Consider the following 72089-nt stretch of genomic DNA (forward strand, 5'->3'; position numbering starts at 1 on the left):
ATGTTTTTATCGGCATTTCCAAAAGTTACAAAATTACAGTTTTAAGCACAAATTTCAGTGTTTAAGCTTCAAACAGGTACAATATCCAATTAGCAATGTGATTTAAGGTAGATATTAGGGGAACAAAACATATATCTTATTTTATTTTCAATATAGTAAGTAAGAAGCTCAGGGACAGGACTCAGGAGGGCAAGAAAATAGAATGGGCGCACATAAAATTGACTCTCACAGTGTTACTGACAGCAGTGTGCAGCAGCACAGATAATGATGACACCTCACCAACACGACACGTCCCCTCCTGAGTTACAGTGACAGTCTCTCTCCACGCCAGGTGGTCCCTTCAGTCCACTCCAGTCCAAAGAGTGACAGTCCCACTCCCAGGTTGCCTTGCTCCATCCCGCAGACCCGCACATGAGGCTCCGGCCACTCCGCTTGGCTCCCTTGCATCATGACATCACACATGCTCAGGCACCACCTCCGCCAGACTCGCCCCCACCGGCGCCACCCGAACACTCTGTAGCAGGCACTCGGATGGTCTCGCCTGGCATGCACAGTTCTGAGCCGAGTGTCACAGCCATAAGTTTAGTTGGCAACCTTCTCCTGTCACTGGCATTTCTTGACAGGAGAAAAGTGCCTGCTTTTTCTGGCTGCCAATAAAAATACTGACGGTTGGCAACACTGATTTAGGTAACTCAGTTACTTTTTCCTCCACTTTTTGGTAACCTTTGGTAACCCTTACCTTTGCTTCATTTTAATATTTCATAGAAAGCCCTTATGTGCCCCACTTGTGTAAGCGCAAAAAAAGAAGTGACTGGATTTGAAACACCCCCCCACCCCCCGTTACAAAATCCATAATTCTTCTGTATGCTATTTTCTGAAGCTTACACAGACCATTACTATATTAATGCCAGCTACACAAGCCTTTGAAAATGCACAAGTTGGTTTAAGGAGATTAAATTCTGAATGGGAAAATCCAGTCCTGCTCACTACTTTTCTGCTGGGGGAGGGAGGCACAGAGCAGCCTACAAAGGTTGGCGTACAACAGTGTGGACACATAGGGGAGGTGCATAGACAGAATTAATGGTTAAGTTGAGTGGCGGTTAAAATATATAAGGTGGCACATCTTATAATGAGACTAAAGGGCAGTGAGAGGTCTGCCCACCCATATTACACCCTTTTCTCTCGAGCAGCAAACAGATGTAGCTCAACCCATGGAAAGATTTGTTCCCTTTCCTCGAGATAAACAGGAACGATTGGAAATCAGCCAGGTAGAGATTTCACATACTGGGAACTCACACACGATAATGAGCACTTGTAACATTCAGAAGCACTAATCACCTCCCAGTTTTTAACGCTTTCACATACAGCCTGATTGTCGTAAGAGATGCTGGAATCTAAATCGTAAAACATGAAGATCAGAACAATTTGTCCAGATGGACCTTTGAATAAAGGTGATTTTCTGTTAACACGTTGATGCTGTCTTGGGAGTGGAGCAAACTGGGAACTAATAGAACAAGTTCCCAAAATGAGTACAGCCTTGTTGCATCCACCCCATGGCAAACCTTAAAATGCATTGTGTGTGGGGGGGGGGGGGGGGTCACTGCCCTGCAAAAGTTGTGGCATTAATATTTCAGGTTAGTGATGCCACCAAGGTACATAGTGCAGACTGGTCATGCAGACTACAGTAGCTGCACACATTAAAATCTGATACAGAAGTTCAGGTTCAATGGTACAAAAACCCTAGTACTCTAGCCACTTCTAACGTAGCCGACTCCATCAATTGCAAAATACTCAGTTCCAGATCTTCTCTTACTTGGAAAGAATCTGTTTTATTGCCACGTGACTTGGAGCCCAACTTAGGGTTGCCACCTCATCCCTTTAAACCCGAAAACACATATGATTTACACAGGTTCTGAAGCTAATTTAATGCAGATAAGACAACAAGTGAGATTAATTACCACCTTAATCAGCCACAGAACCTGTGTTCGGTTTTAAAGGGATGAGGTGGCAACCCTAGCCCAACTCTGGATCAGTGTTTTTTAATTGTCCCTTTGCCAACTTAAAAATTTAAAAAGCTAGCCTTGCTGCAGTACTTACCTTAATCCAGAGCTTTCCCTTATAGCAGTTCTTCTCTACCACATGATGTCCTCAGTCTTCCGGGTTTTGCCCAGCTTCATTTAGTTTAGAAGACTGAAGATACCATTTGAGTGCTGGGTGTCATTAGCCCTCCGCCCAAGGGGGCATCACTATGGCACCCTGCATTTATAGTATAAAGATGCAGAGTATGGCATAGCATTATTAGGGGGCCAGAATGAAGACATATAGAAAAGGAAAGTATACAAAAAAGCAAAACATTCAATCTGGGAGGGAAATTGGCAATAAGTCAGAGGTCTGAACCCAGAGCTGAGCTTTAAATCAAAAAGGTAAAATTAAGTCTAAAAACAGAATATTCTTGCCCTATTTAAAGTAAAGTGAAACACGCGCTCTGCAATGACACATGTGGACAAATCAGAATTGACCTCTTCCATAAATTGACTATATTGTAAAATAAAATCAAAATGGTTCAATGTTTAGTAGATTTAAACCAATCATAAAACAATAGCTCTGGCACTATATTTTGCTGGATAATTTGGTAAATGTGAAGAAAAATAAAGAACACACTTAACACTGTTATATGATTTGCATTCAAGTCCAGATTTATCACAAGTAGACTTGTGCCTTAAGGGTGTTGACCTTTTTAACGACTTGAGGTTTTTGAATGTTTCTGGTATTTTCAGGATCTTATGTGGTTAAAACAAGCTGATGGCAGCAACAACTATTTGTGTCTCTTTTGTACAACGGGCTCCGGACTTTTATGTAAAAGTGATCAGGCACCCCGGTTGCCACAGAGGGGGAACTTTGGGTAACATCAGCAGCAGGAATTAGGCTAGCCCCATGCATAAAAGAGAAGGTAATTTAGAAGTGGACAAAGAGGTGCGAGCAAAGAGGGCAGAGGGAGAGGAGTAAGGTGCAGGATGCAGAGTCATCCCCAGTCAGCATCCTGCATTAAAGCAGAAGTCACATAGCCCATGCTGGTCAGTCACAATAGTCCCTAGGGAGAAGTTAACAGGAAGCCTCAGATGAGATCTGCCAGGCAAGAAGTGACCTGTCGTTCACCATCATCCAGTCAGGACAGGGTGGCCTACCTCTCACCAAGCCTGCAGGGACAGCCATAGCAGAGCAGACTACACCCAAGAGGACATTCATCAGACTTCGGGGTGGTGAGATGCCTTTGGCCACCTTCTTGTGTGTTGAAGTTTGCCTACACTTGTTGGGACAAGACTGCCTCTGGATTACAAATACCTTCATTTAACGCTTGAGCACTCCACTGTTAAGTATAAAGAGCCCCGCTGCTGTGTCAAACTTTGGGATATAAAAAACTGCAGGCTTCTTTATACCTCATTGCATTGTTGAATCATTTTGCTGTCTTTGAACTGTTTCATATTACTACTGTCAAATCTGTTTAACCAGTACTATTCCTTAGGGCTTATCTCTGCTTTAATAAAGCCCCATTAGTGCTATTGGTGTGTCTATGTATTGTTTAGTCCACATACAGTGTGGATCATTCCTGGAAATAGTAAGAGGGACCATCATTTACAGTACCTGCAGTTCTTTCAGAGGTAGTACCAAAAAGGTGCAGAGGGAAAAAGGATGCTTTTGTTTAAACTTCAAAATTAATTTTGTACATTTTGTATATATATGTAGCACTGCCCCCGCAAGGGCCACTGGAATTTGCTTGTCCCTATTGGTTGCCCTGACCTCGCAAGCCCCCCCGACACCTCTGACACTCTGAGTTCTGACATACTTCAAGCAAACAGAATATGCAAAAACACCAATGATTAGTAAGATCTGCAAGTCAACACTTTACTGAAGGGTTACGTCAACCAGACTATAATGGTTACAGAAACAATGGGGAAAGGGGGAAGGGAAAAATTGGGACTTTAAATTATGTCATGGCCTGGTAAGGTCATGTGCCTTCATCCCTATCAATATGAAAAGTAGGAGCAAATGGGTGGAACATTAAATGAAGCCCATGGTTGAAATTGAATAAATTGGTGGAAATTAAAATATTCAATATTCTGTAGACACATAATTACATACATTAATTCCATATACATAGAAATACACACTAACCGTAGTGTCAATTTCTAAAACAGTGGTAACTGATAATAACATGTTATAAATTGATAGCATATTGAGGTTACAGAGCCCACCAAATTCCATGAAAGGGTATACGTATAAGGCAAAATAACATCTGCATGGCCTATGAACTTTCTGATCCCTGTCACAATAATGTGATGGTATGAATATATTGACATAATGATCTATTAGAACTTTAGTACTATGATACACAGCATCTGGTATCTCAACGCGTTTTGCGGCTTGGTGCCGCTCATCAGAAGCAAGCACCTGATGTATCTGTAATAGAACATGGTTGTCTGAATAGTTGAACTTGTATCAATAGAAGGGGAGGATGGATTAAGAAACCCCCCCTATAGATCACTTACAATATATGTGTAATTGATGCAATGTCAGGGACCGTGGGCCACCCAAAGGCATCAGGGTCGGGAGCTGAGGAGGCGTGTTCAATGGCAGTACCCACAACGGACAGCAACACTGGCGGACTCGGTCACACAGAACACTCCTAAAGTGAACATTGTAAATGATAATGAGTAAATGAACAAGTGGATGCAGTGTGAGGATGAGTGAATGAAAAAAAATATGTAATGACAGTGAGGACTGGGCTATGTGATGGGACTAGTGTATGCAGGAGGGGGACTAGTGAAAGGTGAGTGAGCAGGAGTAAAGGTAGGTAGCCATGATGAGAGGTTACCACCAAAACACCTGAATGTTATGCGTTAGAGTGTGTGTGAAGACCGGAGGGCGAAGTGACTGCCAAGTGTACAAAGAGTTACCTGGTGCTGGAGAACATGGAGGAAAAGGGCCATGATACAGGATAGGACATGGGATCTAGTGTGTGTGAGAGTCCTGAGTAACCCAGTTCTGGCAGGGCAACCACCCATAAATACGTGACACCACAGGACCACCCCCAACGTCACACGCACGAGTGCCACAAGGGAGAGGAGGCGCCAACACCTGGGCGGCATCTGCCCCGCAGTTGGCGCCAACACAATCCTGCTCAGCCCTCGTGGAGATGGAAGAATAGCAGCCGGTAAAGCGGTGCCACAAGGGCGCCCCACGTCCTGCGCGCAATGCGTGACGACGATGCCCAGTGACAGGGCGTCCACTCCCGAGCGTTACAAGAGCAGAGGGAAGGAAGGACGCCCTGCAGTGCACATCGCAGCTCCCAGACTAGACGAGATCTGGGCGGCACCACAGGCCACCACAAAATGTCACCCAGTGCACAATTGTCACAATATAATATGCCTAATAAATGCAAAGGTAAATCGCCAGAATGGAGTAAAGTGCAAGACAGTAATAAATTTAAAAATTATGAAGTTTTAACCAGGGGGGGTTGACATGGGGCCACCAAAACACAGAGATAGTTGTAAAAAATATATAGGACCAGCTAAATGCAACCACGTGCTTCCATCCCAATTTGGATAACAACAATGGGGAAGGGGGGAATGGAAAAACTGGGACTTTAAATGAGGTCATGGCCTGGTAAGGTCATGCACCTCCATCCAGATCAATATGAAAAGTAAGAGCAAATGGGTGGAACTTTAAATGAAGCATGTGGTTGAAATAGAATAAATTGGTGGATATTAAAATATTTATTATTCTGTAGATACATAATTACATACATTATATCAGGGCTTTTTTTTCTCAGAGAATAGGTACAGGTACTCCCTTTTGGAGTCACCCCTTATCTCCACCCCTACCCACCTTCGAGCACCATCCCTTTGGTCCACCCCCTACCCACCTCCCAGCAACATCCCTTTTAGAGACTAAGGAATCAAGTATCATTTTGTGGTGCTAATTCATTTATATGGAATTTGATAATGATAACAAGGAAAACAGTAAAATAGATCCCCTGCAGCCAGCAACCAAGACCCCCTCTGCAACAATAGATCCCCCGGCAACAACAGATCCATCCCCACAACAATAGTTTGCTTCCTGCAACAACAGACCCCCCAGCAACAATAGATCCCTTCCTGCAACAACAGATCGCCCTAGCAACAATAGACACCGCCACAACAAAATACCCACCAGTGACAATAGATCCCCCAGCAGCCTGCATCAATAGACTCTCCAGCACTCAATGTCATTGCATACATGCAGTGCTGGAGGTGCCAGAACTGCGTTCCCCCACGTTCCCGCTGAAAAAAATCCCTGCATTAATTCCATATTGCCCTGATGCCTTCGGGTGGCCCACGGTCCCTGACATCACATCAGCGATTGCACATATACTTGTAAGTGATCTATAGGGGGGTTCTTAATCCATCCTCCCTATCTATTGATACAAGTTCATCTATTCAGACAACCATGTTCTATTGCAGATACATCACGTGCTTGCTCCTGATGAGCAGCACTAAGCTGCGAAACGCGTTGAGCTACCAGATGCCGTGTATCATAGTACTACAGTTCTAATAGATCATTATGTCAATATATTCATACCATCATATAATTGTGACAGGGATCAGAAAGGTCATAGGCCATGCAGATGTTATTTTGCCTTATATGTATACCTTTCATGGAATTTGGTGGACTCTGTAACCTCATTATGCTATCAATTTATAACATGTTATTATCAGTTACCACCGTTTTAGAAATTGACACTACAGTTAGTGTGTATTTCTATGCATATGGAATTAATGTATGTAATTATGTGTCTACAGAATATTAAATATTTTAACATCCACCAATTTATTCAATTTCAACCACGTGCTTCATTTAAAGTCCCACCCATTTGCTCCTACTTTTTATATAACGGTTACAGGTATGACCCAAATTCAGGTGGTATTACAGTAAAATGAGATCACAAGAATACACAATGAAATACCAAAAGCAATAGGTCAAATGGCTATTATAAACAGGCTAAAACAGATTATGACCCCAGAAACAAGAGGGGGAAGAGGATACTTTGTCAGTCCACTCCCTCTAGGCCCTAATGCCAAAATAAATATTAAATAAACAATATATAAATGGTTTGTATAGGAGTTCCCATTTAATAAACGGCTGTATATCTATGAGGAGGTTGTATTCTGCCACAGGTTCTATGAGCAGAGTCTCTTTTGAAGAAAGGAGATCCTTGGAGTATAGGTATCCTTGATCTTCATCTAGCTATAGTGGGGTCCCGGAGATATTACTGTGCAGTAGCAAGCCAATGAGGCTGAATGTAATAGATATATTTTTCCCAACAAAGACCCTCCAACTGGTCAGGTGTAAAGGTGTCTGCATGCAGTGTCTTTACGTAAAGTGTCATAGATAAGATGGGCTTCCGTCCGCTCACCAATCCGGCTGATACATGGGTCCTGTGAGGTTGGATGTCCCTGCACAGGCTCTTGAGTATCTGCAGCAAGTTGTGAGGTGCCCAACTGGCCATCTGTAAGCCCAGAAATCCAGCAATGACTGCATGGGTGTGCAGTGGATGGAGACCCGAGCAGCAGTGCAGTGGATGCGGTGACAGCGACAGCCACCCTGCGCCTAGTGATGCAGGGTGAGAGGTCCCAGCGTTTGCCCAGGCTACGGTGCCCGCCAACAGCACCCGGAGTAACGGCCCCTTGCTCTTGGAGCTCTAAATCCCGTGTCCCAAAACAGCAAGTCTGCCCAGGACAGTTCAATTCATTGGCTTGCCCAGAATTCCTTTAGTCTTCCAGCACTTTTTTTTTAAATAACACACGTTATACTTACCTGCTCTGTGCAATGGTTTTGCACAGAGCAGCCCTGATCCTCCTCTTCTGGTGTCCCCCACTGGCACTCCTGGGCCCTCCTTCCTGCTGATTGCCCCCAGATGAAGCTGTTTGCTCTGGGGGCACCAAGGCAGGTGCACTCTGAGTCCATTCACACAAGGAGCCTGATTGGCTCACTGGCTGTGATTTTGATTTACAGTAGTGAGAGCCAATGGCTCCTGCTGCTGCCAAAAGCCAATTAGGAGTGAGAGTTCCCAGAGAGCCAAAGCTCTTGTGTACATCGCTGGATCGAGAGGGGGCTCAGGTAAGTATTAGGGGAGCTGGGGAGAATGTTGCACATAGAAGATTTTTTACCTTCATGCATCGAATGCATGAAGGTAAAAAACCTTGTGCCTTTAGAAATACTTTAAGTCTAGTGTAAATCCAGGTGACTGGATTACATGTCCCCCAATCTTCTGCTATAAGGGAATGGTTTGTTTCCCCTTTATTCAGAAAGTGATGCGATTATTCCCATGTTAAACACTAGAGGGGGGAAGTGCTCCATGTACATTACACAAAGGTGTGTCCCTGAATAACCACTTGCCGACCACCCTCGGCAGATGTACTGTGGCAAGATGGCTCGGCGGCCCAAATCGCTGTACCGGTACGGCAATTCGTGCACTAGCTGTTGTGGGCACGGACGTTGCCAACTGCCCAGCAGGGGAATCAATCAGCGGGATTCTGCACTTCTGGCGTGTCTCTGCACCTTTAACCACTTCAGCCCCGGAAAATTTGACCGCTGAATGACCGGGCCATTTTTTGCGATTCAGTACTGCGTCGCTTTAACTGACAATTGCGCGGTCGTGCGACGTTGCACCCAAACGAAATTGACATCCTTTTTTCCCACAAATAGAGCTTTCTTTTGGTGGTATTTGATCGCCTCTGCGGTTTTTATTTTTTGCGCTATAAACAAAAAATTTGAAAAAAAACAATATTTTGTACTTTTTGCTATGATAAATATCCCCATTTTTTTTTTTTAAAAAGCTAATTTTTTTCTCAGTTTAGGCTGATATGTATTATTCTACATATTTTTGGTAAAAAAAACACAATAAGCATATATTGATTGCCATGGCTTTTTTTCTCAGAGAATAGGTGCAGGAACTCAACCAAGCCCGCCACACTCACATAACTGCCAAATGGCATCAAATAGTAGCTCTTTCCTCTGCATACAACCCCCTCCCTCCCCTGCCCTCATTTTCTCCCCCTCCTTAAAAGCTCCACCATCTGTCATATATCTTACCTTTGTTGCAATATTAAGCTGAAACACCTATCCCGCTGTAGTACCTCCCAGCATACTATACTATACTACAGTCACGTGCAAGGGAGAGTATGCAGTAGGAGCACCAACAACTGGTGGTCACCAGGGTAAAAATGGAGACCACAGAGGGTGCAGCCTTCCACGCACCCTCTCCTGCCCATGACTGCACTAAACCCTGGGCACCTGTTCTGTATTTCCTTTGTCCCTGTCCGGCACTCAGTGGGATCTGTGCAGGAGATCTGACCTGTGGGAGCTACTGGGAGATAAGCTATCACTTGTAAATGCAGAAGCTGGACTTCAGTGTTACCAAGTGATAGTGGTGAGCAGGGAGCAGAAGACCTGAGCCAGAGGTGGTGGAACTGAGTTCCCCCTAGTTCCTGCTGAAAAAAAAAGCCCTGTTGATTGGTTTGCCCAAAAGTTATAGGGGATAGATTTATAGCGATTTTATTATTTTTTTTTTTTACTAGTAATGGCGGCGATCTGTGATTTTTATCGGGACTGCGACATTATGGCAGACACATCGGACACTTTTGATACATTTTTGGGACCATTGGCATTTATACAACAATCAGTGCTATAAAAATGTCACTGGCAGGGAAGGGGTTAACACTAGGGGGCGATCAAGGGATTAACTGTGGTCCCTGTGTGTGTTTCTAACTGTAGGGGAAGGGGACTGACCTAGAGGAATTGACAGATCGTGGTTCCTAGCTATTAGGAACACACGATCTGTCACTCCTCACAGAACAGGGATTTGTGTGTTTACACACACGTCCCTGTTCTGCCTCTCGTTCCCACGGTCGCTCATGGCTGACGGTCATCGCCACTGTCGGCCACAAGCATCAGCACCCCCCTGCAGTGCAGCGGGCGCATGGGCGCTCCTGCTATCCTGATCCCATGAGCCGATGTATAGCTACGACGGTTCCCGGGATCATGCCGACCTGCCGCAATATAATGATGGCATAACCCATAAGCAGTTAAAGAGTAAGTTTAGCCCCCTATGCAATTCCATATCCTCTGAATAGTACATAGCTATGCTGCTAACACAGGATCTGGTGTTCTTGGCTCAAATAAACAATCGTTTCACAGATTGTGGTACAGTTTTTCAGAAGAGAAGTCAGAAGAAAGCAGTAAAAACTATAACTATAATCAGCCAATTACCCCTTCTGTTAAATTACTTGAAAGAGGAAAAATCCACTGTGCCATCATGGCCACTACTTCTGTGGTATTTTCTTTAATTATTTTTGAAGCTCACAATGCCAAGGTAACTTAGAATAGAATTCTGTACCACTAGGCTGGGATTAACTCATGCATCAGCAAAGTCAGCAATAAAGAGTGCATATAAGCATTAACTGCAATGTGAATAATAATGCTATAATTAGTTTAGAGTGCACTCTAGGAGAATGGCTAGGACATTATGCAATATCCCCAGAGAGGTACCTCAGGGGACTTGCATTAACAATAGGTGAAGGTCTCTGTGTAGCAGCTGCAAAGGGACAGTCTTTAGTTCTAACTCTTCAGCCGGCTAACATTGGGGCCCAGTTGTACTGTTAGTGCACACGAAAATAGTCCCAGTCAAGCCTGCAGGCAGCAATAAGGCTACTAGATGGCTGTATGGTCAGTTCCTAAATGTCTCAGTCTCTGTATCAGCAGATGGTAAATCACCACAGCAGCAGCTCACCAGTCCCAGCTATATTGCAGCTCACCATCCAGCCACACACAGTGATTAGTCCACCCTCTGCTTTGCACCTTGGTGACTCTGGCTGTCAGCACATATGTACTCCGGATCCTTCCCAGGTCGAAGTTATGCACCAGTGGTGGTGCACACTGCACAGCAATGTGTACTTTCCAAGCTTGCTTATGGCAAGAGGAAGATGTGTCCTGTACAGCCTGAGAAAATGTATCTCTTTCCCCTCCTCCTGGCAATCTCCTTCTAGGAAATGCAGTTCAATGGTCAATAAAAGTCCACAGTATGGCTCCCTTCCTGAACTTCATTTCCCACATTCCACTGCAACTATAATAGAAGTCTATTGAACTCCTTGACTTTCTGGCTCCCGCTGCTGGTGGGAGGCAGACAGTGGGATGAATCAGCATATCAGTTCAGTGATACTGTAAACTAGAGCTGCACGATTCTGGCTAAAATGAGAATCACAATTTTTTTGCTTAGAAGATAGATCACGATTCTCTCACGATTCTCGCTGCATTTTCGTTTTTGTTGTCTTTTTATTCATTGAAGTGTATTTTTTCCCAAAAAGTTGCGTTTGAAAGACCGCTGGGCGAATGCAGTGTGACATAAAATATTGCAGCAATTGCCATTTTATTCCCTAGGGTCTCTGCTAAAAAAATATATATTGTTTGGGGGTTCCAAGTAATTTTCTAGCAAAAAATATTGATTTTAACTTAAGAAAGAAGTGTCAGAAAAAGATTTAGACTTTAAGTGGTTAAACTTCCTGCATTTACACATTGTTAAAAACTTGGCAGACTGCCCAGATTTTTTCTGTACAAACAGAAGTGTAGCCCTTTGATCTAATAAGGAAGCGTTAGTTACAATGTTTCATATTAAAAACTTGGCAGACTGCCCGGATGTTTTCTTCTGACAGCTGAGTGAGCAGATAAGTCTCTCCACTTGTTATATGAAAGAATCAGCAAACTCTGCAATAGAGATCGTCAGGGGGGTTGAATCGAGATCGCAATTTTTTAACGATTAATCGTGCAGCTCTACTGTAAACTGACATAACTTGTTCATTATAACCAATTACCTGGCAACAGTAAGAAATGCAACATATCCCTCATTCATCATTATACAGATAGGACAATGAGTTCTGGCATCTGGCATCCTATACACCACTTTCTAGCTGGTAGGATCCATCAGAATGCATCCAAGAAGGACATCTGCTGGACATCGATGAGTAGCCTTTGGCCATCTCTATGTGTTGGACTTTGCCTGCACTTGCTATGACACTACTGCTCCTAGCGGAGCTTCATTTAAAGGAGATCACACTATCCTTTCACTATCTGTTATTGGGGCACTTTGCTAAGATACCCTTTTTTCCTCTGTGGATTTCAAATACCTTCACTTGATGGTTGAGCATTCCACTATTACTTCAAAAGGTTCCACCATTGGCAGGCTCTGTGATAGATTTATCTACTGCAAAGTGGTTATATATTGGTCTAAACTGGGTGTATTACAAAGAGGAAGAGATTTGGGACTTTGAGTGAAGCCATGGCCTGGTAACGTCATGTATTTCCATCCCTGTCAAATGCAAAAAAGGGAGGAGAGCAAGGGAGTGGTACTTTACATGAAGCACGTGGTTGCAATTAGGTACATTGGTAAAAGGAACAAAAACCAACCCTGTTAGTTTCATTGTACCATCGCATTATGTCATTGCTGTTGTACTGTTGCTATTACCACTGTCATGTCTAACCATCTCTGTTCGGGTCCAGTTACAGGTTGGGTCATTACTGCAAACGGTAGGAGATCCCAACATTTGCTAGCCGCTTCTGGGGGCAGCGGTACCTTTGTACCGTAAATGTACACCAGGTGCACCATTCAACTCCGACACCTTGGCCAAAAGTAGCAAAAACACTGATTGGAGAATAATGGCATTGAAATGCTTGAAAGACATATAATGGTGTTTATTTGATGCAAAGAAGGGCCTTGAGGCACACATAACTTATCTTAAAAATAGGACAGTGTGATCCCTATGGGGTTCTAGCTACAATGAGATATTTGTGTGCTCTCAGCCGGCTAACTTTGCTGTGTTTAAAGCGAACAAATATTGCAAGATTTCTATTGGTGTATGATATTTAATAGTTATGCTAGAAGAATTTACTGGAGCATACTTGTATGCTGTGTTATTAGGAGGACCATAACTGTAAAGTCAGGTGGCCTAAGAGAAATAAAGGCCTTAAATGTATCAGGGAACTAATATTTGTACAGCTAATGCTTGTCCACATGCCCGTGCAGCTAACACTCTTGCACTTGTGCTAGCACGCAAATGGACTCTGGCTAGTAACCAGCATGCACTGACATGCCGGCACATCTGTGTGCGCTAGCATGCATGTCTGTGCGCATTGGTGCATGCCCGCTCATGCCCAATGCCGGGAATGGTGCCAAACTTAAAAGAGGCCCTAATGTGTGCTAATCATTGAATGTTTTTCAGCTCCCCGTGACCTGTGTCCCTGTGGTCCTGCTCTTGTTATCTGATGTCCTGTTGCTGACCTGGCCTGCTCCTGACGTTGCTATGTGAATTCTGGACTCTGACCCCGGCTTGCCTCTGACTACGCTCTTCTGTCTTCCTGGTACCCTGGTACCGACCCCAACCTGATGTTTGACTACGTTTACTCTTGCTCCTGACATATGACCCCGGCTTAGCTTCTGACTACGTCCTTACTGTGATCCATGCTGACCCTGGCCTGCCATCTGACCACGTCCTTGACCTTGATGAGTACCATTTTCTGCCCTTGCAGTCGCTGTACCGAGCTTCCAAGGTCCAGTTTCCAGGTGCCATCCTGCATACTGCCATCCTCGCTCCTCTTCTGATGTGCCTCCATCACTGCTGGCTACAGTCCAGAGACTACAGCTACCCTCTATGTGATATTGACACCCATGCTACTTTGTGCCCTGTGCCCCTGTCTCTACTCTCAGGGGTACTCGGACCAGAACCCGCAAAAGGAAGCCCTCTCTTCATTTCAACATCCAACCAAGGTACGTGACAAAACCTCACACTTATGACTATCAAAAGTATATTTCAGCCTTTGGTGACAGTAAATGTATACTGTAGAAATAGCATCTGGTGTCACCAAGGCAGTTCAATTACAGTTAATAGCAAGTAAAAGGCTAATGCAGCAGTGAGTAGTTTTAAGAGGGCTTGTTGGCTTTTTGAGCCCCAGTCTCCATATCATTAAAGGGAATGTGAGCATGATCAAAATATCTGTATATTTAGGCTCTGATAGGAGTAATCATTCCACAACTGTTTTGTTTTGGGACAAAATACCCCTTTTCATAGATAAGCAGATTTCTCAGAGGCTCCCGTGAAAGATCCAAGATCTACCAATATTTGTAGAAATCTTTGAATGACGAGCATGGGTTTTAAAGTAGAGATAGCATTAGATATATTTTTCCGGGTTAAATTAACTGTCATGAAAAAGTATGAGGGCTGCCATTGCTGACATCCTAAAAGCTCTAGTTGCCAAGCTACGTCTTACTCAGATCAGATGCATCCTCTCACCTGGTGACTTGCTTCAAAGTTACAAGGACTGCTTTTTAATGAGAAAAGGTACTGCTTTTTTATTTTCAGCAAGGGCAACAGAAGAATTATGGGGGGGGGGGGGTTGGGGAGGGGTGTTTATACAGCTTTTGCCCCTTGCCCATTTAGGGACAGAAAAAAGAAACGCGAGACATCCCTAAGAGCAGCGTTAAAAATGGCCAGTGTGCATGAGGCCTTATAATGTCACTTATTTATATATATAAATGTATTAATGTTTACTTAGTATCGGGGCCACTCTGTGTAAAACCATCTGCACAGAGGAGATAAGTATGACATTTACATATCCTTTAAAGCCCAACACCAAGATTCTTTAAAATTATACCTTGCATTAGGGTTGCGTCCACACTGCAAAGGTTATTTGCCTGTTTTTTCTAGGGAAGAGGAGAAGTACTTTTACTTACCTGATCCTTCGCCCCCCCGGTTGATATCGCTCCCCCACGATTTAATGGTTGACTGTCCCTCGTTGTCATCATGTGCAATGCAGGGCTAGGGACCCTGCATTTATCTTGATGACATCAGGACCTTAGAATGCTAGAACGTGGAGGAGAAGACACTGCTGGGGCCAGTCTAGCAGCAGGGAGGGGTGGAGGATAAGGTGATAAATTTTTTTAATGTTCCCTAGATCTAAACAAACAGTTGATCCTTGCAGTGTGGGGCCAGCCTCACTGTAAGAGAAAAACTTTTTAATTGCCTGGATTTGGGCTTGAAAGTGATACGAAACACACACTGTTTAATTTACATTGTCCCTTCTATTTCTGTATGTGGATGATGGCACTGTAATTATTTTTGTAGCGGTACCCCCACAGGAGCTGCTAAGAATTATGGTCTGTCTGTCACCCTGCTCAGTCCTGCATTCACTCTCAGGCACTCCGAGACATAAAAACAGTCACTAAACTATGTTTTTTTGTTTTATTGAGGGGTATAACTTGGATGGGGCTGGATGGCAGATATGGGATGCCCAGCGTGAATAAACAGCAATCAGTTTTTTTGGACAACTATGTACACCCTGTACATACTCCATCAGCTTCCTGCTGCACAAACTTGCTTCAAGCTCATCACTCCTCACTCCACCAGCACATCACTTACTGCAGACTGTTACTTCTAGTCACCTCCAGGCCTCAGCAAATTCCCTTTGCAGGCTGGGACCGCGGGCCCCACAGGTGTAGCAGAAAAGTCCTTGTGCTAGCCACCCTAACTATGGCTACCGATCCCCTAAGCCCTCTTCAGGCCCTGCCAGCCCTCCTGGCTGCAGCTGCCTCTTTCCACTGCCCCTTCCACCACAGTCCACACTTCTGGTTCTGCACCCATTTGAGACTGCAAGCTCCCAGTCCTCTCAGGAACGCCTTCCCAGTCCTCCGGACTGTGCCTCACTCACCAGCCCTCCTGGCTGCGACCAGTTGTCCTCCCTGGAGTCTCTTAGTAATGCTCTCTCCCGCTGTCCCCTCCTTGCTCTCCCTTGTGCCTTCGGTCCAGAACCTCATCATGCATTTCTGAAGGCGGTCCAGACTGCACCTGAGCCCAGGCCTAAGGTCACACCCCCCCCCGCCCCCAGACTGGGGAGCTCCCTCTTCAGGCCCTGCCAGCCATCCTGGCTGCAGCTGCCTCTTTCCACTACCCCTTCCACCACAGTCCACACTTCTAGTTCTGCACCCATCTGAGACTGCAAGCTCCCAGTCCTCTCAGGTATGCCTCCCCAGTCCTCCTGACTGTTCCTCGCTCACCAGCCCTCCTGGCTGAGACCAGTTGTGCTCCCTGGAGTCTCTTAATAGTGCTCTCTCCCGCTGTCCTCTCCTTGCTCTCTCTTGTGCCTCCGGTCCAGGACCTCGTTATGCATTCCCGAAGGTGGTCCCGACTGCACCCAAGCTCAGTCCCAAGGTCACCCCCCCCCCCCCAGACTGGGTAGCTCCCTCAAAGGCCTCGACAGCCTCCACACTCTCTCACTCCAGCTCTTTCACCCGACAACTCCTCCCCAGCTGTGCTGACCCTGGGTATTAAAGGAGGCCTGCCCCCTGCCAATCCAGGTTGGGGATTGGTCAGGGCTCCCCAAAACACCCCAGGCAGCTCCACCTCTCCACTCCTCCTCTCTTTCCAGAACTTTCTAGAAAACTCTGGAAAGAAGAGGGAGGTCTTAGTGAAGCTGCCTGTGAGTCACCAGCTGCTACCCTGAGCCACTCCCAGCCAGATCAGAACAAAACAAACAGGCCTGACTGCTAGCCAGGCCTGCCTAAACTTACCTGTCCTAACAAAAACTGTACCTCTAGCCCCTACCTACCTAGAGGGTGCTACTTTTTAATAAGAGAAAACATCTAAATACCTTTTTCCTAATCGATATACAGCTGACACATGACCCTGCTCTCTCCCAGCCTGTCTGCAGGGAAACATAAGCAGGAGGAGCTTCTAGTCCTCTGCTGCTGATCACATGTTCAAAATAAACAAAACAGCCTTTGGAATACTGAGGAAAATAAATTATTAATTTTAAGAAACTATTTTAAATTGGCATACAAATATATATTTGAAATAAAATCGTTATTATTTTTGGCGATAACATGGTGTGGGCGGATTACTGCCAGTCACAGGCTGTGTCACACCCCTCCAGCCTGTGTCTTAGAATAAGAGGGAGGTGAAGCTACTGTAGCACCCTGGAGTTTAGGCAGGGTTGCTCCTCACAAATTTACTTGCCAGGAGTAGTTATGCTGGTTGATTGCTAGAGATCTATTGATTTCTCCCTAAGTTTGGCCTTATTGCACTTTTCTCTTCTACCACCAGGTGGCCAGGTACTTGGTGGTACTAAATACGAGAAGGGCAATGCAAGGTCAGGTTATGCGTTCATGGGGTATCTCAGGGGATCTGTGTTCTGTGCCACCTGGACGTGTGTTGTATTGCCCGGGTTGCTAGGCTGGAAATTGGGCCTATTCCAGGCACATCTGGCTGCTAGGCTGTCCGATGGCCTATCCAGAAGCAAGAGAGCAGTGCAGGGTTGGGACTGCGGCTTGCAGTCCAACCAAAAGTGACGGTTCTGTTGGCCGGAGAACCTGTCGTGGCCGGAGGTAGAGGGGAAGCTGTCCCCAGTAAGGGACTATCCGCCTTAGTACCAGGGACCACAGTGAGTAACTGAAGTAGGTACCGGAGCCGTATTCTTACCAACCAGGGACGGTGAAGAATTGGGAAACTTCAGTGGGAATCAAGCCAGGGACCCAGCCAGTGGAGGTGATGATTGCAGAGCAGCCTTGTGTGCCAAGCCAGGGGCCGAGCAGGCCAGCGGGGCTGAAGCTTGAGAGGTATCTAGAGTGCCAAGCTAGGGACCCAGCAGAGAAGCGGGGGTGAAGCTTGAGGAAGATACCACCGTGAAGATTGGAGGAGCTCAAGGGATTCAGTGGCAGTGAATCAGTGGGTCTAGTGAGAGCCCGGGAGCTCAGTGTATTGAAGAACTACAAGCAGTGATTGTAGTAAAAGAGAAGGAACTGTTAGGCCTTGTGTTTGGAACTGTTAAAGATTGTTGCCATTGGAGACAGCATTCCTACACATGCAGATGTGGCATCTTGCTGGATGCCTTTCCCTGCATGGCTGTCCTCCTATTGAAGTCTCGGAGTTTGTAAATTAATCTTGCAACTACCTAAGGGTGTCCTGGCCCTAACCCTCTCTCCCCCAAAAAAAGGTTTGTTAAGAGAAATAAACTTTCTTTTGCATGCAAGAAGTGTCTGGCGCCCAATAACTTTAACTATACACCCACCATGACTCACAATTCACAACATACAGAAGGATGTCAGCTATCCCTGGCCCTGGAGGTTCTCATTAGACCAAAAGAGGCCTGGGACCTTGCTACACTACTATTCATCTTTTTTTTTTTTTTTTAACATGAACAGAATGTTCTTTTATTAAAAAAGTTTATGAAGTACAACATGAAAGTAGTTAAAGGTACATGTAGGTTATCTTACAACAATTGAGAGTCATATTCACAGTTCAATAGAGTGCCATCATAACACACATATCCAAGGAGAATATTAGGATTGACACGAGAGGCCCTGGCATCCATCCTGTCCAGAAGCCGTGCTAAAAGGAAACTGTCTCCACTATGCGGTCCAGGGTTGCCAGACTCTCTTGTATTTCTCAGGGCAATTCCTGTTTATGTATGTCAATTTGTACATAGGAAGAGCCAAGTTAATAGATTGTTCCCAAGAACCTACGGAGGGAGGGGATCGGGAATTCCATTTAAGTATGATCTCTCTTCTAGCATAGTATAGCAGAAAACATATACGTATTTTGGTGTATCTAGGCCTTTGGCCGTCATCATGAATGTTTAGGAGTAGTAACTCAGGGGTGATAGGGAGAGCCGGCTGGAGACGAAAGTTTATAAGCTCAACCACCTTCGTCCAGAACCGAGCCACTCTAGGGCAGCTCCAGAACATATGCATGTATATCTTAAACTCTGTGTAAGAACTTGACCTGTATCAGTCTGTCCCTAGAGGACATTAATGCCTGAGCACTTTCCCCAAGACAGTCATCCCAGTCCTCCCTGTCTAAGTCTGGTACGTCCGCCTTCCATTTCTCCCAAAGACGTTCCATCTTGGGAGAGTGAACTCCCAGCAGGTCAAAATACAGTGTAGACAAAGGCTTAGATAGCTGTTCTAGGGCCAGTCTTCCTTCTATCGGCTCCATATCTAACTTCGGGATAGTAGGGAACTAAGCTTGCATGGCATGACGTAACTGGAAGTACCGGAATGTCATCCATCCGGGTAGACGGAATCGGGTTCTGAGTTCTGTCAGTGAGAGCAGTCTATCATTTGTTAGGATATCCCCTACCGTCTTTATTCCATATCTGGCCCAGATCTGGGGGTCAGGAATGGTTCGGAGATGTGGGAGATTGGGATTGCCCCACAATGGGGTGAAGGGAGACCATCGGTTGGGGCAGGTAAATCTTGTCCTAGCAACAGCCAAAACCCCGAGTGTAGTCTTGGTGGAATGAGGTAGTGCAGCGTAAGCTCGGGTTCCCCGATAATTCAGATTCCCCAATTCCTGAAGAGAACCCAGAATGGCTGCCTCAAGACAGACCGCCGCATTTGCTCGTGAACGTAGGAACCACCATCGGACAGTGACCAGCACCGCAGCCCAGAAATAGACTCGGAGATCTGGGAGTGCCAGGCCTCCACTTCGCAAAGGAAGGATCAGGGTAGACTCCGCTATTCTAGGAAGGGCTCCCCCTCATATCAAGCTGCCCATGCATTTCTCTACCTCTTTAAAGAACAGGTTGGGTATCCAGGTCGGACAGTTGCGGAAAACAGAGAAACTTAGGGAGGAAGATCATCTTCAGGAGGTTAATTCTTCCCATGAGTTTCAGGGGTAATGAAGACCACGTTGTACATTTCTCCTTAAGTTAGGTAAGTATAGGGAGTATATTAAGATCAGAGTAACTAGCCGGTTCTCTCCTGACCTGGATGCCCAAGTATTTAAACTGCTCTACCCATACCAACTGAGTGTCCGGGGCGCTAATTCATGCAGGGGGTTCAAGGGGGAAAAGAATGGACTTATGCCTGTTTATATGCACTCCCGAGTAGTGGCTAAATTAATTAAACAGGTCCAGGGCCGCCGCAAGAGAGCCGCCCGCATCTTGCAAGTAAAGCAGCACGTCATCAGCGTACAAGGAGAGCTTCTCCTCCAGCGGCCCCACCCTCAGTCCCTTAACCAGGGCAGATTCCCTACTAAATATCGCCAATGGCTCCAAGGCCAGGGCTAATAGGGAAGGGGAAAGTGGACATCCCTGTTTTGTGCCACTCTGCAGTGGAAAGGACTCAGATAACCTATCATTGGTGCATATTCTAGCCCCGGGGGAGCTGTATAACATCTTAAGCCAGTGAAGGAAATGGGGGCCAAACCCGAACCTGTCCATCACCTCCCACAGGAATTCCCACTTGACTGAGTCGAAAGCCTTCTCGGCATCAAGGGAGGCTATGACTCTGCTTCCACTGTTGGTGTGAGTGACAGAGAGGTTCAGAAAGAGGCATCGGAGATTAATGTCGGTGCCCTTGCCCGGGATGAAGCCAGTTTGGTCAACATGAATTATGTCTTCCAAGACTGCGGATAGCCAGTTTGTCAATATGTTTGCTAGGATTTTCGCATCAACGTTAAGGAGGGATATTGGTCTATATAAAGAACAGACCTCGGGGTTCCTACCGGGCTTAGGCACCAGCACCACCACTGCCTCCGACAGAGTCCGGCAGCTCCCCCAGAAGCAGAAATTGTTTGAAAAGAGAGGTGAGCCTAGGAGCAAGTAGGTCTAGATGTTGTGTGTAGAACTCTACAGGCAACACCAAGGCGTTTTGCCTGGCTTAAGTTGGGTTATGGCCTTCTGCACCTCTTCCAAAGTTATTTCCTGGTCCAGGTCAGTGCGGGTATTGTCGTCAATCCTAGGGAAGCTAACTCAAGATATGAATGCAGGTCCAAGGTGGTAAAGGAAACCTTGGTGGAGTAGAACTGTCTATAGTAAAGGAGAAAGCGGTCATTCATTTCAGTGGGTGTGCATAGTATGGTGCCAGTATGGTCCCTAACACCACTGATGGTAGTCACTGCAAACAGACCCTTTGATAGGCAAGCCAACATCTTACCATTTTTATTCCCAAATTCAAATATTCTTTGAGCCAAGTGTAGCCGGGATTTATGAGTCATATCTATCCTTAGCAAGGATAGCTGCTGCAGTGCAATATGCCAGGCCCCATAGGCAATGGGATTCGGGTTGGCCACATAAGCGGCCTCTCTTTGGTCAACTTCCCTTTCCATCTTGACCAGAGATTGCGCGGATGCTTTGCGTGCAGCAGCTATGTGGGATATATAGGCTCCACGGGCTCAGGCTTTAAAGGAGTCCCAAGTAACCACAGGGGTAGCAAAGTCTACATTAGCAAGCCAATAGTGCTATACACCCTCCTGAATATGTTCCTGTATGGCAGGATCTTCTACCTAAAATCTGGACATCCGCACCCCCCTGATGCCAACCCAATCTGCACCAGAGCATGATCCCAGATCCCCCTCAGGAGTATACTGGCCTTGGAGATCCGGAGCAGCATGGATCGGGAGGCAAGGGCCAAGTCAATGAGCGAGAACGTCCGAAAGGATGCTGAATGACAAGAGAAACCTCTGTCATTAGGATGGTAATGACGCCAGACATCCACCAGGTTAAACGCGCCCATCCAATGGGCCAAACCAGGGGCCTACTGAGAGGTTGAGGGAAGTCTGTCCAGATAGAGGGAGGGAGTCATATTTAAATCCCCTATAATCAAATCATCATCAACACCATATGTGAGCACTTTCTGCATAACAGTGTTAAGCACTGAAACATCAGCGGGGGGAGCAAATTGAGACCCACCAGGACCAAGGGAGTACTAGATACTAGGGCATGCATTATTATAAAGCGGCCTTCCGGATCTGTTTTTAGATCAATAAGCTGGAAAGGGAGCTTTCTATGAACTAGGATACTGACCCCCCTAGAATAGCTGGAGTGCGTGGCATGGTAGTATGCCCCAACCCATGCCCTATTCAGGCCTAGGATCCGAGATCCCACCAGATGGGTCTCCTAAAGCACAACTAACTGGGGAGAGTATTTTTTAAGGTAATTAAAGACCAGGGAGCATTTCATAGCAGGGTTGAGGCCCCGCACGTTCCAAGAAATGACATTGTGCATAGACATATTGATGATGTTAAAAAGTTGTGACTCGTGAGGACTGAGTAGGTCCGCACTCCAGCACTCCCAGGGGCGACAGGCAAAAGTACATCCCCCCGAGGGACATAATCTCTCCAACTGTTCCCCTTCCTCTCAAAATTTCCACATGTGGCCTATCAGAAAAGGTACTTCATATTGTGAAAGAACAGTGTTCATCATGAAAACGCAAAAACACAAATAACAAAACTTATAAATGTCCATGTATGGTCGACAACAGCCAACCTTCCCATCCCCCCTCCCTGCAGGTCCCTCATAGTTTGGGTCTGCTTGGTACCCCAAAACCTGCCCGTAGGCAACTAGAAACTCGGGAGAAACTCGGGAGACATGTAGTAAGTGTGGAGCAACAGTCAATCCATAGTAGCAACCTTTGCACCTTTGTCCTGGAAAGAAATCGGCAGATTCTGTAGCATAGAGTTCCCATCAGGAGGTGCTGGAGTCAGAATAACAAAGTACCTGAGTCAGAGTATTCACCTGGCATGTACCAGGGGCACAGAGCTTAAGGTGGCTTCCCGCCAACAGTAAATATCTCAATGTGCATTGCCCAGGGGTTGACATGAGACCCCCCCAATTTAATGTATAACAAGATTGGGCAACGGTCAGGTCCCACAAGTAATAAAGTTTCATTACCTCCATCCTTGTGTAATAATGGGGTTGTGGGTAGAACAGAGGCCCGCAGGCCCAGCAGGAAATGGCAAACAGGTACAGCCTGATTTAAAGTATGGTCACGGCGGGGGGGGCCATCATCCCTGCAGCGGCAAGGATTCTATCCAGTTGGCTGCCTCTCTTGGAGAGGTAAAAAATCTCAGTTTTCCCATCCATGACTCGGGTGGGAATAGCACACTGTACTTGATTTTCCTTTCCCGGAGAGCAGCTTTTGCAGCATCAAAGGACCTGCGGAGCTTTTGCATCTCCACAGAGTAACCTGGAAACATCATGAGCCTGTTGTTCTTGTAGTGTATGTCGCCTGCCATTCTTGCGGCTCTGAGCAGTTCATCCTGGTCTCTGAAATTCAGCAGCCGCAGGATAAAAGTGCGAGGGGGGCTCCCTGTGGGCCTGGTTGTGGTGGCATATGGTTATATGGTGGGCCCTCTCCACAGTAAAGTATGGGGATAGCTGGGCTGCAGGCAGGAGAGAACGTAGAAGCTCTTTGGTAAAGACCGTAGGATTCTTCCCCTCAGCCCCCTCTGCTAATCCTATAATGTGAATATTATTGCGGCGGCAACAATTTTCGGGGCCCTCTGTACTCCAGGGTTTTTAGCTTAGACTGCAGCATACAGAGGGCTCCATTATGCCCTACCACCATTTCCTCCACATGTCCCACTCTCCTCTCCACATTAGTCAGTTGGGAGCGGACCTTGTCCATATCCTGGCGGATAAGTCCCATGTCCAGCTGCACTGCCTCTATCTTGCTGGTAAGGGTCGTTTGGCAAGTGGCTATGGTAGTGTGGCAGGACGCAATAGCCGCCAGAACCTCCGGTATCCCCGGAGGATTAGCTGAGGCCTGTGCAGGGGAGTCAGTCTATGACGCCATATTGGCACGTGCTGTGGAAGCAGGCCGTGGCCGTAGCTCAGGGCCGATAGTAGTCGGAGTGTCAAGGGGAAAACAGGGCTTCTTACCACCCTAGCCGCGGCCTGGTGTTCTGGACGGCATCTGCCGACTAATGCTGCTGATCCGGGTGACGGGTCTCTCAGGTACAGAGAAAAGAAGGAGAAAGTTCCAGCAGAGCTCTGGGATGTGCGTTTGGTCACTCCGCCATCTTGGACACCCACTACCATTAATCTACATGTAATATCCCACCCCAATTGTGTTTAGCTAGTTAGTAGGCATGGAGAAGAAGAGAGAGAGTGGGCTGTCATTTACCACTGTGTATTCGCCCACATGTGTGACTCTATAGTCACATGGACTGCTCAGATGTGATAGGAAGAAAATGGTCAGCATAGAAACTCACTGAAAACTGAGCATGTGCAGAGTTGTCACCACAGCAGCAAAATCCCTAGCTGAATTGGGGACATGAACAGAAGGCAAAGATAAAGAGTAGCAGGATCAACCGTTTTTTTTGCAGAATACAGAAAATTAATCTTATAGTGACTGAAGGAGTATGAGCATTTATTGATAGTTTTTTTTATGATGTGGCTTTAGTTACACTTTAACCGGTTTCTGCCCGGCCTATAAGATGGCGCGGGCGGCAACCTCACCTCCCTTCGGATGGATGTCATGAACAGCGGGGCTGCGCAGCGGGGTGATCTGACACTGGCTGTGTCCAGCGAACACAGCCGATGACTGATCACTGTACCGGCCTGCTGCCAGTACCATGTGACCAATCACAGCAGGTCACATGACAGTTGTAAACAATGTATGGCTTCCTTTCAAGCCATCCAATGCATAGAATTGTGTTGCTAGCTGTGAGTGGTCAATGTGATCACATGGAACAGACAGGGACAATCACAGCCTATCTGTACCATGTGATTAGCTTTGGCAAATCACAGTTAATCACAATTAAATTCATTTCTCTATGTAAACAAAATGTGTAAAGAAAAAATACTGATCACTTCCCCAGAGTAGTACGTTACTATGGTAAAATTGAATGGCTCTGGTCACAGTGTGTTAAAAAATAAATAAAAAAAAAGAAAGAAATATAATAAAGATAAAAAAATTGAAAAGAAAACGAGTCATGGTTTTTTTTTTGTACTGTCGCCTGTCAGTGTCCCTGATCACCACCACACCCGTTATTTGATGACGGTGTACTGCACTGGTGACAGTATGTAAGATAAAATAAAAAATTTATTTCTTAATTTTCCAAAAACTTATAACAAAAAATTACAGTTTCAAAAAACTCACCATGCCTCCTACTAAATACCTTGAACTGTCTCCTTTCCAAAAATGGGTCTTTTGGGGATATCTGTATTGATCAATATTCAGATATATACCATATTTTGTGGACTCTATAACTTTCCTAAAGGCTAAACAATATACTGATTTGGGTTATATTCAAAGAAATTCAGCAGAATACAGTTTGGCCTAAATTCATGAAGAAAGATTATTTATTTGCAAAATGTTATAACAGAAAAACGTGTTTTCTTTTTTTATTTTCGGTCTTTTTTCATTTGTTTAGCAAAAAATAAAAAACCCAGTGGTGATTAAATACCACCAAAAGAAAGCTCTATTTGTGTGAACAAAATGATCAAAATTTAGTTTGGGTACAGTGTAGCATGACTGCACAATTGTCATTCGAAGTGAGACACCGCTAAAAGCTTAAAATTGGCCTGGGCAGGAAGAAGGTAAAAGTGCCCTGTATTAAAGTGGTTGAAGAATATTGTTTTAAATACTGAAGGAGAATAAACAAATTTATTCAAGATATCATCATCATAGGCCTGCACAGCCTATTGCATTAGGGTGTGCACCTCAAACCAAAGCTCAAACACACATGCCTCTATGTGTGTGTGTGTATATATATATATATATATATACACAGTCAGGTCGATAAATATTGGGACATTGACACAATTCTAATCTTTTTGGCTCTATACACCACCACAATGAACGATGTAGGAATTACAACAGTTTGTATATGTGCCTCCCACTTTTTAAGGGACTAAAAGTAATGGGACAATTGGCTGCTCAGCTGTTCCATGGCCAGGCGTGTGTTATTTCCTCATTGTCCCATTTACAAGGAGCAGATAAAAGGTCCAGAGTTAATTTCAAGTGTGCTATTTGCATTTGGAATCTGTTGCTGTCAACTCTCAATATGAGATCCAAAGAGCTGTCACTATCAGTGAAGCAAGCCATCATTAGGCTGAAAAAACAAAACAAACCCATCAGAGAGATAGCAAAAACATTAGGTGTGGCCAAATCAACTGTTTGGAACATCCTTAAAAAGAAAGACCACGGAAAACGAGAGAATTCTTTCCCTAATGAAGAAAACACCCTTCACAACAGTTGGCCAGATCAAGAACACTCTCCAGGAGGTAGGTGTATGTGTGTCAAAATCAACAATCAAGAGAAGACTTCACCAGAGTGAATACAGAGGGTTCACCACAAGATGTAAACCATTGGTGAGCCTCAAAAGCAGGAAGGCCAGATTAGAGTTTGCCAAACAACATCTAAAAAAGCCTTCACAGTTCTGGAACAACATCCTATGGACAGCTGAGACCAAGATCAACTTGTACCATGGTGATGGGAAGAGAAGAGTATGGAGAAGGAAAGGAACTGCTCATGATCCAAAGCATACCACCTCATCAGTGAAGCATGGTGGTGGTAGTGTCATGGCGTGAGCATGTATGGCTGCCAATGGAACTGGTTCTCTTGTATTTATTGATGATGTGATTACTGACAAAAGCAGCAGAATAAATTCTGAAGTGTTTCGGGAAACATTATCTGCTCATATTCAGCAAAATGCTTCAGAACTCATTGGACGGCGCTTCACAGTGCAGATGGACAATAACCCGAAGCATACTGTGAAAGCAACCAAAGAGTTTTTTAAGGGAAAGAAGTGGAATGTTAAACAATGGCCAAGTCAATCACCTGACCTGAATCCGATTGAGCATGCATTTCACTTGATGAAGACAAAACTGAAGGTAAAATGCCCCAAGAACAAGCAGGAACTGAAGACAGTTGCAGTAGAGGCCTGGCAGAGCATCACCAGGGATAAAACCCAGCGTCTGGTGATGTCTATGCATTCCAGATTTCAGGCTGTAATTGACTGCAAAGGATTTGCAACCAAGTATTAAAAAGTGAAAGTTTGATGGATGATTGTTAATCTGTCCCATTACTTTTGGTCCCTTAAAAAGTGGGAGACACATATACAAACTGTTGTAATTCCTACACCGTTCACCTGATTTGGATGTAAATACCCTCAAATTAAAGCTGAAAGTCTGCAGTTAAAGAACATCTTGTTCATTTCATTTCAAATCCATTGTGGTGATGTATAGAGCCAAAAAGATAGTAACTAAATAAATGTAGCGCTATGTGTAAAAATATATATAAATATAAAGTGCAAATCTCTAAAATAAATAAATCCTACATATAAATGAATAGTCCATAAAATGAAAAAATTAAGAAATAAAACATGAAAAACTCTTCTTGTGATCAGTGTATCCACACAATTCCACCACAGTAATTGTTCGTCCTCAAAAGGAGTGCACACCACCACCAGTAAAAATGCGCGCTCACCTCCCAGATGAGTCAAAACTCATATGCGGATCCCCCCACAAGCTCTTTGCTCTCACTTCCTCTTCCCAATCAATGGTGGGTAATCCAGATGGCTCTTTTCTTAATGGTAACTCAGCTCATTAACATCCAAAGAAACAAATCACCTCCCAGCTTGGCCCAAGATTCCATGAGTTCAGGACATGTAAATAATAAGTATAGAGACCATAGTGTTCTCCGTATACAAATTTATTCAAAGCCCCCAAACAGACAAGTTGCACTAACAAGATAAAAAATTTTAAAATCACATTGTGTCCATATGCACAGAGCCTGGCTGGACGTCATTATCAGCACTTCCCTTCTAGACGCGTTTTGGCCAATCACAGGCCTTCCTCAGCAGATCTACTGAGGAAGGCCTGTGATTTATATATATTTTTACACATAGCGCTACATTTAGTTATTTACTAATTATTTTGAAATTAGTGTGGTGTACCACTTGGAATGTTTAGCAGCTGTGCACGTTTATTATTAGATTATCTTATTTAAACATCACAATATATTTTACTTGTGGCGCTGATTGTTTCATCTTATAATTTATATAGAGCCAAAGAGATTAGAGAATTGTGTCGCTGTCCCAATATTTATGGACCCGACTGTATATATGTGTAATCGATATGAACCCTGGCTAGTCAGCAAAAAGTTTGTGTGTGTGTGTGTGTGTGTGTGTGTGTGTATATATATATATATATATATATATATATATATATATATATGCACACACACATACACAGTGGGGACAGGAAGTATTCAGACCCCCTTAAATTTTTTTTTAAATCATTTAAGTTAATTTTTTTCCTCATTAATGTACACACAGCACCCCATATTGACAGAAAAACACAGAATTGTTGACATTTTTGCAGATTTATAAAAAAAGAAAGACTGAAATATCACATGGTCCTAAGTATTCAGACCCTTTGCTCAGTATTTAGTAGAAGCACCCCTTTGAGTTAATACAGCCATGAGTCTTTTTGGGAAAGATGCAACAAGTTTTTCACACCTGGATTTGGGGATCCTCTGCCATTCCTCCTTGCAGATCCTCTCCAGTTCTGTCAGGTTGGATGGTAAACATTGGTGGACAGCCATTTTTAGGTCTCTCCAAAGATGCTCAATTGGGTTTAAGTCAGGACTCTGGCTGGGCCATTCAAGAAGAGTCACGGAGTTGTTGTGAAGCCACTCCTTCATTATTTTAGCTGTGTGCTTAGGGTCATTGTCTTGTTGGAAGGTAAACCTTTGGCACAGTCTGAGGTCCTGAGCACTCTGAAGGTTTTCGTCCAGGATATTCCTGTACTTGGCCGCATTCATCTTTCCCTCGATTGCAACCAGTCGTCCTGTCCCTGCAGCATGATGGGGGTGTTTTGTTCTCCTTTTAACCACCACAGCATGATGCTGCCACTACCATGCTTCACTGTTGGGACTGTATTGGACAGGTGATGAGCAGTGCCCGGTTTTCTCCACACATACCACTTAGAATTAAAGCCAAAAAGTTCTATCTTGGTCTCATCAGACCAAAGAATCTTATTTCTCACCATCTTGGAGTCCTTCAGGTGTTTTCTAGCAAACTATGCGGGCTTTCATGTGTCTTGCACTGAGGAGAGGCTTCCGTCGGGCCACTCTGCCATAAAGCCCCGACTGGTGGAGGGCTGCAGTGATGGTTGACTTTCTACAACTTTCTCCCATCTCCCGACTGCATCTCTGGATCTCAGCCACAGTGATCATTGGGTTCTTCTTTACCTCTCTCACCAAGGCTCTTCTCCCACGATAGCTCAGTTTGGCTGGACGGCCAGCTCTAGGAAGGGTTCTGGTCGTCCCAAACGTCTTCCATTTAAGGATTATGGAGGCCACTGTGCTCTTAGGAACCTTAAGTGCAGCAGAATGTTTTTTGTAACCTTGGCCAGATCTGTGCCTTGCCACAATTCTGTCTCTGAGCTCTGACATGCACTGGGAGCTGTAAGGTCTTATATAGACAGGTGTGTGACTTTCCTAATCAAGTCCAATCAGTATAATCAAACACAGCTGGACTCAAATGAAGGTGTAGAACCATCTCAAGGATGATCAGAAGAAATGGACAGCACCTGAGTTAAATATATGTGTGTCACAGCAAAGAGTCTGAATACTTAGGACCATGTGATATTCCAGTTTTTCTTTTTTAATAAATCTGCAAAAATGTCAACAATTCTGTGTTTTTCTGTCAATATGGGGTGCTGTGTGTACATTAATGAGGAAAAAAATGAACTTAAATGATTTTAGCAAATGGCTGCAATATAAGAAAGAGTGAAAAATTTAAGGGGGTCTGAATACTTTCCGTCCCCACTGTATATATACACACTTTTTGCTGACAAGCCAGGGTTCATATCGATTTTGAATTGTTGCTTTTTTTTGGTCCATGTGCCTGCCCGGCTCTTGTTGCTGCCACGGTGCCACCCGCCTGCTGCTATCCAGGCTCCGCTGCTTCTTGCCGGGAGAGAGAGGGGAGAGAGAGAGGCTGGAGGGTGGGCGCAGTGCAGATGCATATCACTCCGCCGGCGCCTGCAGGACCTGCAGCCGGAACTATAGAAGCCGGAAAATGCGGCTGGATTACTCCGTGGCTGCGTTCCTTCGCCCCTGTACAATCCCTTCCCACTCGCGGCACAGTTGTTTTTGCCAGTCCGGACTCGACCCGAGTGATTTACACAGACATGTTCAGAGCACTGGGGTGATTAGGGTGTGCCTGGGCACACCAGAACACCCCGTGCGCACGCGTATGATTCATTATAAACTAAACTTTTGCTGGTATCCTTCTGGTATCCCTTACTAAGGATCCCGTCTAGTTAAAGACTTTAACTTTTTCAACTTTGAACAACTTTTAATAAGACACTTGCAAGCATTCAAGAGTAAGAAGTGCTTTATATTCTGCAAAAAGGTTTGCAAAAAGGTTTGTATATGCAGCAGACTGCAAACAAATTCACAGCAACAAGTAATGCCGCATATACACGGCCGGACTTGCCAATGGGCTAAACTCGTTTAGAACATGTTCTATATCTGAGTCTGTCGGAAATGCAGACAGAAAAAGTCAGATGGGGCATACACACGGTCAGAATGTCCGATCGAAAGCTCCCATCTGACTTTTTCTGTCAAGTCCGGCCGTGTGTACGCGGCATAAGACAATTCTCACACGCTATACATTTCACATCAGTGAGGTCTTCATCCTCAACAAAATCATCACTGATATTTTGAGAAGGACATGGTTTCTTTAGAACTTTAGAACTGGATAATTTTCTTTGAAACTGAGAAGTTCAATCTTAAGTTGAACAATGTCAGTATAAGCCAACTGTGCTACAGTTTGCAAAGCTTTTGTTGGAATGTCGCTTTGTTTGATCTGGCTAAACCGTTTGGGGTCTAAATATGAAATATCATGGATCAAAGTTTCATTTTTTTTTTTTACATTTGTTCCAGGCTAGTTGCTACCTGATAAATGACTACATAGAAAAACCTTATATTGAAATCATTTAAGGGCGTTAAAAAAGGTTTATCCTCTGACAATTCTCCAGGCAATCTTATTTCCTTGTGAACCTTTTCTGAGGTAAATGGTTTTCAATTGCAGCATTAACAGAATTTTCCAGAAGAGTACTGCTTGCATTTGTGATTAATTATTCCAGCAGGGTAGTTAGGTTTGGAAATGAATCACTGAGTTTTAGTATCTACCCTTCTGCAGACAGGTTTGCATTTGCCATGTCTGATGTTGTTTAGATTGCTTATGTTTCCCGATACATGTGTTAGCAAGCGGGTTAGTGTCCCCTAATGACAGGAGGTCATCTTAAATTGATTGTAACGAAAAAAAAAATCTCCATACTTACCTGCTCTGTGCAATGGGATTGCACAGAGCGGCCCCAAACCTCCTCTTCTCAGGTTCCTCATTGGCACTCCTGGCTCCTCCTCTCTGTCCAGCGACTTCCCATGGGGGCGCTTGTGCATGTTTGCTTCTGAGTCCCGCTTCTGTATCCGTTGACACAGACAGCGGGACTTGGTCTTGCCCCCCTGCTCCCTCGTCACTGGCTTTGATTGACAGAAGCAGGAGCAATGACTCCCGGCGCCTCAGCAAAACCAGTGAGACAGGGAAGTGAGGGAAGAGATGAGCTGAAGACATGCACAGTGCTGGGTCGCATGAGGGCTCAGGTAAGTAAAAGAGGAGGGGAGGGCCAAAACCAATGTCTACATATTTTTTACCTTAATGCAAGAAATAAGGTAAAAAAATTTTAGGCTTTAGAACCACTTTAATTTTCAAGGCCCTACAATGGAATGAAAATGTAATTCTGCCTTTCCTGCCTGTGACCACCTTGTCCTGGCACCGACTTGAAGTTCTGGAGAGACAGTGCTAAACACTAGTCACCCCACCAGTTATTACTGACACTCAGTTCTTTTTAATTATGCCCCAAATTCCATGAAGGGAGCCAATCCACTGTACTTGCAAGACATTGCTTATAAGTGGCAACAGGCCGGTCCCTACTACCAGCCCTGTGCCATGGCTGAGGACCAAATAGAACCCGAGTTGCCCGGGGAGTGCATCCTACCACGTGGACCACCATCACCCATCCAACACTATTCCCATCCCAAGCTGGTTGTTCCTCCTTCCTTCTTCCCGCATCTTCATATTACTCTTAAACAGGATTATTGACTAACAATCTATACACACACATTTTCGCAGGAGAAACTGATCAGGCGACACGATGCATTTGTAGCGCTGGTAGATTTGCAATCTACCGCATGTTAGGTAAATTTAGTAAATTGTGTTAGGAAGGTTAAAAGTTCGCCTCTGTTCCAGCTTGGCTGACATTGCGGGTGTTTCCGTGCTGACCGGTGGGTGTCGCTGTTACCATTGGTCAGGGTTGGAAGTGCAACGTGTTGAAGCGTATGGATGCTCCTCTGTCCCGGAAGCACGCTCGGTGGAGGTGGTCCTCTGAGTTGCATTCTAGGCGAGGGTATTTATGGGACAGACGCCATATTTTGGGGTTCGTTTTACAGCCACCTGCTGGCCCTCCTGGCTGACAGGTATGCGTTAAGGAGCTACCTCGTGGTCCTCCGTCCGGGAGGCCCACGATGCTGTGGCACAGAGGTGGGTCCAGAGGCTTGTCTGGAGCCTGCCACTGCGGCCGAGGAATGGTCCTGAGCTGTCGGTCCTGTGTGACGAAGCTGGACAACCGAGGAGATCCCAGGGGAGGACCCATCTTGGAGAGATCACGCCGCATGCTGGTCTATAGAGGGGCCTGGTGACTCGGTTGGAGAATGTATCCAAAAGTAACTATACAGCATAGTATTGCCGGCTCAGCTTAAAGGTTCATCCACTGTGACTGACTTTCACTACCACAAATCTATACATCCTGTGGCAGAGGATCGTACAGATTTTATTCACCAAACAAGTCTGTGGCAGAGACTTTGATTCGTGCTGCGTGCTGGCTGCTAGACCGGTGAGAGAGGCCTATCCAGGCGAGCAAGGAGTGTGTCCCACAAGGTGAGCGCATTTCAAATAGTATTTGAATCCTACCAGGACATTTTGTCAAGAGAACCCTTTCAGAGAATATTTTAGTTTCTTCTGCGAGTTTCCTTTCTACCTCTTTCTGCTACTTCCTAAGTCGTTTGTTTAATAAAGCATTGAAAACGTACTCCAGTGTTGGTGCGTGTGTCATCCAGAAGTGAACTCAACGGAAACCCTAGACCCGGTGCCGGTGAAACAGAGGGAAGCAGAGTGAAGGTAACAGGCCCGCTTAAACCAGCAGCTCCACCGTGAGTTAGTGCTACACATTTATAAACACGCTACTCTTAAAGCTCAGGATAATAACAGTTCCAAATACTGGCATAATAGTACAAGAAAAAGTTTCCCTTTTCTACCTTCACTTAGGGCTGTTGCATGGCATGCACCTTTCCTAGGGTGAAGCATCCCCACAAGATCTGTTCAAAGTGTCCAAGTCCTTAATCTGTTTGAAGGGTCCCACCAAAGGTTTACAGCATCCTTGAAGTGATCACACCTTCCTCTCAAAAGTTCCCCAACTTTCCCAACTCTACTCCAATTACTTTTCCTCCTGTATTTATAGGTACCTAGATATTGGGTACAGAAACCACAACCACAGGAGGAAGTGCACCACAGCAGGACACTATTAACCTTTTTGCTACTCCTGCCTACTCATGAATTTACATGTACTTTTTAAACTTTCCAACCAGTAATGAATGGAGTTCTTCAGTACTGAAAAACATGCAAGTTGAACAAAACATTTATTGAGTTTCTACAGAAAATGAAATCCATTTTCTTAAAATTGCATATGGGAAAGTAAAGTTGTGGACAGGGCCTACTCCGCCCTAAGTGGGAACCCTTTAATCCCTTGGAAAGGAAACACATCAGTAGCATATGATGATGGCTGTATAGAGTTTTATTAAAATATAGTTTAGTATTTATGTAGTGCTCACCCCCAGACGGGGCCCACTGAGAAGATGCCCAGGTATCCCTTGCTGGTACAAAGGTTGCCTGCCACAAACACAGTTCCAAGCACACTAACAGCACAGGTTCAGTCTAGGGGATGTCTTTTTGTGGATTTTATTGCAGAAACTTGAACTTGAATTAAAGGGTTCTGGATACTCCAAAACGATAGCACAGATCAACAGGAGGACAAACTTCTAACAAAATTCTCTTGACTAGAAGTATAAGGATGGGTAGTAATTCTAGATCTCTGTAAGAGCAGACCCAGTCCATCTAGTAACCTCTGGCACTCAGTTCCATCCATCACATGCACACCTGAGCATTCAAAACTAGGTCTTATAATGGTCTTATTTCTTATAATGTCCACATGTTCTGACAGCATATGCTTCCAAGTGATACTCTTCAGTGGGGAAGACAAAGATCCTTCTCCAGACCAGACTCCAAGATGATGCTCTCCAGCACCCAGCTTCCAAGTGACACTCATCGGAGGGGGAGACAAAGATCCTTCTCCTGACTGGACTCCAAGATGATGCCCTCCAGCAAAAATCCTTTTAGCATATTCTCTCCAGGCCCTCAGCCCAGCATCTTCCCAAAAAGCAACTCCAGCACACAGACTGCATCCCAGGGGTAGCAGCCCCAGGAGAAGAACACTCTGAACAACTTCCCAAACATTTATCATCTCTCCAGCCACCTTCTGGTCACCCCCTTTCCAGGGTTTGGCTGGGGTCTGATCTATATTCATAAATCAGTGGTTGACCCTCCTATTCTATTTTATGGAAGCTTGCTTCCAGAACATTTGTTATTAGAAAATGTGAAAAATGATTCTGCAAATATAGAAAGCATATCTGAAGGTCAAGCAATAGGTTCTGAACCTAGAGAAAACAAAGGCATATCTGTCCACGAAATTACAGATTATGGAAAACACATAGACTCTGCAGGTGTGGGATTGCATACCAGAACAAGACATTACTGATTTCACAGATGCAGTGCTTGAACGAAGCATATCTGCACATAAAATGCCAATTTATTGTCACACCTACCCCAACGCAGGTAGTCAGATACTATAGCTGGCTACTGTGTTCTTCGCCTATAGCAGCCCCCTTTCCCTTAAGGCAAGCAGGCCTACTGATACTCGGTTGCCCCCAGATCTTATATACAATGCTATAGTGCCTGCCCATCATGACAGGGCAGACGCGAACTGAGAAAACTAGAAAAGGTAACATGTACTTGCGGTTGGCAGACAGGCAGAGTGGTTCAATGACAGTACAAGTAAAAGGCAGGCTGAGTTCAGGGAATAGTCCAAAATCCAATCCAAGGTGATACACAGAAAAATCTAAACTAGTAGAGCAGGGCAGACAGACAGGGGGGCTTGATATGGAATTACACACGTATAACTCTCTATCACAAGCATGCGAGTGAGTGTTCGGCTGGCTTATAACAGGTTTGGTTTCCACCCAGAGACTGGCCACATTAATCACCTTGCAGGTGAACAAACAGACAAGGAGAGTGCCATAGCCAAAACCAGGATGCTAGAATAAGGAGCAGGAGCACTAGATCCTCCTGACATTTATATAGTTGTTTGAGGCTTCTCTGAAAATGATCCTGCATCTAGTTCGTACCCAGTGGCAGTGGCGGTACGTCCATAAAGGGCGCAGGAGCGCTGCCCCCTCTCTCCTGTCACCTCTCTCTCACCATAGATAGATGCATGCATTGCATGCATCTATCTATGGTCGCCGCTGCCGCCCCCTATTCAGGTGTGCGGCCCCCTGAATTACAGCGACGTTTTTTTTTTTTCGAAGCACCTGATTAGAGCCGTGGGCTCTAATAGGCATCCTGATTAGAGCCATGGGCTCTAATAGGCTTCCAAAATGGTAAACAGCGGGCGCAATGCTGTGCGTTCACTATTTACTCGGTGTTGTGTTAGGAACACTGACCTGCCTCTAAGCCAATCAGGTCCTCGGGTCTGGTTACCTGTCACCTGATTGGCTGAAACAACAGGCGCTGTGATGGGACACCTGATAGAGAGGACTGGAGACATTGAGGAGCGTGGACGTGGAGGACGCCACCGTGACCCGCTGCAGTGCACACTGGCTGCATTTGATGGGGCACAGTAGCGGTAATTGATGGGCACACTGGCAGCAAATGATGGGGCACAGTAGCGGCTAATGATGGGGCACAGTAGCGGCAATTAATGGGCACAGTGGCAGCAATTGATGGGCACACTTGCAGCAATTGATGGGTACAGTAGTTGCATTTCATGGCACAGTGGCAGCAATTTATGGGTACAGTGGCTGAGTTTGATGGCACAGTGGCTGCGTTTGATGGGCACAGTGGCTGCGCTTGATGGGCACAGTGGATACGTTTGATGGCGCAGTGGCTGAGCTTGATGGGCACAGTGGCTGCACTTGATGGGCACAGTGGCTGCGTTTCATGGTCACAGTGGCTGTGTTTGATTGCACAGTGGCTGCGTTTGATTGGCACAGTGGCTGCGTTTGATGGGCACAGTGGCTGCGTTTGATGGGCACAGTAGCTGCATTTCATGGGCACAGTGGCTGCAACTGATGTTTTCTTTTTTCAGTTTGTTGCGCCCCCCCAAAAAATTTTGAGCACCAGCCGCCACTACCTAGTGGTCCATAGTCATCTGTCCCTCACACCTGACAGCTGGCGCTGCCTGTAGCGTTGACTCTTGTGCCACTCTGTGACCTCATGTTTCCTGTCATCACTGCCAGGGTATTGGACAAGGGGTGCAAGAGAATCCTCTTTTTCAGCTAGATCCACATCAGGTACAGGACAGTGACAATGCAAATTGTGCAGAGGTAGAAACAGTGGCGGGCGGTCTATAAGGGGCGCAGTGGCACCGCCACCCCTAATCTCCATGCGCTGGCCCCAAATCTCCATAAAGGGCGCCAGTCACATGGATTTCTATGAGGTTTTTTGGGGGTTTTTTTAAGCACATGATTAGAGCCTGAGGCTCTAATTGGCTTCAAAAAGGTTGGGCTCACCCACTTGTGACATTAGTGAATCAACATTCGTTATTGTCTTCCTGCTTCTCCTCCCAGCCAACCAGGACAGGAAGTGGGTCCTAAGACCGGATTGGCCGGGAGGAGAAGCGATTGAATTGGCCGGGAGGAGAAGCGTCGGGGGAAGCCGGGGAACCCGCCCGCGATCTGGATGGGGTAAGTTCAGGGCTGATGGGCAAGCAGGCGAGTGAGCGAGTGGGTGGGCTTTTGGGTTTTGTTTTCGGCCCCCCTCCTCCAAAAAAAATGGAGGACCAGCCGTCACTGGGTAGGAATAGTTTAATAGTCTAAAAGTTTTTTGCTTACCTGGAGTTGATTCTTTTTCAACTAGTCCTTTTTTTTTTTTGGTGCCTATAATCCCTTTTGTGAACCAGTTTACATTTTTTTCTTTTGGTACACCCCTACACTTTTCTAATTTGTGCATGACATTGTTTTAAAGACATGTTAGAAGTTGAGCAGTGCTGATGGGGGACATCACTCTGTCATGGTTGGGTCCGTTGGCCTAGGAATGGACTCAGGAAAAAATGTGTTGCAAGTTTTGGGATTTTTTAATATTATAAGTAAAATTTAGAGGTCTTTGTTGTAAATAATTGTATGTTGTAATACCTTACAAAAAAAATGATGGAGGAATAGTGAATGTACTACACTAGCTAAACTACCTTCTGACCAATTTTAGCCACGTGAACATGCTACATTGCAAATGGTAATTAAATTCATTTGCCGCAGGCATGCGTCGCTCTTAGCCCCTTGTCACATGCTTTATAGGCTACCCTTAGCGAAAGTCATTGTGAATTATATATGTAGCCAACAGGTGAAGCTCTTAGCTCATCAGACCATTCAGTCACTCTATACCCCCACTACACCCACAGGCAGCTGGGCCACCCAACTTCAGATCAGAATCAACTTTAAATGAGCCAGCCCAAGCAAGAAGCTTGCTGTCTACTTAGATTGCTCATTTTTAAATCACCCAATCCCACAAACCCGAGTGAATGACCCCAAAATAAATGTTTCAAATCCCAGGCAGTCCAAACAGGCAGTAAACACTTAGTCAGCAATTAAATTAAATAAGGTTAGGTAGCATAAGTGGCATTGGTAGATTGGTATTTTTAAACCACCATTCTTATCGCCCAGTCCAACAATTCCAAATTACACTGTGACCCCCAAATAAAAGATCAGTTTCACAGTCAGAGTGCTTCAGTCCGCAATGTTTTTATAGTGGACAGCCGTGCAGCATGGGTTCTGCTCAGAGGAGGTTTGGAGGTAGGTCCAATAGACAAGGAAGAGGTCGGGGTGGGCTATGTGTGGGTCACATGACTTATTTTGAAAGCAGTCAATAACCATTTCCGTGGTGCTGAGGTAACACCGACTGACCTCTTGAATGTTGATTTACATATTAATGTGCATTGCGTTAAGGCAGCCTATTCATTACGAATAGGCGGGCTAACTCACAACAGTAGATTAAAAAAAAATACCTTTTTTTTTTAGCAATGCAGTGCACCACAATGTATGATATGCACAGCAGTGGGCTGTGCATTGCACTTCACTGTACAGTACTTTGGGGTGTCATTAATGCACATTATTTTAACGCACAAGTGTGAATAGGTCCTTTACTAGGGTGACCAGATGTCCCTGGTTTCCAGGGATAGTCCTTGCTTTCAGGAGGCAGCCTGTGCTTTAAAAGTGTCCCTGGAAATGTCCCTGATTCCCTGGCTGGTGGCCCCTTTAAGGTTCAGAAGCTCCAAAGCCTGGATGCAGTTGCTAAGATGCTGGAAATCTCTTGTCCTCCCTTCCTCTCCTCCATGTTTTTTGATTGGCCAGCATGGCCATGGAGAGGAGAAGACGAGAGGAAGCTGAAATGTGATTGGTTGAACCAAGATTACCGGAGGACCCTGTTCTCTGCTAGTAACTGTCCCTTTGTACTGTCTGTCTCTACAATCACCCCCTCTACTGCCTGTCCCCACCATCAACTTCATTCTTTGTACTGCCTGTCCCCACCATCAACTTCATTCTTTTTACTGCCTGTCCCCACCATAAGCTGCTCCTTCTGTACTGCCTCTCCCCATCATCAACTGCCCCTTCTATACTTCCTTTAGTCACCATCAACTGCACACTTTGTACTGCCTGTCTCCACCAACAACTGCCCCTGTCTGTACTGCCTGTCCCCACCATCATCTGCCCCCTCTATACAGACTGCCCCCCACCATCAACTCCCTCTGTACTGTTTGTCCAACTGTACTGTCTGAACAACTGTGCCTACTCTACTGCCTGTTCCCCCCATGAACTGCCCCCCCTCTGTCCTGGCTATCCCCACCATCAACTTTCCTCTTCCCCCTTTGTACTGCTAGTACTGCTGACAGTGACACAGGGACATTTTTTCCTTCCAGTGACACCACCGCTGCAGGGACATTTTTTCCTCACAATTAAGCCTTTCTTCCTTCCCCATTGTTTGCAATATTTTGTGAGAACAAGCAGGCTGGGATCACACTGTTGCGAATTGGATGCGGGTTTCCCACATCCATTGGATGCAGGTTTTCCCATATCAGGAGATTGTGACTGTCTCTCTATGGAGCCGGTTCATACATCTCCACAGCGGCTCCGGTGCGAATTGCACAGGAGTCCTATGCCTCTTTTGGTCTGTTTCAGGTCCAAATTCAGCCAAATATTCAGTGAACGTGAATGGGGATACACCGGACTCCTGCTGTGGGCTGGAGCATGCTGCAGTGTGAACCCAGCCTAAGCCACTTCCCCTATTACATGTAATCTTCCCTCCATTCACTGTGCTGCCGTAAGTACGTCACAGAACTTGTTTAGGTTTTCTTTACCACGGTTCCCAGGTCTTTCATTATCAAAGGTCATGCCCACATTATGACACACTATTTTGACTTTTTACTTGTACAGCTAGAAAGAGTTACCGTAAAATAAAAAGAAATCCATAATTTAATGTACAGATGCTGTTGGCTGGAGTACTCTTCTACTACTGATTTTGAGTGCATATTGGCAGACCATTCACCTCCTCCATCCCCGTAATGCCCTGGTGGGAAAGAGTTATGCCCCGTACACACGATCGGAAATGCCACCAGCAAAAGTCCGATAAGAGGTTTTGGTCGGAAAATGCAACCGTGTGTATGCTCCATCGGACTTTTGCTGGCGGAATTCCAGCCAGCAAAAGATTGAGAGCAGGTTCTCTATTTTTCGATCGGAAAAAGTTCCTATCCTAAAATGCTTTCGTCTGTATGCAATTCGGACGTACAAAAAAATCACGCATGCTCAGAAACAATTTGACGCATGCTCGGAAGCTTTGAACTTCATTTTCTCAGCTCGTCGTAGTGCTGTACGTCACCGCGTTCTTGGCGGTTCGAAAGTTCAGAGAACTTTTGTGTGACCGTGTGTATGCAAGGCAAGCTTAAGCGGAATTCCGTCGGAAAAACTTGGATGGTTTTTCCGACGGAATTCCGCTCGTGTGTACGCGGCATAAGTGTGGTTACCTGCGAGACCGACTTAGTTGTGGGAGGGGATGCCCCCTGATCTGACTGAGGGACTATTTCTGCCACGGAGGTGCTGGATTAGAGGGGGGACGGGTCTGGCTGCAGCCCTACCTGTCTTTCCCATACTTAATTCTTACGTCACCCTCTAAACTACACTCTCTATTTTTTTTTCCTCCCCCTGGTGACCTACTTTAATGCCATGGTACGCCTAGGTAAAGACGGGAGAAGTGTCTTTTGCCTGCACTGGGCGATGGAGGTAGCTGTTCATATAGTTACATAGTTAATAAGGTTTAATAAGGTTTAATAATTGAACTTGTATTGTCTGCCCTAATGTTGTAAAGCGCTGCGTAAACTGTCAGCGCTATATAAATCCTGTATAATAATAATAATAATAATAATAAAGACACCAGTCCAATCCAGTTCAACCTGAGTGAGTGTGGGTGCGTGTCTACAATTATCCCTAACTATTTAAGGTACCCATATAGTGCCGTCAATTTACAAAGCGCTCTACACATACATTGCACCCTACCCTCAAGGAGCCCACAATCCAAGGTCCCCAACTCACATTCATATACTAGGGCCAATTTTGGACAGAAGCCAATTAACCTAGCAGCATGTCTTTGGAGTGTGGGAGGAAACCAGAGCACCCGGAGGAAACCCACACAGGCAAAGGGAGAACATGCAAACTCCAGGCAAGTAGTGTCGTGGTTGGGATTTGAACCAGCGACCCTTTTTACTGCTATGTGACTGTGCTACCCACTACACCACTTTGCCACCCTGTATATGCTTACTGTATACAATTGCATCCAATCCTGGTTGTTGTTACATCCTGATTCCTTTTGCACTTGATATAGGGCGTTTCTGCTGCCATGCTAGTTTTGTTATATTTGTTTTTTTCTCTGACATGTAATTTTTGTTTTGTTTTTTATTGATTGTTTAAAAAAAATGGGAAAAGCATTTTGTAAATAAAGAATTACATTTTTTTTTACAGATGCTCACAGCGTCAATTTTTAACGGTATCTCACAAAAGTGAGTACACCCCTCACATTTTTGTAAATATTTTATTATATCTTTTCATGTGACAACACTGAAGAAATGATACTTTGCTACAATGTAAAGTAGTGAGTGTACAGCTTGCATAACAGTGTAAATTTGCTGTCCCCTCAAAATAACTCAACACCCAGCCATTAATGTCTAAATCGCTGGCAACAAATGTGAGTACATCCCTAAGTGAAAATGTCCAAATTGGGCCCAATTAGCCATTTTCCCTTCCCCGTGTCATGTGACTCATTAGTATTACAAGGTCTCAGGTGTGAATGGGGAGCAGGTGTGTTAAATTTGGTGTTATCGCTCTCACTCTCTCATACTGGTCACTGGAAGTTCAACATGGCACCTCATGGCAAAGAACTCTCTGAGGATCTGAAAAAAAGAATTGTTACTCTACATAAACATGCCCTAATCTATAAGAAGATTGCCAAGACCCTGAAACTGAGCTGCAGCACAGTGGCCAAGACCATACAGCGGTTTAACAGGACAGGTTCCACTCAGAACAGGCCTTGCTATGGTCGACCAAAGATGTTGAGTGCATGGGCTTAGCATTATATCCAGAGGTTGTCTTTGGGAAATAGACGTATGAGTGCTGCCAGCATTGCTGCAGGGGTTGAAGGGGTGGGGGTCAGCCTGTCAGTGCTCAGACCATACGCCGCACACTGCATCAAATTGGTCTGCATGTCTGTCATCCCAGAAGAAAGGCTCTTCTAAAGATGATGCACAAGAAAGCCCGCTGCAGACAAGCAGACTAAGGACATGGATTACTGGACCAAGATAAACTTTTTTGGTTCAGATGGTGTCAAGCGTGTGTGGCGGCAACCAGGTGAGGAGTACAAAGACAAGTGTGTCTTGCCTACAGTCAACCATGGTGGTGGGAATGTCATGGTCTGGGGCTGTATGAGTGCTGCCGGCACTGGGGAGCTACAGTTCATTGAGGGAACCATGAATGCCAACATGTACTGTGACATACTGAAGCAGAGCATGACCCCCTCCCTTCGGAGACTGGGCCGCAGGGCAGTATTCCAACATGATAATGACCCCAAACACACATCCAAGACGACCACTACTTTGCTAAAGAGGGTGAGGGTAAAGGTAATGGACTGGCCAAGCATGTCTCCAGACCGAAACCCTATTGAGCATCTGTGGGGCATCCTCAAATAGAAGGTGGAGGAGCACAAAGTCTCTAACATCCACCAGCTCTGTGATGTTGTCATGGAGTGGAAGAGGATTCCAGTGGCAATGTGTGAAGCTCTGGTGAACTCCATGCCCAAGAGGGCTAAGGCAGTGCTGAAAAATAATGGTCGCCACACAAAATATTGACACTTTGGGGCCAATTTGGACATTTTCACTTAAGGGTGTACTCACTTTTGTTGCCAGCGGTTTAGATATTAGCCACCTCAATACCGGGCACTTTCACCCCCTTCCTGCCCAAGCCATTTTTCCGTTTTCAGCGCTGTCGCACTTTGAATGACAATTGCACGGTCATGTTACACTGCACCCTAATGAAATTTTTATCATTTTTTCCCCCACAAATAGAGCTTTCTTTTGGTGGTATTTGATCACCTCTGTGGTTTTTATTTATTGCGCTATAAACAAAAGAAGAGGGACAATTTTGAAAAGACACAATATTTTTTACTTTTTGCTATAATAAATATCCAATTTTTTTTTTTAAACAAATTTTTTTCCTCAGTTTAGGCTGATATGTATTCTTCTACATATTTTTGGTAAAAAAAAATCGCGATAAGCGTATATTGATTGGTTTGCGCAAAAGTTATAGCGTCTACAATATAGGGGATAGATTTATAGCATTTTTATTTATTTATTTACTAGTAATGGTGGCGATCTGCGATTTTTATTGTGACTGCGATATTGCAGCGGACATATCGGACACTTTTGACACATTTTTGGGACCATTCACATTTATACAGCGATCCGTGCTATAAAAATGCATTGATTACTGTGTAAATGTGACTGGCAGGGAATGGGTTAACACTAGGGGGCGGTCGAGGGGTTAATGTGTGTCCTGGGGAGGTGATTCTAACTGTCGGGGGAGGGGACTGACTGCGGGAGGTGACCGATCGGTGTCCCTATGTACAAGGGACACACCATCGGTCTCCTCTCCTCTCTGACAGGACGTGGATCTGTGTTTACATGCACAGATCCACGGTCCTGCTCTGTTACCCGGCAATCACGGGTGCCCGGCGGACATCACGGGTGCCCGGCGGACATCGCGGCCGCCGGGCACGTGCACTGGCGGACATCGCGGCCACCGGGCACGTGCACCGGGTCACGAGCGACGCAGCGGGCGCGTGCGCGCGCCCCCTAGTGGCTCAGCAGGGCGATCACGTCATATGACGTCCGCCCAAAACAAGAGCTGCCTCGTCCTGCCGTCATATGACGGTGGGCAGTAGCTTAGTGGTTAATGGCTGTGTGTTGAGTTATTTTGAGGGGACAGCAAATTTACACTGTTATACAAGCTGTACGCTCACTACTTTACATTGTAGCAAAGTGTCATTTCTTCAGTGTTGTCACATGAAAATATATAATAAACAATTAAACAATTTACAAAAATATGAGATACTGTATATATATATATATATATATATATATATATATATATATATATATATATATATATATACACCATATATGACTACAAATTTTCTTTCCAGAATTGGAGGAAGCAGGTGTCATTCACGGTTTCTTGCAGCGAGCGGCCATCACTGAATTATGTATACACACAAAGGAAGACACAGGCTCTGCTCTCATCACCTACTGATTTTCACACCCAAAGACAGCCTGCTGTAGGAATTCTGCCATTTCCCTTTGGTTATATAGGCCATAAATGGACACATAAGTAGTCCCCACAGAATTGGTTTCAAGCAGGGCAATGTCTGTCAGTTTCCCCTCCCTTGTTCCCAAGTGAGTACATTTCCATGAGATCAAAAATATCCGGATTAAAAGTTCTCATAAATGGAGTGATTATCAGACAGACAGACAGATTATTTGGTAGCAACAACTGTGATGGGCAGTAAATACCTGTTCAATTCTGCCTTTTCCATGACCTCATTAGTCAGTATGTATGATGATCAGTGGACCACTTTTATCCAGTGGCTACACCCTAGGAAATTATTTAAAACCCTTTTAACTATACCTGTAGTCAAATGTCATGACATTATTTCTCATTTCAGCTGATATAATTTCTTGAAATCTGTCCCGATACTGAATCATCCCACACAAGTCAAAAGTTGACATCAGATTGTAGTGAGAATGACTGCCTTGTGATTTGATAGATGGGATTGAGGAGGTGGGGGGTTATATAGGTTTACTGGTGGGATTCGCTCAAAAAAGTGCTGTCACCCTCCAAGTGCTAATAAGCATATACAGTGCTTTGAAAAAGTATTCATACCCCTTGAAAATTTCCACATTTTGTCATGCTATAACCAAAAACGTAAATGTATTTTATTGGGATTTTTTGTGATAGACTAATACAAAGTGGCACATAGTTGTGAAGTGGAAGAAAAATCATAAATGGTTTTCAGATTTTTTTACAAATAAATATCTGCAAAGCGTTGCGTGCATTTGAATACAGCCCCCTTTACTCTGATACCCCTAACTAAAATCTAGTGGAACCAATTGCCTTCAGAAGTCACCTAAATAGTAAATAGAGTCCACCTGTGTGTAATTTAATCTCAGTATAAATACAGCTGTTCTGTGAAGCCCTCAGAGCTTTGTTAGAGAACCTTAGTGAACAAACAGCATCATGAAGGCCAAGGAACACACCAGACAGGTCAGGGATAAAGTTGTGGAGAAGTTTACAGCAGGGTTAGGTTATAAAAAAATATCCCAAGCTTTGAACATCTCACGGAGCACTGTTCAATCCATCATCTGAAAATGGAAAGAGTATGGCAGAACTGCAGACCTACCAAGACATGGCCGTCCACTTAAACTGACAGGCCAGTCAAGGAGAGAAGCAGCCAAAAGGCCCATTGTAACTCTTGAGGAGCTGCAGAGATCCACAGCTGAGGTGGGAGAATCTGTCCACAGGACAACTATTAGTCGTGCACTCCTCAAATCTGGCCTTTAGTGAAGAGTGGCAAAAAGTAAGCCATTGTTAAAAGAAATCCATAAGAAGTCCCATTTGCAGTTTGCGAGAAGCCATATGGGGGACACAGCAAACATGTGGAAGAAGGTGCTCTGGTCAGATGAGACCAAAATTTAACTTTTTGGCCTAAAAGAAAAACACTATGTGTGGGGGAAAACAAACACTGCACATCACCCTGAACACACCATCCCCACCGTGATGGTGGTGGCAGCATCATGTTGTGGGGATGCTTTTCTTCAGCAGGGACAGGGAAGCTGGTCATAGTTGGTGGGAAGATGGATGGAGCCAAATACTAGGCAATCTTAGAAGAAAAACTGTTAGAGCCTGCAAAAGACTTAAAACTGGGGCGGAGGTTCACCTTCCAGCAGGACAACGACCCTAAACATATAGCCAAAACTACAATGGAATGATCAAAGCATATTCATGTGTTAGAATGGCCCAGTCAAAGTCCAGACCTAAATCCAATTGAGAATCTGTGGCAAGACTTAAAAATTGCTGTTCACAGATGCCCTCCATCCAATCTGACAGAGCTTGAGCTATTTTGTAAAGAAGAATGGGAAAAATGTCACTCTTTAGATGTGCAAAGCTGGTAGAGACATACCCAAAAAGACTTGCAGCAAAAGGTGGTTCTACAAAGTATTGACTTATTGCCCGTACACACGATCGGATTTTCTGACGGAAAATGTGTGATAGGACCTTGTTGTCGGAAATTCCGACCGTGTGTAGGCTCCATCACACATTTTCTATCGGATTTTCCGAAACACAAAGTTTGAGAGCAGGCTATAAAATTTTCCGACAGCAAAATCTGTTGTCGGAATTTCCGATCGTGTGTACACAAATCCGACGCACAAAGTGCCATGCATGCTCAGAATAAATAAAGAGATGAAAGCTATTGGCTACTGCCCCGTTTATAGTCCCAACGTACTTGTTTTACGTCACCGCGTTCAGAATGATCGGATTTTCCGACAACTTTGTGTGACCGGGTGTATGCAAGACAAGTTTGAGCCAACATCCGTCGGAAAAAATCCTAGGATTTTGTTGTCGGAATGTCCGATCAATGTCCGACCGTGTGTATGGGGCATTAGGGGGGCTAAATACAAATGCACACCGCACTTTTTACATATGTATTTGTAAAAAAATTTTAAAAACATTTATCATTTTTCTTCCACTTCACAATTATGTGGCACTTTGTGTTGGTCTATCACATAAAACCCCAATAAAAAACACAGCTGGCTTGTAAGGACAAGGCTTGCTTGATACAATGTATTCAGCAAGGCCTTGAGAAAGTCACGTGTCAGTGATGTAACGTGTGGGAGGAGCCTAGGACACAGTCTGTTGAATACATTGTATCAAGCAGCAGAAGCTTGCGTAGCAAGCCTTGTCCTTACAAGCCAGCTGAGATCTGCCTATCTGCTTATCTGCATGCCTAAAACAAGTTAGGCACACGTGAGTGTATCACTGTGCTGTTTTGCCTGTGAACTTTTATTGTAACGATATTGCGCAATGTTTTCTCTTTTTGTTTATTTTACATAAAACCACTTGATACTGAGAAAATTACCATTCATTGTGGCTGTGGAAGAAATAGCTCAGAGGGTGAACAAATAAGTACTGCAGAAATCCAGATATCCCAGATTACTGAGGATTGAACTGTCGCCTGTTACTTATCCTATCTCATGAATTTAATCATCTATATTTAATCAGATTCTATTGGCACTATTTATCTATTTATACTCATCAATTGTATATAAATTGCACCTTTATAAGTTTATCATTTATTTATTTTTTATTACGGAGGATTCAACACTTATCACAGGGAATATATCTAATTTATTTATTTATTGGCACTAATTTGGATTGATTACTATTTGTAAACGCATTTTTATAATATTTATACACAATTGTTGCTTAGTTTACTTTGGAGATATCGCACCACTTCCAGTGGATTTGTATAACTGGAGGAACACAGTTCTTAAATATTTGCGTTTTTTTCATATATTTGCGATTTCATATATATGCGATTTTTTAGCGATTTGGTAGCAATTTTTTTCACATTGGTTTTTTAGCACAAAAAAATATTTTCTCACATTGATTGAACTTTGTATCAGAGCGCATCAATCTATGTTATATCCAATAAAAAACACATTTACGTTTTTGGTTGTATTATGACAAAATGTGGAAAATTTCAAGAGGTTTAAAAACTTTTTCAAGGCGCTGTATATATACAGTATCTCACAAAAGTGAATACACCCCTCACATTTTTGTAAAAATGTTGTTATAACTTTTCATGTGACAACACTGAAGAAATGACACTTTGCTACAATGTAAAGTAGTGAGTGTACAGCTTGTATAACAGTATAAATTTGCTGTCCCCTCAAAATAACTCAACACACAGCCATTAATGTCTAAACCGATGGCAACAAAAGTGAGTACACCCCTAAGTGAAAATGTCCAAATTGGGCTTAAAGTGTCAATATTTTGTGTGGCCACCATTTTTTTCCAGGACTGTCTTAACCCCCTTGGGCATGGAGTTCAGCAGAGCTTTACAGGTTGCCACTGGAGTCTTCTTCCACTCCTCCATGATGACATCACAGAGCTGGTGGATATTAGAGACCTCGCACTCCTCCACCTTCCATTTGAGGATGCCCCACAGATGCTCAATATGGTTTCGGTCTGGAGAAATGCTTAGCCAGTCCATCACCTTTACCCTCAGCTTCTTTAGCAAGGCAGTGATCGTCTTGGAGGTGTTTTGGGGCTATTATCATGTTGGAATACTGCCCTAGGCCCCGGTCTCTGAAAGGAGAGGAGCATGCTCTGCTTCAGTATGTCACAGTACATGTTGGCATTCGTGGTTCCCTCAATGAACTGTAGCTCCCCAGTGCCGGCAGCACTCATGCAGCCCCAGACCATGACACTCCCACCCCCATGCTTGACTGTAGGCATTGGGAAAAGGGGAAATTTGAGACTTTGAATGAGATGTGTGTTAGAGAAAAACAAATTAATTAATTACATGATCACAAGAGGTTTATTCTTAACAATGTGCATAGGACATGGTACATAGCAGGTATGACAAGCTGATGGGCATATAATGCATATAAAAAAATTATAATACATTATTGCACAAGCTTAATAAAATCAAAGGAAAATTACAAACATGATTGAATTATGCTTATTTATGCAGTTTTTTATTCAATCATGTTTGTAATTTTCCTTTGATTTTATTAAGCTTGTGCAATAATGTATTATTATTTTTTTATATGCATTATATGCCCATCAGCTTGTCATACCTGCTATGTACCATGTTCTATGCACATTGTTATGAATAAACCTCTTTTGATCATGCAATTTATTCATTTGTTTTTCTCTAATGCCCGTACACACGGTCGGACTTTGTTCGGACATTCCGACAACAAAATCCATGGATTTTTTCCTACGGATGTTGGCTCAAACTTGTCTTGCATACACACGGTCACACAAAGTTGTCGGTAAATCCGATCGTTCTAAACGCGGTGACGTAAAACACGTACATCGGGACCATAAACGGGGCAGTGGCCAATAGCTTTCATCTCTTTATTTATTCTGAGCATGCGTGGCACTTTGTCCGTCGGATTTGTGTACACACGATCGGAATTTCCGACAACGGATTTTGTTGTCGGAAAATTTTATATCTTGCTCTCAAACTTTGTGTGTCGGAAAATCCGATGGAAAATGTGTGATGGCGCCTACACACGGTCGGAATTTCCGACAACAAGGTCCTATCACACATTTTCCGTCGGAAAATCCGACCGTGTGTACGGGGCATAACACACATCTCATTCAAAAGTCTCAAATTTCCCCTTTTTCCCAATGTATATTAGGGATGGAAGTGTGTGTTCGTTTGACCACACACTTCATTTAAAATCCCAACTTCCTCAAAACTTCTATGCTTGACTGTAGGCAAGACACACTTGTCTTTGATCTCCTCACCTGGTTGCCGCCACACACGCTTGACACCATCTGTACCAAATAAGTTTATTTTGGTCTCATCAGACCACAGGACATGGTTCCAGTAATCCATGTCCTTTGTCTGCTTGTCTTCAGCAGACTGTTTGCGGGCTTTCTTGTGCATCATCTTTTTGAAGAGGCTTCCTTCTGGAATGACAGCCATGCAAAACAATTTGATGCAGTGTGCAGCATATGGTCTGAGTACTGACAGGCTGACTACCCCCACCCCTTCAACCTCTGCAGAAATGCTGGCAGCACTTATACGTCTATTTCGCAAGACAACCTCTGGATATGATGCTGAGCACATGCAATCAACTTATTTGGTTGACCATGGCGAGGCTTGTTCTGAGTGGAACTTGTTCGTTAAATCGCTGTATGGTCTTGGCCACCGTGCTGCAGCTCAGTTTCAGGGTCTTGGCAATCTTCTTATAGCCTAGGCCATCTTTATGTAGTGCAACAATTCTACAACACAATTTTTTTACTTAACCCACTAATGTCGATGCATTTAACCAAAATGGTAAAATTTTAACAAAAACTCCAGATTTTTTGTGAAATTTCAGGGAAATAATTTAACTCATTCTTGATTGCTTAAACTTTTGACCTGTGTAATCCCCCCTTAAATCCCAGCCAAGGTGAGCATGTACACTGTATATTAGCTCATCATTGCTTCTGATACTTTGTTTATAAAATTTTAAATTGAAAAAATTTAAATCAGTTTCCTTTTTTCTGTTTTTAACAATAAAATATATTCTGAATCAACTGCTTTCTTATATGCTTTCAAGTTTCCTAGTTTAGAATAGCCTAACACATCATCAAAATTATTTTGAACATCCATTTATTATGACAGATTTTTTAGCAAATAAAGCTCTGATGCTGCGTACACACCGAGTCCGAAGTGTATGGTAAGCCCAGACATACTTTAAAGGAGATTTAGGAAAGGATTTTCACTTCCTTTCCAAACCTAGTTGTTTTCTGATACTGGTCATGCTGGCATGCTTGAAAATATATGTGGAAATGTTGAAGAACCATCCCTATTCTGTTTCCCTATCATCTAGCATAGCAGAAAAGGCAAACATTTTGGGTTGGGAGGGCTTGGCCTTTCAAGGGACACTAAATGTGTTAACTCTTTCATCTTTGCAAGGCAATTTAAAAGACAGCTCACTCAAAATTGATATATTCATCTTAGATAGAGCCTGGTGGACTGTGTTAGCCCCTGAATTCTGATATGTCCTATATACTGTGATAGTAATATCTCCCTGTCATAGTTCCTGACTCTGCTCCTGTCAAAGACTGTAGAAAACTTCTTTCCTAGTTTATTGAAATGGATACATTTCTTACATGATTCAAGCTTTTGAAACGCACTTTAAGCATGAAATGTATAAGAGCTGTATGCTGTGCCATTTAAAGGAGAAGTATAACCAAAGCTTTTTTTTTGCCTATACTTCTCCTGTGGATCACAGAATTGCAGTTTGTTCTGCACTCCTGTGATCCATATTCAGCTGACAGTGGACTAAAACCCGTTGTCGGCTAATGTCACAGAGCCAGTCCAGGCTCTGGAAAGATCCTGACCATATGGATATCAGCGATCTGTCGAGAGCCGCTCCCGCCCCCTCCACAGTCCAGCGCTCCAGTGAGCACAGGAAGGGAGAGCAGAGAGCCGCTGACTGACAGTCACAGCTCTCTGCTCAGAGTGGAGGGCGAGAACTGAGCGATCGCTCAGTTCTCACTACAGAGCCGGTGGGGGACAGATGCAGCATCGGATCAATGCTGCATTCACCTAGCTGAGTATAAATGTTTGACTTTTTTTTTTAAGCCATACTTCTCTTTTAATAAACTAAGAAAGAAGATTCTCACAGTCCAGTTGTGAACCAAGAATTCTTCATATTCTTGGTACTCATCTGCCAGCAGGCCAGCATTTGGCCACCATGGATGAGCGTGAGAGCTAAGATCCACCATCTGGAGCAGTTTGATGCTTCTTTGAATTGTTTGACATTTATTTGATGATGAAATATTTTCCTGTCCACCTTGGTATCCACTTTTGGGTTGTTCTGTCTACCTTCGTATGTTCCAAGAAAAAAAAATCCGGAACCTAGGAATGTCTTAGGCTTCATGTACACTGGCCTACATTTCCTGTGGGAAATGCGGCATTTGTGCCATGGTTTTGCTGTGTTTTTGCTGCATTTTGTGTTTTCCCGCAGCTGCCGGTCAAAATATTCCTATCCTGAACACGATTCTTCCACGTTCAGGAGAGGGAGGTTTACTCTCACCTAAGCATGACAGCTCCTAAATTCTTCTAAACTCCTATGTGTACATTGACACATAGGCTTTTATGGAGTTGAGTTTAGACGTTTAGGAGCTTTTGCAAAAAAACTCAAGTTTAGGAGCCGCCAGTGTAGGCTAGTATACATACAGCCTTACAATGGCCACAGCAGGTGTTCAAGCTCAAGAACTCAAGAACAGATATTCCACCAATAGAATCAACGAGAGGTTTAGGCAGGCCATACATGGAGCTAATTTCTTTCCTGCAACCACAGACAGTGTTGACAGTGGAATCCCTCGGGCCAAGCCATTGCATTCTCCCGGCGGGGGAGGGATCGGGGGAAGCTGTCTCTGCCAGGAGAAGACAGTGATTATTGCTAGCGGCTATACGAGCCACTCGTGATATTCGCATGTGAAATCCGGCAGGCTGGTTATACCCAACTTGGTACATTCAGCCTGCCCATACATGGTTTAAATCTTAGCCGTAACCGGCTGAACCAGCTGAGATTCGAACTGTCTATGGACAGCCTTAAGCAACTGTCAGGTGGTTTAACTGCCAGGTGTAGTCTGGGAGTAGGAACCCCATGCAATGGCCATAGCAGGTGTGAAGACACGAAAATTTAAATACAATGGAATTCCTGGGGGATAAAAGAAACAGTTTAGATGATTAAATCCTGTATCATCTACAAGCTAAAGTATCAATGTTCTAAGTGTTCTGCTTCTATGTGATAACAATAGACCTCTCCAGACAGGAGATGATGCTGCATGATTGTCCACAATGTACTGCAGATGTACTTTACAACTGTTAAATGGGAGCACCAGGATTGCAGGAAAAAGCTCTTAAATGGGTGTAATAATGCTTATTATAATAAAACCAAACTCCAGTATTTTGGCTACCATGTTCAATACTTTTACAAATTCCCAGCATACATACATTGATTCCAGGCATCTTCTGGCTCATCACATGATGTTTAGTAGTCCTTTCTCTTCTCCTCCAAAGCCACGGTGAATGTTGTTAGCTTTGTTCTCTAAAGCATTATACTGTGAGCCCAGGCTGATGTGCTGACGTATTCCTAGGTGGTGTGCCCACGATGGCATGGGGTCACAGGAAGTAGGTTAAATAACGATGGGTATCATTTAACATGCAAGTGGACTGGAAGCAAGACATTGAAGTGGATTGTCTGCAGGGGACAGTGCTGGAGACATGATATGTATTGCAGGAAAAGCTTTTACAAGTGTTGAGGAATTAAATATTTCAGTATTTTAAAAAAGAGTTCGACTTTAGAGTAACCAGCTGAGAAGAACGTATTATGAATAGCATATTATGAATACCACATCGGTTTAAGTGTAGCCTCAGGCAAAGGAGCACATGACTCTCCAAATCTACAGGCAAAATTACTGTAGTCATAGAACTTATCATCACTCCAACCCTTGAGGGCCCTTTTACACGTTTTAGTGCATGCAGTACAATGGACTAAAATGCATGTGTCCAAGTTCCTCATAATACAAATAGTGCCTGTTATTATCTGATCTCTTAAGAGCAGTGTGTTTTGAAAAATACGATATGTCCATTTTATTCTGCATTTTAGTGCATTAGGAAACTTATAGAAGTCAATGGCAAAGCAGCAAAATGCATGTAACGTGTTTTGAAGTGTTGGTAGCAGGTATTAACAGGCCTTGGTCAATAGCTGTTATAATTTCTGATCCAAACCCTAAATTCAAAATCACATTGGAAACGCATGTTATGCCCTGTACACACAATAAGATTTTCCAACAACAAAATCCATGGGATTTTTTCCGACGGATGTTGGCTCAAACTTGTCTTGCATACACACGGTCACACAAAGTTGGTCAGAAATTCCGAACGTCAAAAACGCGGTGACTTACAACACATACGAGAAAAATGAAGTTCAATAGCCAGTGCTGCTCTTCTGCTTGATTCCGAGCATGCGCGGCACTTTGTGCGTCGGAATTGTGTACACACGATCGGAATTTCCGGATTTTGTTGTCGGAAAATTTGTGAACCAGATCTCAAATTTTGTGTGACGGAAATTCCTATGGAAAATGTGTGATGGAGCCTACACACGGTCGGAATGTCCGACAACAAGGTCACACATTTTCCATCGGAAAATCCCATCATAGTGTGCGTTGATGCAGGTCACGCACAAAGGAAACACACCTAGGGTCACGACAGTGCAGCACCCTCACATTACAAAAAAATTACTCTCTACGCACACACATAGGGCCCTAAACAAAAAATCTCTCAAGAGCAAATCAGAGGAGCTATGGTGACACCTGATATGCACAGGCCTGTTAGAGGTTGGTGTCTTACTAATAATGAAGCAAAGCTAAAAAGAATGATCCTAGAGCTTGCACCTTTGAAAACAAGTTGGTAATGGTAGCTTCCTATCTATATTTCCTTAAAGTGTTACTAAACCCAGGACCCTGCATTCACTATATCTGGTCTCCCACGGTACAAAGAACATGGAAATGCAATTATTTTAGTAAATATAAACTGCTTAATACCGTTTCTCATCAGCAGTATATAGCAGTCTTGTGACCGGTTCATAAGGGGCGCAGGGGTGATGTCCCCCCCAAGTTCGTTTGCCTATAAAGAAAGCTAATCAAAGAACGATTTATTTTTAAATGATAATATGACTAACATTTTTTAACATCTTATGCCCCGTATACACGGTCGGATTTTCCGACGGAAAATGTGTGATCGGAGCGTGTTGTCGGAAATTCCTACCGTGTGTGGGCTCCATCGGACTTTTTCCATTGGATTTTCCGACACACAAAGTTTGAGAGCAGGCTATAAAATTTTCCGACAACAAAATCCGATCGCGTCAATTCCGACCATGTGTGGACAATTCCGACGCACAAAGTGCCACGCATGCTCAGAAGAAATTCCGAGACGGAACAGCTCGGTCTGGTAGCGTTTGGAATGGATAGAGCTCTTTCGTCGCGCTGCAATGTTTAAAATTGTTTAATACAGCGCACTCTCTTCTTCTTTATTATGTGAGAAGAATGAAGTAGTCTTGCTGCTCATATTCACACAGACTTCTCACAAACTTCTTTCTTTATTATTTATCGTGATTCCCTCAATATATTTTGATTTGTCACATCTGACCAAATTTGTTTTTTGTTGTTTTATTTTTGTTTTGTATTTTTTTCAAGGCTGTTTTTTTTGTTTGTTTTGTATTTTTTCAAGGCTGTTTTGTTTTTTTGTTTTTTGGGTTTGTATTTGTTTCAAGGCTGATTTTTTTTTTTTTATTATTGGTTTGACTCCATAATATTTTTGTGTGTGTTTTGTGTGTCAAGTTACCACAACACCATTGGTATCTTGTATTATTTAATCTCAATTGCTTGGTGTTGGTGTCCCTTGTTAATTTCACATTGTATTTTTGAAATGTACCTGCCTCCTCACAAACAAACTGTCCTTTTTGAAGGAAAACACACATAGGCGAGTATAATTGTAACAAAAATTCCTTTATTAAGGGCTCAGAAGCAAACAAAGAGGGAGTATAAACATCATAAATTGGCGAAGCCTTTGACCCCCAGGGCAGACATCAATTATTTTCCAGCAAAATTGGTGGCCTGAGGAGTCCTTATCTAAGGGAGTGCAGTCTGGAGATCCCAGAGATCCGGAAAGCAGCAGATGACATCTGTGTCCCCAGGCTGTGGTACTACAAGAGCCTGCATATTTTGCCAGACCAGACTGAACCCACGGTCATCACTCTCTGGTCTTCCTTCCACGCTTCCTTCCCAGCTGTGGCTCTGGTGTTGGAGATGTGGCAGGAGGAGGAGTAGGACCTGGAGGAGGAGGAGGAGTAGGACCTGAAGGAGGAGGAGGAGGAGGACTATTTGTGAGGTCACAAATGTGGCTAGCACATGTTATTTGGCCCCTCAACACCTTATTGAGAGCTTCCATAATTAAGAACTCACACAGGAGTCATTGGTCCTCCTCCATCTGCATCATTTTGCATGCAGTTTTCTCAGCAAAGTCCTCCTCCACACCGTGGGGTGTTCTGAGGGCCTCAGTAGCCTTCCAAAAGAGGCCTATGGCAGCCTCCTCCAGGTTACTCCTCTTCTTGCCACTTTTTCTTTGAAGGTGGAGGGGAGGGACCTGGATATCAGGCAGCCTGCTTGGCCCGGCCACCTCCTGGCTGAGACATCCCTGTGTATGAAAAAGGGACTTGGTTTTAGTTTTTGCTTCATCAATCACAATCATAAATTAGCAATCCAAACTAACATCTATTTAACATCATTGATTGGACAACCAGAAATATTTAGAAGAATGCTATACCTGGCTCAAGCTGGGCTCCTCCACATGTTGCTGCCTGGAAGGCCCAGGTTGGACATCAGAAGCCTCAGCTGGGGGGGAAGGAAGCGTGGAAGGAAGACTGGAGAGTGCTGGCCTGGGTTTAGTCTGGCCTGCCAGAAAATGCAGTCTGTCATAGTACCACAGCCTGGGGACATAAATGTCATCTGCAGCTCCTGATCTCTGGGAATCCTGGACCTTCTTGTGCTCCCTTAGATAAGTGCTCCTCAGGCCACCAATTAGGATCTTCAAATAGATGATGTCTGCCGCGGGGATCAGGGTGGTTTATCTGCCACAGACAGGGCAGCTCCCTGAACATATCAATGAAGATTGGCATAAAGTCCTTTTCTTTCAAGATATCCATTTTCACTGCAAGACACAACACAAGACAAACCCTAATGTCAGCCTAAAATCTTCTAAACTTGTGCAAATACAGGCCTCAATCTAGAAGCAATATAGGCCCAATGTTAAATCTTACCTTCGCAATCACGATTGGCGCCTTCGTTACTCCTTCCTCCGCTCACAGATCGTACGTACTACGCACGCGTGTTACGCTTTATAGACACTGCGCATGCATGAAACTCCGCCCGCCCCTGACATTCTTTCTAGTCTATTCCCTGCCCCTTCTCGTTCGTCGCAGTGGGGGAAGAGCACATGGTGGAGACACAGCAGGTGTCAGATAATTAAACCAACGAGGAGGAGGAGGAGGAAAGCCCAGAGGCAGAAACGTCCCGATCCAGAAGGAGACGATTTAAGGCCTCAAATATGTCCTTTGGGGAGATGTTGGAGATGGTGGACATCCTGAAGAGGGCCGACTATGAGGGGAAGTATGGACCTTACCCCAACCCCAATGTCAGAAAGGCCAAGATCATAGCGAAAGTGGTCAAGATTCTGCACCGGAATTTCGGGGTACGACGATCGAAAGATCAGCTCAGGAAACGGTGGTCGGACCTCAAATTAAGAGAGCACGAGCAGTACAGAAAGATCCGGAGACTGCTGCAAAAAAGTAAGTAGTTGTCCTGTGTTCCTCTTCTTTATGTTTATTACGTTCGTGCTGCTCCAAGTGCTTTTCTTAACTGTTATCCAGTTTAAAATGGCAACTTTCATGTTCATGGGCACATTATTCGTTCCTATAAAACATTGTTCGTAGAAAACACCATTGTTTTGGCCATATGCATTTGCCACATTCATCCGAGGAAACCACAGACCCCCCACTTCTGGAAGAAGGGGAAATCCACCCAAGCCAAGCAGAACAGGAGGAGGAAGACGTGGTGGAAATTGGCACCACAACAGGTGAGTGTCTGCGACCACAGGCTCAGGTAAGAGATGGATGCCGGCATATTTATAATACATGGTGTGTTTTTGTTTCTATCTTTTTAGATGATCGTGATGTTTCACCTCGGAGAGTGCACAGATCCTGATCGGGGATATCATGGGGTGTAATAGGGACTTGGAAAACATCCTGAAAAACATCAATGATGTTCAACAAAAAATGAAGAACATCATTGATGTTTTAGGGAGAGTTTAAAACCCCTCCAAATCCCTTGGGTTTTTGTGTGCTAAAAATTTTTACCATTTTTTGACATATTTGTGAAAAGCCAAATTTTGAAGATGCACACAGTGTGTCAATATGTGTTATCTGCCATCACGGGAGATCAATGGACGCGTTTTGGGGGTGCAACCCCTTCCTCAATAATAAAGTAGCTGTGAGGAAGGGGTTGCACCCCAAAAACATGTCCCTTTACCCCCCATGATGGCAGCTAGCACATGTTGACATTCGGCAATTTGTCTGCATTTTCAAAATTTGGCTTTTCCTGGGGTGACTTCACCCCATCTGAACGCAATATCAAACACAGTTTGTAAATACTCATGTCTGATATTGCCTTCAAGTTCTACCAAATGTGAACTTTGTAAGTTCAAGATTTTTGTCTTTCTTGTTGGTTTTAAACATGCCTGTTTTATCTTAAATGGACATTTCTACTTTTTCTAATGTGACTCCAAAAATTGTTATACAACAAACATGTTGGTTTGTTTTAAAAACCTTTTCTAAATGCACATGTGATTGTGCTTGTATTAAAAAGATTGTTAATCAAGAATGTGTGGATTATTGTCTCAACGCTCCAACACTTTTGTGGTGCTCTAATTGGTGTTTTCTGTGACAATGGGTGTTATTTTCTAAGGGCAAATCCACTTTGCACTACAAGTGCAGTTTCAAGTGCACTTGTAGTGCAAAGTGTCTTTGCCTTTAGTTAATAACACCCAACAGTGCTTTGTAAGGTTACACAATCACGCCATTTTCAGGACTCACCACATTTCTGTCAGGGTCAGCTAAAAGAAACACAAGCAGTAAATGTCACCAAAGATTTGAGTAGTTATTTTTTTTTTATTTGTAAAAGGTTTCAGACATTGTCTGGCATATTGATAGCCCCCCTACCCGCAAAGTATTCAAGGTATCTTAGCTGGACATCACAGGCACTCAGGGGGGGCAAACCAGGAAGGCCACTTTCAAGCGCCGTCAGGGTTGTTTCATTTAGAATTCCGGCCTCAGGCCCAACTGAGCCAGCATAGTTGGCAGAATGTTGCCGTAAAAATTTGTGTAGAACACAGCACTCCAGGATAATATGATTCAGTTTATACTCCGCCATGTGTATGGGTGTAAGAAATAGGCGGAACCGGGTGGCCATGATTCCAAACATGTTCTCCACCGCTCTTCTGGCTCTGGCCAGCCGGTAATTAAAAACCCTCTGGTCCGGGGTGAGGGTCCTCATCAGGAATGGTCGCATAAGATGGTCCCCCAGCGCAAATGCTTCATCTGCAACAAAGACAAATGGGAGTCCTTCCACATTGTCTTCTGGATGTGGCAAGTCCAAGCTGCCATTCTGGAGACGCCTGTAGAACTCCGTCTGGGTGATTACTCCACCATTGGACATCCGGCCATTCTTCCCCATGTCCACATACAGGAACTCATAAGTAGCCGACACCACCGCCAACATCACAATACTATTGAACCCCTTGTAATTATAATAGTATGACCCCGAGTTGGGTGGTGGGACAATGTGGACGTGTTTCCCATCAATTGCCCCTCCGCGGTTCGGAAAGTCCCACCGCTGGGCAAGCTGGGAGGCCACAGTCTGCCATTCCTGAAGGAAACTGTGGAGTCAAACAAGAAAAAAAAAATAGTCATTTTGCACATAAACAGGGAAAGCAGATTAGACACAAACATTCTTGGCCAACATCAAGATAACATTTATTTGAGGAAGTTTTTAAAGACCAGAGTATAAGGTACGCCTATCAGATTCTCCCTCCCCCCACCTCATGGGCCATTTTTAACATTTTTTTTGGGGGGGGGGGGCTCTTGGACAGGTAACCCTCTCCACTTCATTGAGAGATGAATGCCTAAATAATGGGTATTACTTTGGCCAGCCCCTCCTTAGTTACACTATTGGCAGCCCACTGGAGAGGTAAGAAGTGTCATAATACAAAGATATCAATACACATTGTACACATTTGAGCTCATTTGGAAATTCTACTATTACCTATCAAGATAATAATAGTATACAAAAACTTTAAACAGTACCATTTGAAAGTATACAGGCAGGCCCTTGCACTACATGCTTTGGGGAATTCATCCATACATCTGACCACAAAAGAGATGGGTATAGTGTGTATGGGTTTGGCAAAGTCAGCAGATAGATGATTGAGGATAGATAGAGAATTGGTATCAGCTGACTTAGCAGTTGGGGGGAGGGAGGGACCCCCCAAAAAAGCCTCTGGCACTCTGTCTGAATTTAAAGCACAAATCACATTTTAAAACATTTTAGGGGGTGTTTGGGGTAAAGCACTACTATGGAGCTGATAAAATACATTGTTAAGTGAATACACAAGGTGAATATAGGGCCAGGAGACCATGCTGGGGAGGTAAGTGAAGGCAAATATGTAAGAAGGAGAAAAAAAAATAATGACATAAAAATCCAGCACGCATGAGAACAAAGGGGACATTCACAGCATATTACAATCATGGTAATTAGGGAATGAGGAAAGAAATACAATGTATTAACAAACATTATATACAATAAAATGTGATGTTAAAGGATAAAAATCTTACCTTAATATACTCCTTCTGCACAGGGCCATCTTAAGAGCATTATAGACCCCCGGGCAATACAGTGCACTACGGCCCTATCTACACAATCACGCACGAGAATAAAAATGCAAATGATCAAAAAGGCTATATTTATTGGTACTTCTAACAAAATCAGTGTTTAAACATTAACACAACGTTTGGACAATATAACACGAGTTTGATGGGCACAGTGGCAGCATTTGATGAGCACAGTGGCAGCGTTTAATGGGCACGGTGGCAGCTTTTGATGGGCACAGTGGCAGCTTTGATGGGCACAGTGGCAGCTTTGATGGGCATAGTGGCTGCGTTTGATGGGCACAGTGGCAGCTTTGATGGGCACAGTGGCAGTGTTTGGGCACAGTGGCAGCTTTTGAGGGGCACAGACAGTGGCTGTGTGTGATGCACAACTTGAACGTACTTAAGTAGACAGTGTTAGACTTACTTGAGGCCGCCGGCCTGGTGCAGTGCAGTGTGTCACTCACAGCAGCAAGGAAGCGCCAGCTATCAAGGGCCGTGTTTCCGCTCTGCTCCCTCTCCACGCTGTCTGAGAACATGGCACAGGTGGGCGGAGCTTGTTCACTAGCAGCTGGGCAGCCGTGGTGTGCTATGAATGCTGGGGCAGCCGTGGCCTCTGACTGACGTCACTGGTTGCTAGCTAGACACCGGGCGGCCGGTGATTCTAGCAAGTGAGCAACAGTGCAGTCAGTCAACTTAAGCAGAAGATTGCAGCACTGAGGATCGGCCCTGGATGGGGCCCTCCAGACAAGTGGGGCCCCCGGGCAACTGCCCAGCGTTGCCCAGTGGAAAAAACTGCCCTGCTTCTGCAGGACCTGGATGATGGCAGAACAGGTCTCTGGGATAATGATCCCCAGAGCCTGGGGGGAGAACTTCAAGTCCTGCAGGCTCTCCCCGTCGCCAAGTACCGCAGGGTGGCGACTAGCCTCTGCTCCGGAGTGATGGCTTGCCTCATGCAGGTATCCTGCCTGCTAATATAAGGGGTCAGCAAAGCCAACAAACAGTGAAATACGGGTTCCGTCATCCGGAGAAAGTTCCTGAAATTCATCAGATTATTCTCACGGATCTCACGGAGCAAAGGCATATGACAGAACTGGTCACGCTAGAGCAACAATTCTTGGTCCATGAACTCCTCCCCACCCTGTTCATGGACTGGACCTTGTGTCAAGGTCAGGACCCCAACACCAAGCCCCCGCACAACACAAACTCTACGAGGAGTACGTATACGCAACATGGCTAGAAAACAGTCGGCTGCTCAGAATGAAGTAAAGAACGCACTGAAGAACAGGCAAGGCCTGTGAAGAGCGACCTGAAAAACAGCAACGAGTGGACAAGAACGCACTGAATAATCCAATACGAACTGACTGCACGCACTGAAGACCAGATGCAAACCCACAAGCACAAACTGAACAGCAGAAATGATCCTGAAAACCACGAGTCTGAAAAAGCGCGAATCGTCTCTCACCAAACTTTTACTAACACGAGATTAGCAAAAGGAGCCCAAAGGGTGCCACGCTTGGTTCTGAACTGGCCTTTCTAGTCCCGTCGTACGTGTATACGTCACCGCGTTCTTGGCGATCGGAAATTCCGAAACTTTGTGCGGACCGTGTGTACGCAAAACAAGTTTGAGCCAACATCCATGTTTGAGCCAACAATCCATGGATTTTGTTGTCGGAATGTCCGATCAATGTCCGATCGTGTGTACGGGGCATTAAAGTTACAAAATATTAGTCATATTATGGTTTATTTAAAATAAATTGCTCTACGTGCGTGCACTGTGCTGGGCACCTGACTAATGTGTTTCTATGAGGTCCTTCTATTTTGAAAAGCATGTGATTAGAGCCTGAGGCTCTAATTAGCTTGTCTTAGGTTGTCCTTTGGGCGCAGAGCATTGCGTCCCCAAAACCTCCCACTTTGGATTTTAGCGAATCAATATTCACCATTGCATCACTTCCGGTTTTTGGTTTCTTGTCCTGGCTAATCAGGAGGCTAAAGATTTGGAACCCGGAAAGAGGACCAGGTTAGCACCGGAGCCGTGACAGTCCAGCGTCCTCTGGTGAGTGCGAACCTGAAGGGTTTGTTTGCGCCCCCCCCCCCCCCCCCCCAAAAAAAAAAATTTATAGCGCCGGCCGCCACTGCTTGTGACTTCTATCAGAGTCTGGTTAAAGCTTGTAGGAGTAGTTTTCATTCTACTCTGACTGTCCTATGTGGCTGCAGGACCCCTGGCCCTCTGTCTGGAAAGTACTGATTGGCCCTGTGCTGATCACATGCACCCTCCTAAGAAAAAAAAAACCTCTCTAGCAAAACACACCAAACTGAGCATGTACAGAGTGACTCCAAAAGGCTTTGTTCTATCAGGAGAGGGTTTGGGAACCGTGGAAGAAGGGGAGATCAGAGAAGACAGGATCAAAAAAGCCTTTTTATACAATATGAGGATTAACCTCTTAGGATCCATAGTACTGCATGTACAGTTTAGTAACACTTTGGGGCTCAATACAGCCTGACTATTTCACCTCTATGGGTGTACCTTAGGGTATCAAGGTACAGCATTTATAATAAATTTTAGCCATGCTATGACAGCTATGATATCGCAGTGAATTATCACTTCCAAAAAAAAGTATCTATAAAAATGCTTTTAAAATACTGATTACATTACTTTGACCAATACCCCACCCCTCTACATTCTGGCTGTTAATAAGTAGCGAGCTAATTCCAGGATCTCCCCCACACACAGAATTAATGATCATCATTGATTGATATTTGAGCAGCTGTATTATCCTTGAACAATTTTAATACTGTTTTGTAAGCAATTAACTGATCGCGGACTTGGCACACAGGCAACTGTCTGAATGATGTAATGAGCACACAAGCAATCATCCACACCCGTTCTAGTCCTGATGAACATTGTCCATGTACAGCAGAGTGTGCTAACCTAATGTAGGCTCAATTCTCCAAACTTTGCACAAGGATAAGGATCTTTATTTTCTGTGACTCGAATCTCATTGGACTGAAAATATATGTCACTTTTTGGAAAATAAGGATTCTTATCCTGGTGTTTTAGCTTTGTGGATTGAGCCTGTCCCTAGGGGCTTGTGTACACTTGTGGTTAGGGGGCATAATTGGGTAATTGAGCCACACTTTTTTTTACTCCCCCCCCCAACCTCCACACCTTAAAATGAATGTAAAGAAATTTTTATTTTTATTTTTTAAACAACAAACATGTAGCCCAGTGCTTGTCTAAGAATGGAGAGTGAGAAACATGCAGATGCTCTCTGTAGTTGCTGCCCTGTGGTGCTGAACTGGTTAACAGCTGTTTCAGCAAAAGGACGGAGCTGCTGAGCATGAAGAGTTTAATAGGCTGAATCAGGCAGCAATGCACTGTGGGAACTGTGTTCCAGGGGAGAGAATCTGCTGTGTTGATCAAAAGTTGTGAACTAAATTCCTCAGAGAGGAGTTTGCCGGGAGGACAGGAAAGAGCTGAATTTTCCTAGGCTGTACAGGACACGGCTTCCTCTTGCTGTGAGGGGTGCCGGAGAGGGCACATTGCTGTCCAGCTTGCACCGCACGGCCAGAACTAGATCAGGAGTGCTGAGTCTGAGGGTGCTGACAAATAGAGTCACTTGAGTGCAAAACAGAGAGTGGACTAATTGCTGTGTGTGACTAGATGGTGAGCTGCAATCACTGGAACTGGTGAGCTGCTGCTGTGGGGATTTAATATCTGCTGCTTGAGATACTGAGCCCTTTAGGAACTGACCATACAGCCATCTAGTAGCTTTATTGCTGCCTGCAGCCTAGACTGGGACTATTCTCATGTGTAATAACAGTGCAACTGGGCCCCTACTCTAGCCGGCTGAAAAGTTAAGACTAAGGACTGCCCCTACACAGAAACCTTTACTTATTGTTTATGCTAAGGGGTACCTCTCAGGTGAAATTGCACCATATCCTAGGCATTCTCTTAGAGTGAACTCTAGACTAGTTATACTATAGTATTATTATTCACATTACAATTAATGCTTAAAGAGGGAGTCCCACAAATTTTTTTTTTTTAAAGTCAGCAGCTACAAATACTGCAGCTGCTGACTTTTAAAATAAGGACACTCACCTGTCCCTGAATCCAGCGGTGTCAGCACCCGAGGCTGAACTGTCCCTCAGTCCTTGGCAGCTGCCGCCGCCATTCTCTTTGAGGGATTTAGGAAGTGAAGCGTTGCGGCTTCACTTCCCGATTCCCTACTGTGCATACACAAGTCGTGCTGCGCGTCCTAACTGGTCCCCGCTATCTCCTGGGACCTGTGTGTGTCCCAGCAGACAGCGCGGGGGGACAGGAAGAGGGTGCAAATACCTGTCTTAGACAGGTATCTGCAGCCCCCTCCCCCCTGAAAGGTGCCAAATGTGACACCGGAGGGGGGGAGGGTTCCGAAAAGCGGAGGTTCAATTTTTGTGTGAACCTCCGCTTTAAGTGCACTATTATGGACTTTGCTGATTTATGTGTTAATTCCAGTCTAGTGGTACAGAACTCTATTCTAAGTTACTTTGGCATAGTGATTATACTGTATAGCACAGTGGTCTCCAAACTGTGGTCTGTGGGCCAGATTGGGCCCCTTGCTTTCCTTTATCCGGCCCTTGGGGCATCCACTGACACCAATGATGAGGCACTATTATTTCCATTAACACCAACACTGGGGGATAATTTCTACAATGGAACACTATTCCTCCCACTGACACCAACCATTGGGGCACTATTCCTACTAATGACACCAGCGATAGGGCACTATTCAGTACATTGACATCACTGATAGGACACTATTCCTCCCACTGATGCCAGAGATGGGGCTCTATTCATTTCAATGACACCAACAGTGGGGCATTATTTCTTCCACTGATACCAATGATGGGGCACTATTTCTTCACTAATGCCAATGATGGGGGAATATTTCTCCTCCCACCAACGCTAGGGTATTTTCTACTCCTATTTACCACAGTCTGGCCCCCTAAAGTCTGAAGGACAGTAAACTGGCCCATTGTTTAGAAAGTTTGGAGACCCCTGGTCTAGAAATTCTGTCTGAACCTACCTTCTGTTTACTCATTTATGCTCAAACCACCATTCATTCTAACCTATCTACCAATACATTGAGTTAACTTACCACTAAGCACTAACTCACAGCCAAGTTAAAGGTATCTATAATCGTGTTCTTATAAGTGCTTACAGTAACTTTTATTCAACCAGATGTGTCAGAGGTTGTTCTTGGAGTTGAGGGGCAGAACAGTGAACCTAAATTACCAAGAGGCACCTTCAGGGGTAGTGCTACAAACATCTTATACTTACCTGCATACTTATCCTCCTCTTCTGGGCTCCCCTGCTTGTGCTCCTGGCTCCTCCCCCTGCTGCGTGCCCCCATAGCAATCGATATACTATGGGGGCACCCATGCGGGCTTAAGACATACACAGCGCAGCTTGGCTTTGCCCCCTGCCCCCTCAGAGGCTGTGATTGACATCAGCAGGGGCCTATGGCTCCCACTGCTGCCTCCATGTCCAGTGAGGAGAGAGAGCAGAGAGAGCTCTCAAGCACGGCACTGGATCAAGATCAGGCTCTGGTAAGTATAACGGGAGGGGAGCTGCACACAGAAGGTTTTCTACCTTGATGCAGAGAATGATTAAGGTAAAAAACCTTCTACCTTTACAACTACTTTAGGCTGCAAAGGCAGCCGGATAGGGAGGCGCATCCCTCCTGTTGCATTCAATAGCCAGTACCACTGCCCAATGTGACCTTTTTCAGTGAATGTGGCTGTGCCTCAAATGAATTTAAAGAGGAGTTCCCATTAAAAAAAAAAAAACAAATTAAAAGTCAGCAGCTACAAATACTGCAGCTGCTGACTTTTAATTGGACACTTACCTGTCCCAGGGTCCAGCGATGCGGGGGATTGAAGCCCCGCTCATCTCCCTCTCCGTTCGGTGGCGCCGGCATTGCAACTGTGGGCGCCGGGCTGTGGCTTCACACCCACTGCGCATGCGCGAGCAGCGCCGCGTGCCGTGATTGGCTGCTCAGTCATCTGGGACCTGTAATGGGTCCCAGATGATTGACAAGAGGGAGGGAGCAGAGCTGAGCCCTTACTGTGCGGAGGGGAAGTGATGTCACCAGCCCAGGCACTGAAAGAGGCAGACTACGTGGGACCCCCTAGCAACAGGCATTTAGAAGTGAGTAAAAAAAAAAAAAATTTCCAAATGTATTTTTTTTTTTTTTGGGTGGAACACCACTTTAATGCACGTATTTGCAGTGCAGCAGTGCTGAATTTACAGAGCTAAAACAGGCAGTGAGCAGGCAACGAATCGCTTCCTCACTGACCAGCAAAATCCTCCGAAAAGCGATACACCATGGATCACTTTTCAGAGCGGCAGCAAGCACTGCGACATGTGTAAACCTAGCTTTAGGGGGCTATTTAGGCTTTGTTCACGTTATTGCGATTCACATTCTGTGGGTAGGGCATCCCATTCTTTTCAATGAGCTGCACTACCCGCAAAAACAAGGCTGAAAAAGTTCCGGAACGTTTTAGAAAATCACTTTGAAAGAAATTGCATGGTGCTGTGGCACTGTGCGGTTTTGTGTGCCCGAAAATGTGGGCGTTTTGCTGATGCATGGGGGTGCCATTAAGAATTTGCTTGCAGGCAGGGAATGTGTGCGATTTTGCGAGCGTTCCTGACCTGCACAAGTGTGAACCTAGCCTTGTAAAGGTTTTGCACAAGATCCACACAACTTTAACCAGACTCATTGTGAATCCAGTTTAAAAATTGTGTGATTCTTGGGTGAAAGATGTGTGAATATTGAGTAAAAACATTTATAAATAGACCCATAAGTGTTAAATGGATGTGTTGTGTGCCAGTTGCATGTTCCTCGTACACCCCGTGCCAGCTCTTTGCTATTAGTGCTGCATTATAAGGATTAAATTATACCATCTGCATATGAGCTGGCGGACAGCCATTAGTAAAGGGGTTAACCCTGTGATGGGCAGCGTAAGTTAAGAATATAAATGGCCAGTCAAGCAAGATTGAGAGCAGTGGAAGCATGACTCAGCAGAGAGGGAATCCCCAGTTACATCCCAGGGGTAGCAACACTCTCCTTTTCTTTATTTAGGCTAATGATATTCTCTTTAGAACCATGACACACTAAATCACTCTGAAATTAGTCACATATCACCATGAGAAACGCTGCAGAAGATGTGCAGAACATGTGCAGCATAATTCTGATTGCAAAGAATGAATAGGGTGCTACTGAAAACCACATCACACCTTTCACATTATTATAGGCATATGCAGGTACACACATGTTTTACACAAATAGCTGCATATGTGATGGTTATAGTTTTGCATATGTATTATTTTGTGCATTTTGCATATACTCCTTTTTTTTTTTTTTTCCATTCATTATGCAATTGTTAGGCAGATCTATTCAGAATATTCCCCCATGGTGCAGATGAATTACAAGCACACAAAGATGTATATTAGATTGTATATTTACCATTTATTTCAATAGGCCTGCTTAATGCAGAGAAGTGCAACTTGCCCTGATTCTACCACATCAGCGTAAATTAGCTTTATAGAGATTAACCACTTCAGCCCTGGAAGGATTTACACACTTCCTGACCAGACCATTTTTTGCGATACTGCACTGCGTCGCTTTAACTAACAATTGTGCGGTCATGCAAAACAAAATTGATATCCTTTTTTTTCCCCTACAAATAGAGCTTTCTTTTGGTGGTATTTGATCACTTCTGCAGTTTTGATTTTTTTGCACTATAAATAAAAAAAGAGCAGGCCATTTTTTGCGATACGGCACTGCGTCGCTTGAACTGACAATTGCGTGATCATGCAAAACAAAACGGATGTCCTTTTTTTTTCCCCCACAAATAGAGCTTTCTTTTGGTGGTATTTGATCACTTCTGGAGTTTTGATTTTTTGCGTTATAAATAAAAAAAGAGTGTCAATTTTGAAAAATACCCAATATTTTTTACTTTTTGCTATAATAAATATAAAAAAAAAAATTGTGAAAAAACAATTTTTTTCATCAGTTTAGGCCAATATGTATTCTTCTACAATTCTGCAATAAGCGTATATTGATTGGTTTGCGCAAAAGTTATAGCGTCTACAAAATAGGGGAAATATTTTCTGGCATTTTTATTATTACATTTTTTTTTTACTAGTAATGGTGGTGATCAGCGATTTTTAGCAGGACTGCGACATTGCGGTGGACAGATCGGACACTTTTGACACTTTTTTGGGACCATTGACAATTATACAGTGATTAGTGTTATAAATAGCCACTGATTACTGTATAAATGTTTTTATTTTTTGCGCTATAAACAAGAAAAGACCGAGAATTTTGAAAAAAAAACCCCCTCAAAAAAAAGGAAAAAAAAGAATTTATTCATCAGTTTAGGCCAATATGTATTCTTCTACATATTTTTGGTAAACAAAAACCGCAATAAGCGTATATTGATTGGTTTGCGCAAAAGTTATAGCGTCTACAAAATAGGGGATATATTTCTGCCATTTTTATTATTACACTTTTTCTACTAGTAAAAGCGGTGATCAGCGATTTTTAGCATTGCGGTGGACAGATTGGACACTTTTGACACTTTTTTGGGACCATTGACATTTATATAGCGATCAGTGTTATAAATAGCCTTGATTACTGTATAAATGTCACTGGCAGGGAAGGGGTTAACACTAGGGGAGCGATCAAGAGGCTAAGTGTTCCCTAGGGAGGTGTTTCTAACTGTGGGGGGAGGGGACTGACAGGGAGCAGAGAGAGATCGCTGTTTCTGATTACTAGGAACAGCAGATCTCGCTCTACTTCCCTGACAGAACGGGGATCTGTCTGTTTACATTCACAGATCCCCGTTCTGGCTCTCTGAGGAGCGATTGCGGGTCGCCGGTGAATATTGCGGCCGCTGGACATGCTTATCGGCTCTGCTAGCGCGCACCACCTATAGCTCTTAAAGCGGCCAACGCACACCTACGGCGCTTTGCGAAGCCGCGCCAACCTACCGCAGTATAATGATGGTGGCTGGTCGATAAGCAGTTAATGGAATGCTTGGTATGTGCTTTACAGAAAAAAATAGACAAATGTGAACAAGTCCCAACTGTTCAACTTTAGGTGGTCACCTTGTCATTTGTGGACTGTAAAGACTAGTACACATGATCAAAAAATTGGACGAGGAATACTGCTTTCAATGTGATCGTACGATAATCTGATTGTTATCACAACAGTTCATGCGAAATTATCCAAAGGGACAAACACAAAAAAAATTCTTGTATGATACCACATTGTACGATTTTCATTTAATCAATACAGTATTGACCTCAAGAAAGAAATTGACAAATATGCCACAAAGTTTACAAGAGGGGGTATAATCTCGTGAATAGGTACCATCATCCTGAGTATGAATAGAGCCAAAAAATGAGGTTGAAAGAGAAGCAAAGAGCAGGGACTTCTCCAACAGAGTCCTGCCTCTTTCAGGAAAAAAAAAAAGGGACTGTTGCGGTACCATAAGGAAAAGACTTGTTTTTATTAAAAAATATAAATTTATTCCATAATAATAATAAAAAGTCCTACAAGGGACATATATTGTACAAAATCAACATTTTTTACATTCACAAACAATAATGGTTATTTACAGCATTGTTGACACTCTATTGGTATAGCTAATGCCCACACAGATGCATAAGCGAAAGTTGACTAATGTAATACTTGCAGACGTGACCTCTACAGTTTCGCGGTCACAGCCGCTTCTTCAGGAGGCGTCTGATAGTATATAGTCTATGAAAGGGAGAAAACAGTATAGTATCAACATGACAGGTAACATATCAATATATATATATAATATATAAATAATTGTCAAAGAGAGTACACAGATTTGATATTGGAGAGCATACTTAGATTTAAAGATTGCACTCACCAAGCTGTAACCACAAAGGTTCTCTGGAGCAATACTGTGAGACGCCCTCAAGAGGCGTTCCCCCGGGGGGCGGGCCAGGGAGGCAGATTAGGAAAATACTATTGTGGAAAATTTAATAGGATAAAAAAAATTTTAGCAAATTGAAATAATATATTTTCTTATGAAAGGGGACCACCCAGGAAGTGCCATAATTGAAGGAAAGAATTAGAACCATAGGGAGAGAAAGGGGAAAGCAGGTAAAGGGGGGGGGGGGAAGAAAAAGAAGGAAGGGGGGGGAAGAGAGGGGAAAAACAGGGGTGGGGTAAGAGGGGAAAGGAAAAGGAGAAAGGGGAAGAAGGGAGAGGGCAAGGGAGAGAAGGGGAGGGAGAGGGAAAGGAAGAGGGGGGGGGGGGGAAAGGGGGGAGAGAGGAGGGGGGGAGAGAAAGGGGAAGAAAAAGACAGAAGAGACGGGGAAGGAAGGATGGGGGGAAAAGGGGGGAAGGGAAAAATATGGGGGGAAAAAGGAGAGGGGAGGAGGACGAGGGTGGTGGATAAGGAGGGAATCAGGGGGAGGAAAGGAAGGGGGGGGGGAAGGGGGGGGGGGGGATGGGGGGAGGAAAGGGGGAAAGGAAGGAGGGGGGGGTGGAGAGAAGAAAAAAAAAAGGGGGGAGGGGGAAGGGGGGAGGAGGGGAGGGGGAAAAAAGAGAAGTGTCAGAGAGGTGGAGAGAAGTCCCAATATGCCTGGTAAAGGAAATCAGAAGCACACAAAGCGTTTTGAAGAAGAAAGTTAATAATATCAGAAAAATTCTTTACCTATCATTGCTGTAATATAAAGTAAGTTAAACCCAGACGCAGCTAGCCAGTGGCACCCAGAATGGCGTGACTGATACAATTAGTAACCAGTGCGCCACACCACACTGTCAGGGGGAGTCACTGCAAGAAAGGTAAAACGATGGGGAGATGTTAAAGATAATCTGAAGATTAAACAGTAATCCCTAAGTATTCTGTACCAATGAGGAAGGGGGGATACCAAATAGAAAGGATGGATGTCCTCATCCTGCATGGGGGACATCAGCTAGGTACTTACAGGGGCTCCGGATGGCGTCAGTGGAGTGCTGGGTGTCCGTCTGGTGCAGTAAGCAGCTGCGTCTGGGCATCTTAAATGCCTCCAACCCGGAAGTTCAACGGCGACAACAGTCGCCGTGATTACTTCCGGGTCCGGTCCTCCACTGTTGCGCATGCGCGGGAGAATGCCCGGCGCAAGCGCACAGCTCAAAAGTGATCAGTGCCTGAGCATTGATCATACGAAGCAGCAGCTGGGCTCATTAGAGCCCAGCCTGCCGCCGGAGGAGCGCAAGCCCGCCGTGGGGGGAGAATTAACTCCTCACATTCCTCCAAAGCAGAGTGGTCAGTGCAAATTATTAATAAGGATTTCAATACATATTATGTAAAACAGGGAATAGACTGGGAAAGGGGGGGGGAAAAGGACGATGCATAATCTCAAACGGTGGGGGCATAAAGGAACCCACAGTTAAAGAAATAAGCATCATAACCCATCCCAGAACATATAAAATAACAATTCAATCTAGGTATACATAACTTTAATGAATAAAGCAAGCGATCTACTGAAAATTTGGAGTCAGCCACAGAGAAAAAACATCAAATTTATCAGAATTCACAAATTTTAATATAGTGCAAACCACTATATGTATAGAGTCCGATCATGTATAGTCAAGGGGGAGGGGGGACCTGAAATTCTGCAAAAGAAGCCCAAAAGTTTTAATATATGGTGGAATCACGGCAGAGGCTGGGGGGGGGAGGGGGGGGGGAAAGAAGAGGGGGGGGAAAGAAGAGGGGGGGAAAAAGGGGGGAAAAAGGGGGAAAAAGGGGGAAGAAAATAGTATTGTTACTAATTTATTCGAGAAAATATTTATATGAATGTGCCTCGTTGATACCGGGAGGAACACATGCATTCAATCGCTCAATCCAAAGGGATTCACGTTTTAAAATTTCCCGGTCCCAATTGC

This window comes from Aquarana catesbeiana, linkage group LG11 (genome assembly GCF_042186555.1).
Source record: "Aquarana catesbeiana isolate 2022-GZ linkage group LG11, ASM4218655v1, whole genome shotgun sequence".
NCBI lineage: Eukaryota > Metazoa > Chordata > Amphibia > Anura > Ranidae > Aquarana > Aquarana catesbeiana.